Below are 72,089 nucleotides of genomic sequence, written 5' to 3'. Positions count from 1 at the left end.
TATTTCATATCAACTTTAAGACCTTTTGGTAAATGTTTCTAACTATCAAAACTCAAGTTTTCTCCTATACCATAGCTATTACCCTGTGTTGAAATACAGGTCCCTTTACAAACATTGCAAAGCGTTCAGAAATAGATTGAATTACAAATAAATAATTATTAGTAACGTCATTAGCACCTTCTCTACATTTCCAATGGGAGGTACAGGGTAAATGGGTAGGAACACAGAATCTGAAAGCAAATAACCTGGACTCAAATCCCAGCTCCACAACTAACTGGCTGTGTGATGGTGAACAAGTTATTTCATCTCTCTGTGCCTCAGTTACTTCTTCTGTAAAATGGAGAAAATATGAGTACCTACCTCGTAGGGTTGCTAGGAGAATTTAAGGAGTTAATATATGCAAAATTCTAAGAACAGTCCTTTGCATTTACTAACCACCATGGAAGAGTTAGTTTTTATTATCTAGGTTCTCAGAATCATTTGCAAGCACTCAAGCCATTCCCTCCATCTCTCCTCCTCGATAGTCATGATGGCACAGCAGAGACCAGGGTTCAGATAGCATCACCCCACACAGGCTTCTGAAAAGAAGGAGCATTTCCCACTTCACCCAAAACACACAGGAAGACAACCATACAACTCCTGCATTCCCTACACCTTCCCCTTTAAGTGTTCTTCGTCTATTTGCTGTCTCTATCTTTGTGCCACTTTTTCTCTGGACCAAGGTTGTAGCTGATTTTCTTGACGCAGGTTGGTTACCACCTGTTTCTCTCCTGGTCAACCGCCCTAGCACAGCCATTCTCAAACTCTTGAGGAGATCATTTCATTGTCCACCCACGGTTATGCACAACATTTCATCTTTTTATGAGGTGGAAAGATATAGACAAGTATTAGGTACACTCCCTATTTTAAAACAGAAAAATAAGAGAATTCCTTTAGAAAAAATAGTGAACTCCTTTAAAGTTTAAAAAAAGATTTTAAAATGTTTCAGAAAACAGGTAGCGTTATACCAAAACCAAATTTTTAAAATCACATTGATGATTTGGAGAAGAAAATAAACTGAAAAATAGGAGACTAAGAGGATAATGAGCATATGAGAGAGATCGAAGATGGCGGAGTAAACACAGTGCTAACCTCCTTTCGTGAGCACATTAAAATTACAACTAAATTATAGAACAATCAACCTGGAGAACTATCTGAAGTCTAGCTGAACAGAAGTTTTATAACCAAGGATATAAAGAAGAAGCCACATTGAGACTGGGCAGAGGGGTGGAGACACAGAACTGGCTGCCTGAAACCTCCGTGTGGCGGTTGAGAACCGGAAGGGATATCTCGGCCACAGAGATTTGCTCCCCTCTTCCCTGTCCCCAGAAGCAAGAGACCTCAGCCTCACACTGGCCTCCCCAGCCCAGAGTACTGGTGTTGCGAAGAGGAGCCCCCACAACATTGGCTGTGAAAAACAGTGGGGATTCGGCCACCCGGGCTGCAGGAAACCCAGATGTTTAAGAGGTTAAAGGGCCCATACTCAGACTCACTCGCTCGCAGGCACTCACCCTGGGCTCCGGCGGTGGTGGGACAGTGACTTGGAGGGTGTCGGAGACATACGGGGAGACACTGAGTTGTGTGACTGTCGGGTGAGGACTGAAGGAACAGTCACCATTTTCCCAGTGTGGTTTTCCTCCTATTCAGGCGGCAGGCCATCTTTCCTGTGTTAAGCCCACCCCCACAAGCCAAATCTGAATCTGATTGGTCTGATGAGCTCCTCTGGGACCCGGCCCTACCCAACCCTCCCAAATGCTAAAGGCACTTTCTCTGCAAGCAGCCAGCCCCATCCACACTGCACTCCTTCTTGGAAAACTATCAGGTCTGCGGGCCTCCTGTGGACAGCGACTGGCCTGGGTCTGCTCTGAGACTGTTGCTGAGTAGCTCCAGGCTCAGCACTGGCATCACCAGAATCTACATTAACCTGGTGAGCACAACTCTTCCCACTTTAGTGACTCCCTGAGACCTCGCCTCATCCCACTTGTATATTGCACGAAGCTTTATCAGCAGCTGAACCGTAAGGAAACCAGCAGGTGGCAGCAGGCTTCTGGGGTATCCTGGCTTCTTGCGGAGCTACCGCAGGCCCAGGGCTGGTGGCATCATCCTTGGTTTGCAGCGAGGCTTCTTCCACATGCCTCCAGATTTAGCACAGGCAGCAAAAAACCACAGATGGCTTTGAAGCTCCTACCAGATAGTCCTTGACCAGTCACAGGCAGTCGGTGACCTGGGCCTGCACCAGAGCCTCCCAAGAGGCTCCAGAGCAAACATACTTGGAGGTTGGCTTCAAACCACAGCAGAGCACCACCCAATTTGTCCCCCAAGTGGCCCACACAAAGGGTGGTCTCAACAAGCACCAGTGCCCACTGAGGCAAATCCCACTTAGTGGGGAAAGCATGCCACACAGCAGCCCATAAGCTGTGGATGTGGCCAAACCCCACAGCCAGTCAGCCTGTGTGTCAGTCCCACCCAATGATGTGCAGTGACTGATGGAGGGTTTGGCCTTGCTTGGCTCAACTACCTGTCCCTGGCCTGCTTTCCCTACTCCATACTGGTCTCTCCTGGAACCACCTCAGGGACAAACCCCTTGTATTTGAACCTCATCTCTGTATCTGCTTCTGGGGACCTAGGACTTCACAGTTAACCCCCACAGAGTTTTGGAAGGCTGGGTGAAGGTACTATATCTAAAGCACCTAAAACAGGGTCTGTCATGTAGCCAGTGCTACATAACTATTAGCTGTTGTTCGTATCTGAGTTTGGACTTACAGCACCAGCGAGAACTGAAGGAACTACACAGGGACTTCAAACAAGCATAAAGCCACAAACATACAAATTCTGGAGAAATGTTGAGGGAATGGAATAATCCACATAATTGCTTCCATTCGCATCACTGGTCGCACCCTTGGCCTTAATTACAAGGGAATAAATGCTTCTGGCTGAGTGGTAATATAAAGAGGCTGCTACTGTGTGCTCCCACGAGACCCACCACAGGCATTCAATTTAGTTAATAAGTATGGACACTAGAAGACTTAAATGTTCTCTCTCCCATGTGCTGTTTTTTTTTTTTTTTTTTTTTGTGTGTGTGTGTGTGTGTGTGTTTTAACATAAGTGAAAACTCTTTGGTTCATCCTTTAACTGGGTTTCATGGAGTAGTTCCAAGGTTGCTTGCTTGAAGGTAAGCAGCAGGAGTCTTAAGAACTTAATTTTAAGAAATTCAAAGAGCAAAAAATGCACTTTGTTCTTTGAGTTTCTTAAACCTATATTTCATATCCTTTCATAATAATTTGTCTTTTATGGATATAATATACACAAATCACTTAGGAAAAAAAGGCATCTGAAATGACCTTGGGCGACCAAGTTCTCCTATTTTTAAATGTCATGCACAGAGTATATTATTAAGATTTCTATATTGTAGCATTTCTAGCATAGCTCAGAAAGAGAATTTACCATTTCTTTATTATTCAGTTCAAATATAAGGGCAAAGAAACTTACTCATAGGATTTCTCTTTTTAAGGTTTTCATTTATCAGCTCCTGGAAAAAAAAAAAAAACGGATATAGGCAAAATCCCAACATGATAAAACCTAAACTAAAGTAATAGTGGCTGGGTGGGGGGGACCTCTAAGTGAATTATTCTACTCCTAGGTCCTAAAAAAAAAAAAAAAAAAAAAAAATTTATTCTTCTCTGGTTCTCTCATCTGACCCCACTACAGACTAGCTTTTGTCCACTTCACAGCACTTGGGACATTAATGATCTCCTCCAGGACAAATGGAATGTTCTCTCTTCTACCCTTATTCACTTTAATCTATGTGTTGCTTTTGTTCGACTCAACCACTATCTTCCTCCTCCTCCATAAGCCTTTCTTCTCCTAATTTTGTCTGATCCTTTAGTATTTCTTTTCAATTTTATTATACATTTTAAAAATAAAAAGGAAAACCACAATTACAGATGAGGGGAAAAAAAGCATCCAAACCCAAACACTACTTGTATTGGATTCCCCCTACCCGATTTTTTCTGATTGGTGTGTCCATATTATGAATAGAATTTGGCATCCTTCTTTTTCTACCAGATATTTTATTTTAATTATTTCACATGTTGCTATATAATCTCTATAACCTCCATCCTTAATTCCTTTTAATAACCTCATCTCTCTCTCTCTGTCTCTCCTCCTCAGCCTAGTCTATTTCCCCATGCAAATTCACTCGTCTCCCCCAACGAATCCGCTGATTAGCCAAAAACTACTTTATATCCCACATTCTCTTTTTATGTTCAAGTCTTCCTTTGATTCTAATGATATGAACCCTATCTTTAACAAATAAAGTAAAATAAGACTCCAGTGTCCTACCAAAATATTCATACCAAAATACTGCTTACTCTGGAAGTTAATCTGGCAATTTAGATCAAAGATGTATTGTTTTGAAATGCCTAAAACATATCTTTGCTCTAAATAATTCCTAAAATTTTGTTCAGAGTTCCTATAAAAGTAATATGTAGGTATGGGCACTTAATTAGTAGTTTTCAACAAGACTGTTACTAGATTAACATTTTGTAAATTCTGTTCCAAGTAAGACCAGTGAAATAGTTGTAACTGTTCTATTTAAAAAAGGGTAGGGGTGTGCGTGTGAAGACTTCCATGACCAAAAAAATTCCAAAAGGTTGGGAAACTTTAATTTTAAGAAGTTTAAAGATTTCTTTACTGTCAGAATTTCTGGAGTCTTTAATATGTTAATTCCAGCACATAGCACAATTGGTCAGTGTTCAATAGATATTTGTTAATATATGAATGTGCATCTTGAATCTCCAGGAAATAGTATCACATATAACACTGCCCAAAAGAAATGTATTTATTAGATATTCAAACAATTATTTAAAAGATTATTTATTGCTGTGTTGTCTAGACTGATTACAAACTCCAAACAATCCATGAACTGGGGGTTGGTTAAGTGAATTATGGTACAGTAGAAGACTCTGGAGCCATTACAAATTATGATATAGGTCAATCTTTATTGACACTAAAAGATGTCACTAATATGTGGGAAAAAGTACATTATAAAACAGTATGAAATTTGTATGTTACCTCTAAATAGATATATAGATAGGTCACATAAAGGAGATATATATATATATATATATATATATATATATATATATATATATATGTATCAGGGTGCCAAAAAAATCCTACAAGTGGACACTTTGGTCAACATTGCTCAACGTTGTTCACTGTAATCAGAAGTGTCTGGACACTGACGGTATCCACTTTGAGCACCTCTTATAATTGCAGAAGTCAAACGTGACATATTCATTTTTTGTTATTAATATATATTATTACAATTTTAATACAGTTTTTGTTTCTTAAAATGTGTATACATTTTTTTGGCACCCTCTGCATATGTAACTACAAAGATATTGACCAAAAAGTTTAGAGTAATTATCTTTGGTTGGTGCGATTACATATGATTTTTTTCACTTTTTACTTTATATTTTCATTATTTATCCTAATGAATTATTAAGAATGTAAATGAAGACTTAATTTGACAAAGATGCTCATTTCTGTATTATAATAGAAAAATGGACATTAATAGTATCTAACAACAAGGAACTAGTTAAATAGATTCTAGTATATCATTGAATATCACGATATGAAGTCATTAAAATGATATAAAAATATTTAATGTCATGGAAAGGGATTTACAACATATTTTTTTAAGTTGAAAACGCAGGTTATAAAACAGCATGTATGACAATCCCATTTGTGTTGTAAAATATTTATATGTTTATAAAGATAGGGGAGGATCTACAACAGAAACTTTACAAGGGTAATCACTGGGTTTGTATGTGTTTTCTTAACTTTATCAAGCTAATGTACCTTGCTTACATAACAATAAAATCAGTGGACTTATCAATTTTTGTTTCCTTATCACTCTAGGTAACATAAATCATTTATGGTCAAAGAAAAAATAGGATTCAATAAAACTACATGCGTAAATGCTTGCTTAAAATGGTAATATTAATAACACTGTCGGGAAAGGTGTCTAATCTGTTTTCCAAAAATAATGAAATTGTGGTAAAAACAGAAATGAATTTTTTAAATGCCTTTAAAGAAGTCATAGTTTCAATTGCATGCGGCCTTCTATTTCTTGATCTCTAGTAGGCTGGTGTTTTAAATGGAATAGACAAGCACTGGTGTCTGTGACCGAGAACGAAAGGAAATCAAGATGTCATGAATTGAAATATTTAGCATAAGGATATTTGAAGGCGCAACAATCTGCACGGAGGAATAATCCCAGGTAGTTTCTGTAGTGCCATTAACATTCACATCGCTAAATTTCAGAAAATAGTATAATTCATTTAAAGGTGGTGGGATCCACAGAGGATTGACAATTTTTCTTTTGCCTTAAACATTAAAAAGAATACCATCTACAGCCTTAATCATTTAAAAACAGAAAATATTCCAACCTTGAAAAGGTCCTAATCTCAGATTTTTAAAAAAATTCTCTTTGAGTCAGTTTCGCTTTCTAAATATAAGTATCGTATTGTTCGTGTTTGTCTAATTTTGCTGCAGACTGGTGAAACCCATAGTAGGCACTAGCGCTACCATGAAGAGTCACCATTATCTAATAAGGGGTCACTGTAAGAAAACACCTCTAGATAGACAGGCACTATGTATATTTAATCAGTCAACTATTCAGAAAGTTGTTGAGAAACAATTCAGGGGATTTAAAAAACGTGAACTAGATTTAACGTTATTTAGGTTGGGCAATGGCATTTTTTTGTTTGAAGTTAATTTAAATAACAAAACAATAAAACTCAATTGACCTTAATGATTTTCCTTCCCGTTTCCTAAACCTCAGTCATGAATGTGTTGTGGTCACAAGTTTTGTCATATTTGCATAACACCCCCTACTCTCATTTATTTAATAGTTTTTCATTAAGTCTCCCTCCTGGGCAATAGTATCTATGAAGTCAGAGGTTTGGTGAGCTAGTGGACACATTTAATCATTACACATTTAGTCATTCTGCCATCTAAAAGGATCTTCTGTATTTCTGCCCACAAACACTCGTCTAGTCTAACTTCCTTATTTCATGGAGGCCCCGTGTGTTAAGTAATGTCTTCATTATCTAATGTGTTCATGGTCTAACTTGATGAAGAAGGCAGAGCAGTTGATGGATTTGAAAAACAATAACAAAGCAAAGGAGATTCTGTTCATGGCCTGATTGTCAGCTTAATTATCTATAAGTTACATATATAACTTCAAAGATGCTAGAACCTATCTCTCTGTCCTATTACCAATTTCATTTTTTTTTTTTTACAGTTCTTATAGGCTTTACACTCTCTGACTTGGATCATCCATTCATCCAACAAATACAAAAGGTGCCAAAATAAAATGTATACACATTTTAAGAAAGGAAAACTGTATTAAAATTGTAATACTCAATAAATACCGATAACAAAAGATGAACACAAGTCACGTTTGACTTCTGCAATTACAAGAGGTGCTCAAAGTGGTTACCATCAGCGTCCAGACACTTCTGATTATAGCAAACTACTGCTTGAGCAATGTTAACTAAAGTGTTCACTTGTATACATTTTTTTGGCAGCCCAGGTATTTAATGAACACCTGTCGTGTGTCAGGCATTGCTTGGAGCAAAACAGACTAATCTCCTTGTCTTCATGAGGCTTATATTCTAGTAGATTTTTATAGCCTTCTAAGTATATGTCATGTTTCATTTTCTAAATTCTAAATTCCTGGAGGACAGATCTGGGTCTGATTTAACTTTGATTCCTCTACAACTATTCCAAAATAGTTCAAATAATTGTTTGGATCTTAAATTAGCTGTATTTCAAGATAAAGTTGTATACATTTATTGGTTTCAAGCACAGTAACGAATTCTCTTTTTCCAGTTTAAGAAAAGATTTTGTATTTACCTCAAATTTTAATGATTTCTCAAATCACAAACAGTCAATGTTACTAATCTGTAACACTTGCAGAAAGAAAACTAAACCAAAGATTTTTTTTTTAAATGTGTTGTCATAGCTCACAGTTAGGATGATGACAGTTGATCATTTCCAGCTTTGGCATGGATTCTTCTTCTATTGATTTTTTTTTCCTCCTATGTTTTTCTTCCCTCTTATAAAAGAAATAAACTATCATGATATATTCAAATTTTATGAAAGATTAAACCAATAAAACAGGTAGACTAAGGCTTTCCAGCATTAACTATCATGCTTCATCTCATCTTTTTATGGAACACTTCTGCTTTCACTTAAAATCAGTGGGGATTTTAGAGAGAGCAGAAAGCTCCAAAAAATCTGGCCCCAGGTAAGCTGCGCAAGGTCACGAGTCTTTGGTAACAAAATCAAATTCTGTGCCCATTCCTCCTCCTCCAGCCACTAGATGATACTGCCTCCCCCCAAATAAGTAAGTTAACAATTCTCAAGAAAATAAAAATATGGGCACAACTTCTAAATTATTATATTTAGTACTTTAAAAAAAAAATGAGGGGAAAGCTAGTGAGACTTTCCAGAGATAAAGAAAAAAAGCTTGTAAGTCTAGATGAGAACCAAATATGTCTGCAATGGGCCTTTTCTTGGGTCTTTGTTGCCTTTGTACTCGATTTTTAGAATCTAGTTAGAATTATCACATTTCCTGAATGATGAGGACAAATCCAGCTTATGCTTTCTTTCTTTCTCTCTCTTTCTTTTTCCCTGTAAATACAGGAGAACGTGGCTGGTAGTTTCAGAATTGATTGAACCGACCCACAAATAGTTATTCATGTACTTTTCTCTGGCGTTCTTATTCTTCCCACTGATATCAATAGTTTCTTCTTCTATGGTAACTCTGCCTGTAGTGAAAACGCTGCAGTGCGGCTGAGAGGCTGGTGTGAAGGCTGTAAATTATGCATTAGGGACGCCCTTGCTGCACCTCAGCTTGGAAGTACAGTTTTATTTCTGTTCAGGCCCACTCCTTTGCTTGCCAGCGAGACAACAGAGCATTACATGGGTGCATTTGGCCACCTGGATTCGTAAGCCTTGGAAGTCAACACCTACAATTGACCTACATGATCAGGAAAATAACAATATACCCCCTCTAAACAACAACAAAAAACTGTCACTCCTTTTACACTAGTTCTTAACTATGCCAGAATACAGGTTCTGATCTTTTAACTTTTCACAGATTCACTACCTAGAACTGTTTATTCATTCTTGGGATAGGGTGTAAGAAAAGTCTAGGAGCTAGATCAAAAACATGACTGGTATAACATACTCTAATATCCAAGTATTATCACCCATCAAAACTTTATCAGCACATTAAGCACTTCAGTCACTCAGAAAATGTTTGAGGATCTAACACATAAATAAATATTTAACTATCCACAGAGAAGACTACCAAATAAATATAACAGTGTCTTCCTTTAAAGACATTTAATTTACATAGGGATACATATATAAAGTTGTTCATTATGTGCCAAGAAGGTACAAATAGATAAAACTTACCTTAGGAAATGGAAATTGTTATGGGCATAAATGTTTGGAGAAGCTTCTGAGACTAGGTAGAACTCAAGGTAAGACAGTTAGAGATAGGTCTCTGAAGCCAGCAAAAAGCTTGTCCTTGATGAACTATACATTAAAGAGCAACTGAAAGTTCTTCAATGGAAGTCTCATTATTAAAGTAGTTCTTTTAAGACATGGGTCTGACAGCAGTAATTAGGGCGCACAGAAAGGAGAGAGACCAGACAGATGAAGCTCATCTGTAAATGCATGTGGTTCAAAAACTAACAATTTTCCTGATGCGTCTTCATTTTTCCTAGGTGGTAAAAATGTCATGTGAGTCAGCTCCCTGGGGTTGCCTCTTGCATTTGGGTGGCACCATGATGCTAAGGCATTAAGTGATTGGCCGGGCGTGGAACATCTGGTGCTTGTCATCAGTCCAGACTGTTCTCCGCACTGTTCCCTTCTTCTCATCCACGGTGGCTCTCTTGGATGCCTCACTTGTCTGATTCAGGGTTCCTCTTGTGTGCATGGGAGCTCACTCTCCTGCTTCCCATGGGAGATCCCAGAGAGGTCTCACCCCACACACCCAATTCTAGCATGCAGGGAATTCTGGGGTCTCCATGAGATTAGGGCATAAGTTATCACTGTTCTGAATCCCTCAACCTTATGGAGTTTTTGTTACGTTCTCCCACTCCTCAGGGTCCAGCCTGGAGGGAAACAAAGGTGAGTGTCTTTCTCAGTCCCCAGTTTTCCTCTGGCTTTCCTTCCAACTCTCCCTCTCACCTGAGTCCTGGAGAATCTCTCCTGGGCAGAGGGAGCCCTGGGCTCCTACAGCATCATGAATTTGCTGATTGGAGCCCTGAGTCTCCTGAAGCCCAAGAGCCTTTTCACTCCTAAGCCACAACATCATTTCTTCTTGAGACAATGCCACTAACATAAATGGGAGGTAAGGGTAAGGGGTATAAAAGGAAATGAGGAGCGGGATGTATGATCCTTGGCTCTCTCAAAACATGACTGCCATTGCAGTAATCCAGAAGTGAAGTGTAAGCGCCGAATGACATCAGAATGGAAATGAGGGGAGATTAAACTATAATAGAAATACAGGGAAGAAATAACAAGATCTTCTCTGTAGGAACACTCATAGCATGGAAGGTGGGAGGACATGAACTCCAGGGACTGGCTGGAGGTGATGTCGGCTGTCATCAAGCATATTTTTTCATGGCTCATAATACCCCTTCTCCTTTCCCTTCATTCTCTAATTCCTAGGTCCTGTTAAACATTCTCAAATCCGTATCCCTCCTCTCATCGCCACTGTCACTGCCCTTGTTCATGCCAACATGTCTCCTCTGGACTATATTCCATTAGTCTCCTTATTTCTCTCTCTCGCTGCCCTGACCCTCCTGTAATTCATCCTACATGCAGCCATGAAAATGACCTTCCTAAAGCAACTATTGGATCACGCCCACCAAACGTCTTGTCTGGCTCCATAGTGCCTGTGCAGTGCACCTAGCCCTGTGCTCGCGGCCTCCCAGAATGCTACTTCATGGGGCCACTCCTGCTGGTCCAGCCTCACCCGAGCCTATGGCTGGAGCTCTGGCCAAACAGTCAAGCAGCTTGGAGCAGTGGTCCAGAGCATGGACGGACGGGTCACACACAGCTCGCTTTCAGTGCCACCCCCACTGTTCTCTTGGACAAGTTATTTAACCATAGTGATTCGGGGTCTTCATCTTCAAGATGTGGTGAGGAGAATTAAGTGAGTATATATTTACAAAGTGCCCTGGTACATCAGAAGAGCTATGGAAATGTTTGTTAAAGAAAAAGAATTCTCTGGATTGTCAAGTTCTCTTCTACCTCAGTGAATTTACACCTGCAGAATCTTAAACCCATTTTGGGGGGCCTTCTTTCCCTTGGTCAATCTTTATCTTCCTTCTAGTCTTTCAGTTCCTCTGTGAAGCCTTTCTGCTCTACTTTGTTCGACTTCCTACTAAAACTTCTATTGTATTATAATTTATATTAGTTTCCTACGGCTGCTGTGACAAATTACCCCAGAATGGATGGCTTACTACAACAGATATTTATTCTCTTATGGTTCTGGAGGCTGGAAGTCTGAAATCAGCATCAATGGGCTGAACTGAAGGTGTTGGCAGGGCCACACTCATTCCAGAGGCTCTTAAGGGAAAATCTGTGACTTGCCTCTTCCGGCTTCTGGTGGCCATCTGCATTCCTTGGTCAGTGGGTACACCACTCTGGCCCTGTGATAACACTGCTGCCTCCTTGTCTGTCTGTGTGAAATCTCCTCTGCCTCTCTCTTGTCAGGACACTTGTGACTGCATTGAGGGCCAGCCCTGATAAACCAGGGTAATCATGCCACCTCAAGATTCTCAATTGAACACATCTCCAAGACTCTCTTAAACCATGAAAAGTAACGTTTACAGGTTCCAGGGATTGGGACCTAATACCTTTGGTTGCCATTCAGCAGCTACTACATAACTGTTTGCATGTAGGTTGGTCTTTTCACCTTTGTAGAACAAGGGTCTACCACAGCCTAAGCATATAATCTATAATCAATAACTGAAATACATGCAGAGGTATGCCGGTATAGGGTATAGGTCCATTGCCCACGTTTATCAGGACTTCACTTTGTTAAGGCTTGACTTCCCTAGGCCAGAGCTATTAATATTTCTTTCATGTGCTAATCTGTGATTGGAAGGAAATTTTACTCACGAATTAAACCAATTTCTAGGTTAGAGATATTAAGCAAAGGGGGCCTTTGTCCTTGTATCACCTGAGCTACAGTGAGGTGACCAAAAAACTCCATTCAAACTCCATTCCTTCCAAGCCATGGGACAGAAGGAAAAGATGGAGGGACCCTGACAGCTGGAAGGCGTCCCTACTCTTGCACGGAATGTGAGAATGTGGCGTGGCAGACTGACAAGCATGAACTGAATCAAGAGTGCTGTCATCAGTTTGCCCAGGCTGGTTTGTTGCCATTCCTTCGCCATTTATATTAAACCCAGTTTTCTTCATAATTTAAAGCTCCTCAATTCATAGCTGTTGCTTCATGACCATTTCCCCATGTCTAGTCACTGGAGTTCAGCACAAGCATTTTTCTGAAACGAGTATGTTTCTTTTCCCTTGTTCTTAAATCACAGGAATACGTGATTCACCCACAAGAACAAGTCTGTTCCAGTCACCACGTACCTGGAAAGACAACTCAGTAACCACGCTATTGTTTTTCTCAGCGGTTGGAAACCTTTCTTAATGAAAGGGGAAAAAATCAGGTACTTGCAATAAAAAAAGTAAACAAGGAGATTACTTTGCACAATTACTCCTTGTAACGTGTGTACTGTTTATAATTGTTTCTTTACTTTTATGTCATCTTTTCACCTTTGTGCTGGTTGGAGCCCCCAGAAAGCAGAAAGTTAAAAAAAACTATAGAACCCAAAAATTTATCCAAGATTTGCCTAGGTAGGCACATATTCAGAAACTTCTAAGGTTTGAGAAATTTCTTTCATTAACATATAATATCCATCTGTAATAAAACACAACAATCAGCATCGCTTTAGATAGCAGCATGACTGGCATAAAGCTCATCTATTAGAGTAGTCTGGCACCTGTTGGAGGATGTTTGGTCAGAGTAGATCCTGTAGCTTGACCAACCAGGAGAACTACTTACCTCCTAAAACCATCTCAAACATCACTCTCCCTCTAGCTCTGCTCCAGTCACTCTCTTTCATACAGATTACACCTATGGAACTTTGCACATGCTGTTCCCTCTGCTCAGAATACTTGTCCCCCCTACTCTTGATTGAATTCTGTTCATCTTTTGGATTTAGTTCAGGCATTACTTTCTGGAAAGCTTTCCCAGACTAGTGTAGATCCCCTAAGCACTGCCTTAGCACTTGAGACCATTGAGTTTGTATTTGTGTGAATATGTGATTAATGTCTGCTTCCTCCAGACCATACAAAGCTCTCTGAGAGCAGAGAATAAGTCATTAGTCAGTTTTTGTTACCATTATATCATCAGCCCTTATCACTGTCATTGGAACACAGTACACAGGTAATGAATGTTTAAATGTTGAATGAATATGTGGTGGAATCTCATGCTAGCTCTGCCCACCCCTGGGTTGTTAGGCAAGTTATTTAAATTCACAGGGTCTCACTTTTCTCATTAGTAAGAAAATGCTTCCTCCAGTCCCAAAATTCTAGGATATTTATGGTTCCTGTCTCGAGCATATAAGATTGATCCGGCTATAGTTAGCAAGCCAACATTCTGTGTTATCTGCCTGCCTATATCTCCCCATATGGAGACCATATGCCAAGCAAGAAACTGGAATTACTCTGACATACCTTTGCTTCTTTCCCTAATGCCACTACCTAATTCTGGCTTTCTTTATCTCCCATTTAAAATATTGGACATGTTCCCTTACATGCTGGTGTTCAGTCCTCTCTCCTGCCAGTCTATCTGCAAAGCTGCCAGGGAACTCAGTCTAAAACACTGGACCCCTCTGTTTAAATACTTTCAGTGACTCCCACACATCTGGGACAAAATTCACCCCATGAGAGGATGCCGTTCCACTGTTCCCCTCACCTCCTGCCCTCTCTGTCCCACTCAGAATCACACGGGGGTGGGGGAGAGGAGGGGTACGTTTACATGCTCTTCTTTCAGGCCCCCCTGCCTGTACATGCTGTTCTCTGGCTGGAAAACCATTCTCCTCTTACAGGTGCAAAGTCCCGTCCATCCTTTAGGCTCAGACCAAACCCTCACTCCCCAGGCTGAGTTTGTCATGCACTGCCTGTATTCCCACAGAACACTTTGTACAAGCTACCATAACACTTAGTAAGCTGTATTTGTTTGCAAAAGGACATTTGGGGTGAGTGCATGGGCCTCAAATTCAGACTGACCTGAAGGTGAAACCAAACTCTGCAACTTAACTGTGTGGCCTTGGGGATTATTTTGCGTCTTAGTTGCCTAATTTTGGAAATGGGAGACATACCACCTAACTCATTGGGTGGCTGTTATTATAGATTAAATGAGATACTGTGTTTCATGCACTTAGCACAAAGCCTGATCCATAATACTCAATAACTAATGGTTAATTATTAGAATGTGAATGTGTTGAATGCAAAGACCCAGGCCTGTATCTTGTCCAACTTTCTATCCTCGTGACTAGCACATAGTGGGAGCTCCCAGCGAACGCTTCTTAAATGCATAAATGAAATCGTATCCCTAACGTATTTTTCTTTACAGGCTTATTCATTTTAGGAATTTCACTTAAGTGTCAACAATTCTACGGACCTTATGACATACCCCAAATCATATGCGTCTTTCCTTTTGCTGAACTAGTCCTGAGCTTACACAGGTAACATAGTTTGAGAACAGACGAGTTTTAAGTGTTTTCTATTCTCTTTATGCTTTTAGTCTTTACTGAATGCACGTCAACTTCAGCCTTCACATAAGCCCATGGGCACACAGAGTATGTCCTCCTTTTTCATAGGAACAACCTCAACAGCACGCATGTGTACAGGACGTATGTGCCAAGCACTGTTAACATCCTCTATGAGCCGCATAACCTGACTTTTCTAACGTGACAGTCAGTGAGTGGTCCAACTCTGGCCACAGCAGGGCCTTGCCCCCAACAAGCGGCTTAAGTTCCTTGAAGGCAAGGTTATCTCTTGGCTTCCTCGGCAGCGTCTGACCTCCGCGGCCCTGTGCATTTCCTCTTCCGTCCGTGTAATTAACTCCCGCTAGAGGAGCAGAGGGATGATTATGTTCACACCGAACAAAACTCGAGAGGCTCCCTGCAAAGTTTAAAAACCTTTAAACTTAAGGAACCACCCTTAAATCCTCAGCACATCAAACTTTTCTACTGTCATTTCTCTTCCGTGTTCCCGGATGACTCCTTCTAGGGTCCCTGACGAGGACACATGCACATGAGGCTAAAAACCACCTTTGCCCCCTTCAAGTTACCAAGGACAGGTCATCCTATGGGCCAAGCCGACTGTCCAGGGGACGCCTTGGATACTTGTCCCCGTAGGCGACCCTATCCTGCCCACGGGACGGGGGACAGCGTTCCGCTGTCTCCGTGGAGACGCGGCGGAGGCGCAGACGTCTCACGTCCTCCTTCCAGGAGCCGCAAAGGCTGCAACTCTTTGTCGCGGCCACACCGGAAGCGGCCCCGAGCGCGTTCGGGGCTGCCGCCGAGGGTCCCGCGCTCGAGGCGGGACCGCGGGTCTTGTCCCCGTCCCGCCGGGGGCGCGCGAGGACCGGGCGGGGCCGTCGTCCCTTCCGGGGAGCGGTGGCCGCCGCCGCGTCGGCCGGGCTGCTTCCCACCCCGCCCCCCGCAGCTCTGGGTGACGCTTCTCCAATAACAGCTCGCGGGGAGCCGCAGCTCCGGGCTCAGCCAGCGCCGGGCGCCCCTCCGAGCCAGCCCGCCCGCCTCGCCGCCACCATGAGGGCCGAGGGATACGGCGGCCTGGAGCGCTTCAGCAGCCCGGGCAAGGGCCGGGGGCTGCGGGCCCTGCAGCCCTTCCAGGTGGGGGACTTGCTCTTCTCCTGCCCGGCCTACGCCTACGTGCTCACGGTCAACGAGAGGGGCAACCACTGCGAACACTGCTTCGCCAGGTAGGCGGCGATCGGCGGGCGGGCGGGCGGGCGGGCGGGAGCGGGGGCGCAGCGCCGCGGCTCGGACCGCGGCGGGAGGAAGTGCGCGCGGCGCGCAGGGTCCTAGCGCCGGACTCTGGGGCAGCGGCCACGGGGGGCGGGCGGGGCTTTTTAACCCCACGCGGGGCTGAGCCACCGGCGATAGGAAACCGGAGGCAAGTTCCCGCCGCATGCTCTGCCTGCATGGCACGTTTTCAGACTTGCGTACGCAGGATGTACCTGCCTGGGAGCTGGGAGGGCAGAGTCCTGCTCTCCAGCGTGAGCTCAGAGCTAGGCTTGTGCCACGCCTGGCCAGGCGCTGCCCACTCGTTGCTTTGCCAGCGGGGGCTCCAGGTACATGTGCTTCCTGCGGCTTGTTCTGTTCCCCACAGCCCAGCCCTGCCGCAGATTTGCTGTTTCCTTCAAGGAACTTAATGACACTTAACATTTCGTGTAAAGTATATGGCCCCTCTTCTTCCTTCGTAGTCTCTGCACTTTGGAGAGAAGCCAGAGGGGCGGTACCAGACCCCCGGGATTCTGAGGGTCTGCACTGATGGGATGTATCCAGCCCAGTTTTGGGACTGGGTAGACATGGTCGCTGAGGGGATTAGGCAAAATGTGTGGCATTTAATTGTAGCATATGACATGTATAAGTGTCTCTGTTCGTATATATGCATATTTATTCACATCAACACAATTATATCTTCAAGTCTTATGATAGCTTTAGACTTGAAAGGCACATTAGAAATTACCCCATGGATCCTTAGATTAAGGAACAATACTGATACTATGTCCATCAGTGTCTACATCTATAAATCTCCTACAGTTTGAAAGTACGTGTAATTACAAATAAAGCTACTATAAACAAACAAACAAAAAAAGAAATTACTAATGCGAGGTCAGAAGACACACACAGTCTGAAAGTAAAAGAATGGAAAAAGATATGGCATGAAAATGGAAACAAGGTAACTACTTATACCAGACAAAATAGACTTTAAAACAAAGGCTACAACAAGAGACAAAGTAGGACCTCATAATCCCACTTCTGGGTATTTATCTGAAGACCCCAAAACGCTACTTTGAGGAGACGTGTGCATCCATATTTTCATTGCAGCATTGTTTACAATGGCCAAGATGTGGAGGCAGCCTGGGAGTCCATCGATGGATGAATGGATAAAGAGTAGGTGGTACATGTACACAACGGAATATTGCTCGGCCAGGGAAGGGAATCGGATCTTGCCACTGTGGCAGCATGGATGGACCTGCAGGGTATTATGCTGAGTAAAGTATGTCAGACAGCAAAAGACAGATGCAATGTGATTTCACTTAAAGGTGGAATCTAAAAAGCAAAACAAACAAACAAAACAGAAACAAAGTCATATATACAGAGAACATTTTGATGGTGTTCAGACTGGGGTGGGGGGAGATGAGAGAGCAGTTGAGGATGGGTGAAAAAGGGATAAAGAAGTACGAATTGGTTGTTACAAAGTAGTCATGGAGATGTAGGGAATAGCTAAGGAATATATAAAAAAAAAAAAAAAAGAAGAAGAAATTCCCAATGCAACACTCTCTCTATTTTACAGGCAAGAAAACTAATACCCAGAGAGGAAGTGTAACTGTGTATACATAGTCACACCTACAGTTAAGAGAATGAAATCTGGTCTCTTCAATTCTGTTCATTTTCCACGTAGTTAGGTGCTCGGTAAAATTAGTGAGGCAGGAAGCATGGTTTTGGCATTAACTCTGTACCTGGCCTTCCACTACTCTCTGAGGAATGGATCCTGCTGTACTTTCTTTGAACCTCAGTTTCTTTATCTTTGAAATGGAGATTCTTGGGCTAGATGAAGTGAAGCTGATGTCCTGCAGGTACCTTTTGAATACAGGTCTCAAGTCCAGCATACGCTGAAATACTCTATCTCTGAGACCTGTGCACCTTATTCCATAATAAGACATAGTAAAAAAAAGGGACAAAAGCTAAATACTATAGTAATCTTGCCCAGACTCCCTACCAGAGCTATCTTCCGCTTGGGGGGACCTGGAAAGGAACTAGACACAGAATCATACCGTGGGCAGCTTAAGGGCTGTATGTGATGTGGCTCTTTGAATTGGTGAGCCAAGAGCTAAAGGGTCACGGCACCACTTTGCGACATGTGAGTGAAGTGAGCATTGGGTTTTCCCAAAGTTAAAAAGGCTGCTGTGACTGGTCCCCTTGATCTTCTGAGCCTTGCTGTGGCTCAGAGTCTGAAGCAGTGTGGGTGTCTAGAGTGGCAGGAGCAAAGCGGGGTCACCAGTCACAGAAGGTGCCTCCCTCCCTTCATCAGGGATCCTGGTGATTCCTGGAGTCCATCGTGTGAAAGAAGACTGCAGTGCCAGGTACATAGTAGGTACTCAGATGGTAGTACAAGTCCACTCCTCCAGTGAATTACAAATCAAAATCCCTCTGGGTTCAGAGCTTCTCTTTAGCTGTGAATCTCCTGTCTACTCCACATACCCCCAAACCTTAGAACATTAATATACAGTCAGATGCAACTTGGCAGATCACCTTGCCACGTGTGACAAAATTTGCTTTCCTCCTCCATTTTCTGAATGACTGTTTGTTAGTGTCGCTAACTGTTGCCTGAAACCCTTCACCAGGGGCGGTTCTACTGCCCCTCCTCCACCTTTCTCTGTTGGCTTTGGTGAACCTCTGTCAGCACCCACACTCACTTCCTCTCCTCCCAACGAGTCATTTGAAGTCAACTGAAATAATATACAAGAAATAATGATAAAATGATACCTATAAAATTAGAAATATCTTCATACTCCATTCTATGATTTTAAATCTGATTCGTTTAGAATCAGTGGTTAGACCATTCTCACAAATTGAGCACCATTTCCTCTGTCAGCTCTTTGTCTGTGACTGAGAACAAATCAGTCTATCCACCTGTCCCAGAGGAAGGCGTATGAGTCTCCATGGTGCCTCAAGGGAGTAGGAGCAGAATTTTCAAATAATTGAAGCATACAGGGAAAATCTACTACTTCCTCCATCCCACCTCCCCCAAAAAAGAAAACTACTCCTTATTCTTTCTTGTGCCAAAAGTTTTTAACGTAGACAATATTGCTTAAGATAAATGAGCCACTAGAGATTTTCCCTGTCATATTAATTGTGTCAGGGTTTAACTTATTTTGAAGGAAAATAAGTGATTTTTTTTTTTCAGGAATTAGTATGTTCTATTAGTTGAAAAATAATGGGAAGTTTCTTAGGTCACAGTGGTATTTTTACTGTTAGAACAATTCAGACAAAGGTGTATTTCTGGGAGTTTTAAATTTGCATCACATTTTCTCAGTTTTGGTGGGTGACTCTTGGGAAGATGTGTATGTTGCCTCAGCTGCTAGAAGGCAGCTTCTAAAAATGTCAGAATGGAAATGTTCCAATTGGGAGCTGTCCTTATAAGACCTCTTAGATACATTTTATGCACCTGTGCATGCACATGGATATGTTTTTGGGCCATTGGCCAGCATTTTGTGGCAGACTTTTTTGCATTGTATTTCAAATTTGATATTGGACGTATGTTATTACACTTGACGTTACTTGTCTCAGAAAGGGAAAAACCTGTGTCCCACCTGTGTGCAGTTCCTCAGGTGGACAGATATCCCCCTGTTGACCTTTTATTCTCTTGACTCATGGGTCATTTAAGGACAAGAATATTGTCTTTTTTTGTTAGTTTGTTCAGAGTATTGGGGTGGGGGTGGGGAGTGGAGTAGGAAGGCCCACTTAACCTCCTTGGAATAAAGCTGTTGCAACCCAGTTTCAAGGAATTTATATTATGTTTGGCTCGTTCAGAGTGGTGGTTTTAAAAATGAAAATGTTTGCATGAGCAAAACACTCTGATCAAGATGTTCCAGTTCAGCAGATGTAAAGACGTAACATCCCCCAGATTTATTCTGTAGCAGTATTCCTCTCCTCTTTCCCATTGTTGTACCAAACTGGCAAAGTAATCTTTAGTTGGTCTTAATGTGTATTGAGAGCCATGAACTCTGGATGCTGTTTTCCGAAGGTTCTCTGAAATAGCCCTGGTCCTATCTGCCTGAAGCTGCCCATCAGAAGGGGAGTCATTGTCCCCACCGCTGCTGTGATTCTATTTATTCCCAGAAGATCCTCTGAGAATTGGAGAGTCTCTAAGAGGAGAAATGGCTTCTCATGTCCTCAGGTTATCTTACTTTGTGAATGAAAAATCGGACACCCACTCAATAAAAGATTCCCTCCTTTTTACATTGTATTTTTTTAAAAATGGGTAGTAAGATTAAAACACACAAAAAACAGATTTTCTTTAAAAAGGTCACATTAAAAGATACAAATTTCAGCCATCGGTCTATTAAATGAAATGTCGTGTCATCACTTTCAACATTTCAATATTTCAAGTTTCTTCTTTTATTTAGAGACGGCCCAGGAGGGACTTCGTTGCCAGATTGACGTGGTTTGAATTCTGGCTTCATCCCTTCCCGATGATTTGTCTTTAGGCAAATTAAATAACTTCTCTGAACTCCCAGGTTCCTTTATCTGTAAAATGTGCACATTAATACCCTCCCCCTGAGCTAGTCCTGAGACAGTGGAAGTCAAGTGCACCACACAGCCCTAACGCGGAGTCCGCTGTCAAAATTGGCCTGGTGGCTTGCTCGTACTTGTTTGATGAGCTCTGCTGGTTAAATGTTAACTAGTGTGATGAAATACTGTAATTTCAGAGACATTTGTATGGCAGTGGGGTTGGAGTGGGGGATACTGGGAAGGAAACACTCGAAATTGTTGACCAATGGACTCATCATTCAGATGGCATGTTGACCCAGAGCTAAAAGTCGCAGTTCTTAAACTCAGGTCCCCAGAATAATCATGGGTGTCTGGGGTCAGTTCTCCGTATTTTTCAAAATGTAATAGAAAAAAGTGATATAATAAACCTACACAGGTTAAGCTTTTTAAGAAAAGATCCTTTGCTAGCTCCAAAGTGCTTAGACACTGTAATACTCTTTTACCATGAGATTAAACAAATATTTGAAAAGAGAAATGGAAGAAAACAGAATTTTCCACATGGCAAGGAAACCAGAGCTCCTCTCTGCTCTCTCCTTTAAGACTAAGGATGTGCCAAGCGCTGTGACGTGCATATTTTTCATATGCAGGGAACATAATTTATAGCTTATAGGGGCTCAGTGACCAAGCTGTCTGTTTGGAAATGATTTTGAGATGAAAGAGACAGAACAGCAGCAGGATATCCTGAAGTGAAATTCAAACCCTGGTGAGTTAAAACCACCATCTAACACTTTTCCCTCCCAAAAGCAATTGCACAAAATCCTCTCAATCAAAAAAATTCTGAAGATCCCATATAAAATGACATTCCTTTAACTCACGTTGCTCTTTGCAGCTCCTAAAGCATTTCCAGGCACATTCTTATTTTGATCCTCCCAAGGGTGGCTGCTGTAGAGTGGGCCTTATCCCGTTTTAGGTAGGAAGAAACTTGAGTATTGGACAGGTTAAGTTGTTTACTTGAATTGCTCATTGTGTGTGTGTGTGTCAGGTGTTTATTGAGTGCCTCCTAAAGGCTGGGCTCTGTGTCTACAGATGGAGCCCTGTCTTCCCTTCTGAGTATAAGCTTCCTCCCCCTGCCCTCTTTGGCCTGAATCTACAGCATAGGTCACACGTGGACACCACAACTGAATTCATCTCTGCTTTCTCCTTGAGTAAACGCAGTTTTTATCACTTCCTTTCCTTTCCCCCTGCTCCCCAAATAGGTAATTCAGCACACCAATTATTTCTAAAAGTTTAACAAATCAATTGATTCATCTGTCTTGGATGTCTCTCTTATGCTGCTGTGGGTTCAGAGATTGTTTTTATTACAATGCTTTGGAATTTGCCTAAGAGCTACACATATTCTGTTCTATTATGTATCAATTATTACAATTGACGTATCCATTAAAACAAACACTAGGTTTTGGTCCTTTTGTGGGTTTGGAATATTTTTAAATATGATGCTAGAACTAAGATGAATTTGTCATGTTAGTCTTTATACCTACACATAGAGTTTGTTTCTGTACCCTCTGGTAGGGCAGCGTCAGAGTATCACCCCCTTTCTTCCCCTTTAAACGTGTGCATTCTTCAGAACCTTGTCTGTGCAAAGTGAAATCAGCAAGGTTTGGAAGTAGAATTGATGGCACAGGTATTCTAGGAGGCCCTGGATGGTGTTCCTGTAGGATAAGCAGATTGCACAGTGTCTGTCAAGGTTCTTTTAAAAATACCAAGACATGTCTTCAGTTTCTTTGGAAAGATCCAGAACCCAGTGCTATAGTTTGGCAGCAACTGGTCTTCAAGGGAACTCAGAATTGGTGAGGACCTGGGACAGGAAAAGTTGTCTGTGTTTGAACTTGAAACAGAGACTTGCGAAGAAAGTTTCTACTTTATTTTGATGTTTTTAGACATGTCTTTTGCCTTCGGTAAACATCCCCTTTCTTTTTCTTGTCAATATACAGAAAATATGAAATAATTACAATTTTATGCCCCTTTATTTCTGCTTCCCATAAAGGATGTAATCAGTAATTATAAACATCCTTTATGTTTCTGGAGTCATTAATAATTAAAGTCACTGCCACCCCCACACATACCTTTTTTGCGGACCTCATGTCTCGAGTGAGGTATTCCTGTTTTTCAGGTCAAGACCTGCTTTCATCTGGTCTGTGCAAGGCCAGTTGGATTTCGGAGAATTTCCCCGTCACTGATTCCTTCTTGCCATTTCCTGCTCCTCTCACAGAGGGCCCCTCCCCTCCGTGTCTCTGAATGTGTGTATGTGTCCTGATGATCAGCAGGGAAGTAGGCAGACCTAGAACAGAGCGCCTTGATGGTACTTGAGCCCTCCTTTGGTCAGTGTGGCAGCCTGGTTGCTTTCTGTAGCAGTTCTGATGGGGGGAGGACACCCTGCCCCTCACCCCTTAGCCCTGGAGAGCAGCCAGTTCTGGGAGCAGAGGTCTCTGTCCCCTCTGAAGGGACTTGCATAATCAGACACTGTACACCACTGTCACCTTTCCACCCCCATTCCCAACCCTATCATCTGTGGATTTCTGGCAAATCTGTAGTAGTTTAGGGGTGCAGTCCTCCAACAGGGAATTGACTGAAGTAACTGCCTTTTCAGGGGGTGAACCTGTGACCTCGGCCTCATTAGCACAGGCACGCTCTAGCCTGTCACAAAGCCACACACCTCACTCTGCGTAACTTCTGCAGACTGTGTTCCTACCACCCTCAGCGGCCTCCTTTTCAATTGCAAAGGCGTTCACACCAACACAATAGAACAGAAGGAAATCAGATCTCTTCAAGACTCCTCTGAAGGACAGAAATATGCAATTGAGCAGGAAAATCATACCAAAAAGTCTTGAGGGCTCAGGGAACAACTTATCTTTCGAGTCCACGCATTCGTTGACATTCCAGCTGTGTCGCTCAGATTCTTCTTCAATGAAAAATTGAAAAATAGTATGGGACTCCTTGTGCCAATTTATTAATATAAAATCTGACGACTCTTGTACACAAAGTGGAAGGTTTCAGAAGACCAAGTGGAAAAGGTGTATATTATTAAAACGGATTGAGTTCACTTTTATACGTAGAGGGGGATCTGAGAATTCATAAGCACTTATCCTTGGCAAGTTTATGGTCCCTAGAAACCAAAATGGATGGTTACCATGATAGCTGAGACAATGGGGTATATCCACGCAGGCAGTATGATTTGCATGGTGTGTCGGTGCCGATGCGAGTCCGAGTCCCCAAAGAGGACAGGAGGAATAAGGACAATTCACTGAAGAAGTGAATTTCACACCAGGGCGTGAAGACAGAGACAGATGGGGGTTGGGCGGAGGGGTGGAGGTGAAGAGAAAAATCTGGCTGACCAACGAGATACCATTTTTTCTCTGAGCCAAATCAAAATCTTGAGGACTTTATGTCCTGGAATTTGGAGGGGGTTGTGTCGCAATCTGTGACAAAAATGGAAAGACCTGGACAGGAGCAGCTTTTGCACTTAGGTCTGTGAGCCCAGGAAGTATTTACTCTTCAGGGATGTGGGTCCCAGGCTCATATTTTGTTGATTTTCCTCACCGTAGTGATGTCTGCTAGGAAACGCTTGCCCGTGTGCCACCTGCAAAGCCTCTTATCTGTCTGGAGTACGAATCTGTAGTAGAGAGACGATTGCTGTTCACAGTGATGGCTTCAGACATTCTCAAAACTTCAACCGTAAGATACATTTATTAGGAGCAGATGGCAAACTCCCTAAGAGTAGGAATCCTGTTTTTTAATGTATTCAACCTACATTTACGGAGCACTTGCTGGGTTCTAATTCCCTGGGGGACAACTGTGAAGAAAAGGGACAAAAATCCCTACCACCAGAGAATGTATATTCTAGTAGGTTTTCTCCATCTTTGTTTTTCCCATAGTGCCTTGAACTCTATGGTTTCAGCAGATGTGTTAAAGGCAGTAAGATTTGGGGGTTGATCTTTTTTTCCTTTCTCATATTTCATTGAAAACTAATCCATGTATGTCATAAAGAAAATTCTTTATGTTTAACCACTCTCTACTTTATAAGTTATGCAAACTAAGGGAGAGTTCTGATCAGATAATACTTAGAGCTCATGAAATTGTAACATTCCCACATTGTACTAAAATAACAGCAGCTTTGGGTGGACATTTCTTGGAAGTTAATGAAATTTAGTCTACTCATACACCCGAGAAAATATTTCTAAATATCACTTTTAAAAACCTTTAGGGTTTTTTTTTTAACCTTAAAAATCTTTCAGGTTTATAACATCGTAGGGATTTACAGTCTATGTATTTCACTTAATATTTCATTGATTTGGGCACGTGTTGAGGCCTTCCAAGACAGCCAGCTACTAAGTATTTTCTAGGTACAGGGAAAGGGGAAAAGGAAGCCTACCCCCAGCTTCTCTTCAGAGAAAGGCCCTGATGGAACCACGCTGCGGAGTCCGGGCTGCCTGATGCGAGCCCTCGGAGCTAGGCATCAGGAATAATGTTTGAGTCCAGCTTGCCCTGCTGTTTTGGTTTTACTCCGGCTGTCTCAAATTACTTGTAGTGATACGCATGCACGTGTGTGTGCACACACACACACTCCCATGTGTGCACACATGCATGCATACATGTATATGCACACACTTACACATGCATACACATCTTGCTGATTCTCCCCTCGGTCTCTCTTTGCCTGGCTGAGTCTCAGGTTCTGAGAATTTTGTCCTGATTTCTGCAGGCTGGGATCAGCTCTCTTCACCTTTGCTCCCATAGTACCTCGTACATACTTCCTTCGTCTCTCTGGCTCCTTGAGTGCAGGACCAGGTCCTAACTCATATTTGTAGCCCCAGCACTTAGCCCGAGGCCTGGCACTCTCTTAGTAAATATTGATGATGAAACGAATAGTCTCATTTCTGCAACTTATTTTACTAGAGGTTCTTTGGACAGGCCTTATCATCTACCTAAATATGCAGCTCTGTTCATTCTTGGAAATGAATCTGTATAAGCCTCGCAGAACCTGTCATTGGTTCCTGTGTAAGACAAAATTTTGACTGCTCAAGTCCTCCATATTTAGTGCCCTCCCCAGCCTCATCAGAATTGTCCTTCTTTACTGTTTTCCTTAAACCCTAAACACTATCTGTGTGGTCTGTCCAGTATCCCACAAAGGTGCTATGTCATTTTTCAATCTTCCTTTTGTCCATTTGTAACCTGGCTTTTCTTTGCATCATTCCCTTCCTTAGCCTCAGCCTCCTTCCCAGGTCAGGCTTTATATCCTAAGTCTATTCCTCCAAGAGAGAGAGGTCCAGCTTAAACTGCATCTCTTTTATGAAGTTTCCTCTTAAGTACTTCTGCCCACGAACCTGATTTTATTTAGTTACTACTTCATATTTCTTTTACAATAGTTGACTGTTTACATTTATGGAACGCGCTCCCATTCCCGGCATTGCGCTCTGTCCCTGGGGACTCAGAGACGACTAAGACAGCACTCTGTGTAAGTGCCCTCACTTCTGTGTCTTTAAAGAGCTCAGTCCTGCGAGTGGCTTCCTGCTCTCAATTCAGTGTGATCGGGGCCGTTTGGATGCTGAATCATTTTGCCTGTATTTACATTTACCACTGTCAGGAAGGTAGGGCTTACTTCCCCCCCAAAAGCTCAATTTTCACAAAAATATGATTCCTCCAGACCCTGACGCAGTACTTTACACATAGAAAAGAACACTCTTTCAATAGAAATTACTTGGCCAACGTATACTAACGTACGTCTTTCCTGCCTCATGTACAAGGTTTATAGTCTAAAAATGTTCTTTACTCAGAAATATAATTGAAATCAATAAGGACTGAAGAAAAAAATCTGATACAGCTGTTTAAACAACATCTGTTAAGTTTGAGTTATCAAGGTAAAATCTGCAGTGGGGGTAATTTACCTAAAGAAATTGACAATTCAATTATTTATTGTTTGTAGAAAATTAAAACCAAGAGGATGAGAGGTGTCTGTAAGCAATTAGAAAGGTGCAAATTTAAGATTGAGAACAGGGCAAGGGGTTAATAGTCAAGTTTGGTTTAGAGGGCCTGACTGTATTCTAGAACTCACCCTTAGCATTAGGTTATAAAGGTATTTGTTTACATTTTTTCCCTATCCTGTGACCAGCATGTTGAAGTGAGGAATATTGTCAGGAGCATTTTAAGTTTTTAAATAGTTACATTTATGTGCCTTTGGTTTTGTCCTTTTCCTTGATAGTCACCTTGGTTGTGTGGAAGTTAGGGCAACAGTGGTCATAGGGGAAGCAAAGGTTGTTGGTATTCGTTACAAAGTACCCATGATAACATCTGCCATTTATTGCTCCATTAGAAGAAATGATGGATGTTGCTTATTGTCAGTTCCTTTATGAGAGAAGTGAGTTAAAAAGAAAGACGTTCATTGTTTCTTTCATTTTGACTTCCCAGTCACTAGGCATCAAAGAAGTAGAAAATAAAGTAGCAAAGAAGTATCCTTCTGCTCTCTTGCAAAAGTTGAGACATCTCTTGCAAGAGAGTTGCATCTCTTGCAAAAGTCTTTCCAGAGGAAAATGTTAATTTTAAAGTGCACACGTGGGTTCTTTGGGCAGGCTTGAGCTTTTAGGGTTTTACAGGGCCTACAAGATGAGGTTTGGATGGAGGTGTGGTCCAGTGGCTGAAAAGAGGAACTGAATGTTTCCTGTTTCAGAGGCTGAATATTCCTGTCCTCTATCCATAAGTTTCGTGAATTTTCTTTCTGAGGCAAAAAGAAATTCTGTGTCAATCAAAGCCTGCCTTAAAACAAATCCTAAATCAGTGGCATCAGTTTTTTTTTCACTGCTGAGCTTGACTCTTAGTGAAGCAGTGAGGTGTAGAGTCATAATTTTTTTTTTAGCTTTACTGAGTAATAATGGACAAATGTCATTGTACCTATTTAGAGTGTAAAACGCGGTGATTTGATACACACATTCATTGCGGAATGGTTATTCACATCAGGATAATTAACCCACCCCCTCACAGAGTTCATTTTTGTGTGTGTGCGGTGAGAATGCTTAGATCTACTCTCAGCCACTTTCAAGTATACAATACTTTATTATTAACCATAGTCACCGTGCTGTCCATGAAATGTTTAGAATTTATAACTGAAAAACGTGTGTACCCTTTGACCTACAGCGTCCCAGTGCTATGTCATCATTTTACAGCAAGGTCAACCATTCATTGCTCTGACCACCAAGGCCAGCTTTCTCCCTGGAAACCTAGCTCCTATTCCAATAGTTGGGAAAACCTATTAGTTGCTCCCTTACTGCCCTAAATATTTCCTGCCTCCCCTAGAGGCCCTGGGCTCTAACTTTTAACAAGCCTCAGAACAAAGCCCAGTGTGAAGGGGAGGGTTCGGCAGGGCTCTGGGAAGAGGCTCCCTGCTGCATGTGGGTCCCTTTTCCCTGTTACATTGCGGATTAAAGTGATGTGTGGAGCATCTCACTATTACACAAAAACCCGTAGCCTTCGTATTATCCTTGTCCCCCGACCAGGGGTATAATAGGATTCCGCCACAATTCCTCCAATTTTTATTTCTCTCAAATAAAACTTTGCTGGTGTAACCACTGTCTCTGGGTGGGAGGCTAACTTTGTTTCTGATTGTCTTATTTCAACCCATGGTGAAGTTAGATTGCGCCGCTGGGCTTTTTTTCTTTTCTCTGTTTCATTTGGCTGGGGCTGTCTCTGTTCCACAGAGCCCACTTGTCACTTCTTCTGTCGCCTGTTAGTTAAAAGTAATTGTTATTGCAAACCCCCTCCATGCCAGGATCATTTCCTTTCATGGTGAAACCCACTAAGCATTCATTTCAGTAGCAGAAAGTAGGGAGCTTACAGGATCAAATCCTTTTTATCTAGACCAAGATCACCTGCGGCAACGCGTTAACTAGCAGGAGTTGTTAATTACATCTCTAACTTGTTGATCTTCATGGCTTCCAAATTTTAAAAGCAAGAAAATTAATCGCCACATGTGTCTCCTCCAGTAAAAAAATGACAGGAGCGTGTCTTCTAAGTTCTGTTCCGGGTCACTAATAATAGATTCTTGTACTTTCCTGTAGCATTTCTTTACTCCGTTTGTGGCTGGAACCATTTCTTAAGTTCAAAGAGCCCTCTATTCACAGCAGGGTAAATATTTGCCCATAAAACAAAGGCTTTAGATACATAAGTCCTGGAAGTGTGAGTTGGGACATTGTACTGAAGGTATTTCAGAGTTGACATCACTTTCGAGAAAAAAACAGGAATGAAGGCTAATTAAAAGTACAGTCCTCGTACACGTCACTTGTGTTTTCTCATTTAGTTTTCACAACAAACCCATGAGGTAGAAACTATATCTTTGTAGTGGAGGGAACAGGTTCAGAAAGGATTAGTAATTTTCTCCAAATCATATAACCCCTCAAGCGCCAGAAAGAAAGAAAAAAGGATTTGTGATGGAGGTGGGAAAGGTAACTCACCACCATATTCATCCTAAATTGTGAAGTGGGTATCAGGAGGAGCTGGTGAGAAAGCTGAGGCTTTCTTTTTTTAAAGTCACACCTGGCTTCTAGAGTACTTTCTTGCCATAGTTAGAAAATACAGTGCCTGCCACTTTATTCTTTCGTAAACATTCATCATCAAGGTAGCTAAACAACCTGATACAACCAGTGTGTGTCATTCATTCTTAAGACAACTTACATTGTAAAACATCTGCATTGCAGAGAAGAATGCTTCAATATTATTCAGCAAATTCTGCCCTCAGGGAAAAAAAAAAAAGCCACTCAACCCGAATGGATCCCCATAGGCCTGGGCATTCTGGAAACACATTAGAGTCTCCTGGGGAGCTTTCTAAAACATTCCAACACAGACCAATCAAAGGAGAATTGCTGGGCCCTTCCCCAGGTCCAGAAAGGCACCGTGAGCCAAGGTTGAGATACTCTGAACGGTTATTAGTGATTTACCCTTCACTTCCTTTGAGTTATTTCATATTTCAGGCCATTCCTCCAAGTGGCCTTTCTGACTCTTTCTTTGAGGGGAATTTTGTTTTCTTTGTTTTGCAGTCTTTCCCCCCAAATCTGGACAATTCCGATCACGTTACATTGCAAATGAAAGATTTACGGCTGTGTCTTCTGTAGGAACAGAGTTTATTCCAAATGCCTTGTGTACTCCTGCAGTGAAAACGGATATCCCCATATGGGGTTTCTCTCTGGCTAAACTTCTCAGTCAGCAGTAGTCAAACACTCACTGGCTCTCTTTCTCTCTCCTTTCTCACTCCCGCTCTCACCCATGACGGCAGGTACCCGCTCGCACATTTGAGTTTGAGTTTCAACCATTAGACTTAGGAAAAGTTTACCTCTCTCCCTAGCTATGGAAAGAATGGAATCACACATTTGGATAATTTAACAGGGCTTCCTCTCCCACCCTACCCCACTTCTTCTAGAATCGCTCATAACAAAGTTGCTGAAAGTGGATTCTTAGGCTATTAACTATCTGTAACTGGTTTAGCTTTTCTCCTTCTCTCCTCTGAAGGCAGCCTGGCTCAGGAGAATGTGTTACAAACATTCACGTCTAACCAGGTAGTTGACTCCGTTACAGACCGTGAAGTGGGCCTGAGAGCAGTAGTGTCCTGTCACCCGGTTCACACAGGACACGATCCAGCGTGGACTCCTCCAGCGCCTGTCTGAGGAACAATGAGATTTACTACGAGAGAGGGAGAGACCCTCTTTTCACAGACTACGGTGTTTCCCTGAAAATAAGACCGGGTCTTATATTAATTTTTGCTCCAAAAGACACCTTAGGGCTTATGTTCGGGGGATGTCATCCTGAAAAACCATGCTAGGGCTTATTTTCCAGTTAGGTCCTATTTTCGGGGCAACACGGTAAATACAAAAATCAATCCTTATTTTATTCCAGCCCATGTCAAGTGAAATCAATTCCTGCGCCACAGTTTGTTGAGGGAGCCTCTTTGTGGAACTGTTCCCTTCCCAAATCTCATTTTGAAAACTGATCCTGGGTCCTCCCCTTTGCATATTTGAAGGACAGGAACATTGAGGGGAAACCCCTGGATCTGGGACGTCATGCAGACCAGAGGAAAGAAGGCCTTTACTTCTGGTTTGTTACTGCTATTATTAGCTTATCCCAACACATAGATTGTTTTTGCTCCCTTCAGTATATGCTGCTGGGTAATTGTCCCAGGCCTCAAGGAAGGATATGTGTGCACGATGAAGACAAAATTAAATTCTGGTTCTGCTACCTACTTGTGCATGACCAGATTTCACCTCTAGGATACTCATGATCACCACTTGAAAAAGAGAAATAATAACTCCTTCATAGAGCTGATAGAATTATGACGCTAGATCAACAGTTTTCGAACTTTCGGGTCTTAGACCCCTCCCATACTCTTAAAAATTGAGAACTCCAAAGAGCTTTTGTTCTCCTGGGTTACATTTATCAGTGTTTACCGTGTTTGGATTGAAAACAGAGGAAAATATAAAGTAGTCATTTTAAAATGACAACAACCATTACTGTTCACATGACATTTTTTTGAAAAATGAGAACTGTCTTCTAAAACGAAAGAATTAGTGGGAATAAGGGTATTGTTTTACAGTTTTGTAAATCTCTTTAATGTCTGGATTTCCAGAAGACAACTAGATTCACAAATTTATTTCTGAATTCAGCCTGGGGCATTACGTAATTTTGGTTGTAGTATGTGGAGAAAATCCGGCCTCAGATAGGTCATTGGAAAGGGAGGAGTATTTTAGTAGCCTTTTCAGTTAATTGTTGATATTCTTTGATTCCACACTAAAACTTGCTAAGTAATAGTGTTTTAAGGTTACTTGTAACGTGTAATCTGAAGCCACATCTGTAAACTTCATGTGCTCTTTTACATTAAAATCCCCTGGTTTGTCTTGTACTTCGAATGACTCTATTAGTCATGCTTCATTTTAAAAACATCATACACTGGTCATTTAGAAAATATTCATTCACTACATACGATAGACCTTCTAAAAGTTGACTCATTTCATCAAACCATATCAAGACAATCACATTTGTTAATAGCACCACCAGCTCATCAGAAGAGAGACCGTCAAGCTCAGGGGGACAGATACATGTTTTCCAAAGCTCTAATTTTTGCTTGAAAGCCCAATTTTTAATCATTGGCAACTCATATTGCCAATTGTTTTCCTTGATGTGATGGGCTCACTTCAAACTGTGTAACCACAGTTTGTCGAAAGTTGTATTTTCAAGTAAAAATGGTATTCCAAGGAAAAAGAGGCTGGTGCAGCTTACACCTCCAATGACATCCAAGTGCTTTTATCCTTGAGACAGCCATCACAGGTCAATATGGAGCAGAGGTATGCATTCTTCCTGTTTCATCACAATACAAAAAGATACATACTGAAGAGCCGAGATTTAATAAAATTAATATTTGTTGCTGCTTCATCAGGGACATTAAGTCAAACTGGCCTTTTCCCCTTTACTATGAGTGTGTGAAAGTGGAGAACACAGTGACCACGTGGACAATTGGGTGTCACTGACTTGATTTGTACTAAGACACTGGAAGTTTTACCCTTTGGGTACCTTTACACCTCACACCTCGGCGGCACAAACGTCAAGACAGTAGTATTATTTTAAAAATAGTTTTGACCTCACCAGCTCCCTGAAAGGGTTTCTGGGACTCCAGCAGTCTACAGACCATGGCTTGAGCACTATTGGAATTGATAGTAGAAATGATGTAACATATTGCCAAAACTTAAAAGTTACCTTTTTCCTCCTGTTCTTTATTGTTTATGGGTTAGGGACTTGGTGACTGGATGGGTTGAATGAAGCCAGGCCTCTGGGAGATTTATTATTTTGATGAAATCCCACTAGATATCCACCCTCGCTCACCAGAGCCCAGTTGCCTTTTCTCTCCCTTGAAGTTGAAAACAAGCCTTATTTCATATTAACTCGACTGCTGGTATCTGTGCAGGAAGACCTACGTAATCCCATTTTGTATGGTGTAAAGCTAGTAATGATATTTTTGTGATCATTTCCTAATCTTTTATATCTGGGTGTCTTCACTCTGGTTTCAGAGCCTGTTCAGGGGTCTGAGTATGGGCTTGGAGCTCATGAGCCCTTCAAATTTTACAGACTTTTCTCTTGTTTTTCCAGGTAGGGGGAGTAGGTGGGTTGCTGGGGAGAGGGAATAGCTTCAGTCAAATTCTCAGAGAGGTTCTGTGACCTCTCCTCCTGCAAAAACAAACATTAACAAATGTCAGTTTCAGGTGGACATTTTTATAGGGCGGTATCTACCCACCCATTATCCATCTGCAAACACACCTCCTGTTGGAAAGCATTTTTTCATGGTCCACGTCACTTAGCACTTGCTTACTGTCACATCACAGTTGTTTTTGAATGTACCTTCTGCCTCTTCTCCCTCGGTAGAAAGTGCAAGAGAGCAGGGACCGTGCATCTCATTCCTTTTATATTCCGAAATGCAAAGTTGGAGTTTGGAGCCCTTGAGATGCACCCTGGAGGGTATTTCAGGCCAGAGAATACACTCAGCTAAATCTGTGGGTTCCTTTGTGAACTACTGAGATGTGCAAACTTGGAATATTTATTTATGCTTCAAGCACAAGATGTGTTTTTCTCCCACACATTCTTCAGGCAGCTTCTGGTAATCCAAGTGCTGTCATGAAAATGACGAGGCAGTCTGTTTCGTTCCAACAGTCGCATTTTTGGCACACTTGCTGGATTCTGTGGGAGGAGAGTGGTGACTACCACTGGCTGACAAGGAGCAGAGGAGGACTCTGCAGCGTGATTCTATGCAGATTCTAAAATACCAGCTCCTCTGGGTATGCTGCAGGAGGGGTGGCTATGAGGTGATTCCGCTGCCGTCCAGCACTCCTGGCAGCTGCAGAATGCCCCTCATGGTCCTGCCATTTCGACAGGTCAGAAAGTGCGGTGGCTGAGAATGAGACCGTAGGCTTTACAGATGGTCTGATTAAAATGATGCGGTGTTCCCCACCTCAAAGCAATTTTTAAGAGTTCTGTCGGGTGTGATTTAATTCAGTGGCTTCAGAGTTCTTTTTTAAAAGCTTTGGCTCATCTAACAGCACACACACTCACACCTAACAGTTGGAAAACAACTCTATCCCTGTCCTTTACGGAAAGCAAATTATATGGCACTGCACAGGGAGTATTGACCTAATTACGAAGAGGAAGAAGAATCCCCAGTAGTTCACTCACAAGGCGGGTGTGTATACCAATCAGATCCCGTTATGTTTTATTCAAGAATATGTCCCCACTTGCTGGGTTGCATTATTTTTCCAACTTAGCTTTCTGGACATTGGAATCACTGACGTACTGAATTCTGTCTTCTGCATTTCTTGCGTCCCTAAGTAATAAAGCTGTCACTCATTGCATTGTCACCAGTGTAGGTGTGCCCGACTTCTCAGTATTTATGATGTCAAATTTCCAAAATGGTTTGGTTTATTTCTGTCCCTCTTTAGCTGGTGAGGAAATCAGGAACTAAGAGCCTCTGACTTGCCCCGCACAGCAATAGTGCAGGTGATGTTAACAGCTGTAGTGTTCCAAGCCAGATCCTCGAGTCAAAGAGCATGTCATTCACCTCTGGAAAGTGCCCTTCCACTGTCAGGGGCTGTCAAGTCGGCCCGTGTACTATTTGACTAACTCATTCCTACTCAAGGACTGAATCTGGTCAAACTCTCCTTTGGGAAAATGCCACTTCTCAGGGGAGAGGAAGGTAAGGTAAATCTTGGCTCTGCTTTCTGACCAGATGGCGTTGATTATCGCATGATAAAATGTGCAGCTTCGCGTTTCTGTGCCTCTCACCACTACAGCGCCCTTTCTGTTTTTAAGGAAAGAAGGATTGTCCAAATGTGGAAGATGCAAGCAGGCATTTTACTGCAATGTGGAGTGTCAGGTAGGTGCTGGGCCAACTGGCAGGGAGGGCCTTGTTTCCTACGAAAACCGGGACCCCGACATCCTTCTCTTCCTTGTCACGGCTTCCCCAGCAGCCTCCTGTAGCCAGAGCTGGAAAGCTTCGTTGTGACATGGGATGTGGCTGGATACCCGTCTGTGTGCTGGCCCAGGACCAGTGACAGGCAGTAACATTTTGGGGCCACATATAGGATCAAAAATAAGATGCAGGAGAAGTGGGAAAGACATGAGGAGAGGCATGTTGGAAACAGGCAGATGTATTACCAAGGTTAACAGTTTACCCCCAAGGCTACCAGCAGCAAGTGGAACATGCAGAGATGACAAATGAAAAATGTTATCTTTAAAACTTTTCAGTTTTTACCCTCACAGGTCTATATTTTTATAAATCCCTCTAGCAGGCCCCATGTCACCCGTGGGTTGTTTGAACCCAACCTGATTGCAGCTAGACTTAGGTGAGCCCCTGGCAAAGCCTTTGTACAGTCGGAGGGTGGCTGCTCCGAACTTGTACTTGGAGCCAGTACCTCAGAAGCAGCCCCGGCTGAGCGGGTTCAGGAGGCTGGCTGCATATAGACCGCAGGCCATCTGGTTTGATGGATAAGTTCAATTGAATTCTGTAATGTGGGAATGGGAAGCTTGAGGAGTTTGGGGGTACTCCTGTAGGCTCTTTGAGGGACTAGGAGTGGTGTTTCCCAACTTTCCTACTAGATACTAGTTCTACAAAATGTTCTAACAATTTGAGCTTGGGGAGAATATGATCTTTGACTTCTGTATAATCTCCCCTGTCTATATTTTTTTAAAAATGGAAACCTAATACACCTTGGGAAATGCTGGTATTAAACAGTGGCTGTGAGTGACAGGGAGAATTTTTTCCATATCTGTGTCTCTCTTTGGTGGCTGGTCCTCCCATACTTGGTATCTTTCAGCCCCCACCTCCCATCTACTTCTGATTACCCACTATTTCATTTGTTTCTTTCTCTTCTCCCTGTGCAGTTGGCCTCTGAAAATCCCCAAAGAGCATTATTTCGCCATGGGAGAGGTTGCTAAGCCCTGCTGTATCATCTAACCGTAGAGCTGCAGACATAGTGGCCCTGTGCCAGAATGAAGCACAGGCTGAGCCATGGGTGAGGGAGTGTCTCCCTGGCACTCAACTACAAGCCCATTTACATGTGCCCCCCACTCCCCTGTGCCCCCCACAGCCGGCTTCCAGAGGTCGTCAGCCTGTGTGACAGTGAAAATGTAAATGGGCTTGTAGTTGAGTTTTCAGGGAGTATGCCTTCTTTTGAAAAGGAGAGATCATACTTTGCTCCTACCAATTGTGGATAGAATATTCTGTGGTCAGATTGCTACATCATTGGAGAGATCCAAGCCCTGGGAATGACATGATGTGATTCCAGGCCTGATAAGTTAGCTGTTTCTATATTTAAGTTAAACACTTCTAGAAAAAATAACTCATTACGTTCTGGTGTTTTAGAACAGCGAGGTGGAAAATCACATACAGTTCAGATGATATAACACGGAATAGCAGGTGGACATGATTCCAGATCTACAACCTACTAACTCTGTGAACCTGGCAGTGCCAAGGACATCTCTCAGTCTCAGTTTCTACAAATATAAACGAGGACCGTAGTGCTCATCTTGATGAATTAACAGATCTGAAAGTTCTTTATAAACTGACACTGTGCAGGTGTGAGGGCTTATGAAAAATCATGGTACGATAATCCAGGCTGGACGAAAGCTTAGCTTTATGCAAAGAATAAAGCATACTGCATACTTTAGATTTAAAGGGTGTGATTTTTTTTTTTCTTAACCTAAGAGAATGGATGGATTCTAAGAACTTGAGAACACTAATGGTGTGCACTCTGTGAGTAATGCTTATTGCAAAACTGAGTCTTCACTTTTCTGATTAACTGTAAACTCTGCATGAACACAGGACATCAGAATGCGAGATGCTGGGTTACCTCTGCGTCTCCTGAGCATCCTGCTAAGCTGCCTTGTGTTAGTCCTCAATAGGAAGAATTATATTGATGAGTGATCATGGTCTATGTGGAGTTTTTGAGGTGGCCATGTGGTTCCCCTGCCGTCAGGACCTGGTTTCCCAGATGTGCAGACTCAGAAATCTCACTGGTGAGCACACAGGGAGGGGTGCCCTCCCTCGGGAGGTTCACGAACCTCTATGTCTATTTATTACTTTACAACAAGCAGTTTGACCGTCGGTACATTCTCCTCCTGTAGTCACATTGTCCAGGTGGTTAAATCATACCAAGATTGCTTAGGTAGCAAGGACCCCCAGGATGGAGGATACGGTCCTGTGATTCTAAGTCGCGTTCAGAAACCTCAGGTTTCTGTGTCCAGCCTCAGGATGGAGAGTCTTCCCTGCCACTTGCCCAGTTCCTGGGCCGGGGAACCCTCAGCCCTGGAGAGTACTTCTGCAATTCAGTTTGTCTATGCTTCTGTTAAGTAGTGACCAAAGGAGCCTCCTGGATGAGAAGTGATAATACAGCTTCTGAAGCCCCTTGTTTCTAGAAGTGACAGGCTGGATTTGACCTGTAAGTTTCTTTCTCTTTTTTTTTCCCCCCGTCTATCTCCTATTGTCGAAGGAGGAGGCTAATGGCCATTAAGGGTTTCCATCCTTTAGTTCTGAAGAACTAAAGAAGTGTAGGGCAGTGTATTGTAATGAGATAGAGCAGTCAAAAGGGTTTAATAACAGTAAGTGCCTAGAAATAAATGCATAGCTAGGGCTTCCTGTAGAAAATCGTTAGGGAGGAATCTGAGGCATTTGCTCCAGACAAGAATGTATTCAGGATTCTGCCTAAGAGAATGCTGGATGGGCTCAAAGTGGAGGCTCTGCTACAGGATAACATGGGGCACAGAACAAGAGCCGGGATGGAGAAGGAAGGTCCTTGAGTGATTCTCCACCCAAGAAAGCAAAGCCTCACCTGCTGGTCATCACCTGGGGTAGGCATTACCTTCTCCACAGGTGGACCCCCCCCCCCAACCTGGAGTCCTCAGGTGGTCACTACCACACAGCAGAGGATGGGGTTAGAATGAAGGTTATCAGGTCCAGCCTGTCAGTAGATAAGAAAACAGTGTCTGCAGTGATTGGGTGACCTGCCAAAGGTCACACAGTGACAGAACTGGGACTAGATGGTACGGACTGCTGGGGGAGGACTGTCACCACTTTCCAACACTCTGTGAGTCCTGAGGGCCCTCTAGGAGAAGAGGTGCCATGGGAGTGTGTCAAAGAAAGAGAAGTGGCCTTTAATGGATGTAAAAGGGAAAAGCCCCTTCCAGTGTGGTTTTGTCAGAAACCTCTCCAAGAGTGCTAGGCACACAGTTCTCCCCCAGGATTTCCTCTTTCCAGGGAATACAGCATCTTAGGAGATCCTAGTCACCATGTTTATTCTCCCCAGGTCCTCCTGTCTAACTGCAGTACTTTAGGATTTTGCTGTATTGTATACAATTTGGCTATATCTTGTCCCATTTACTTTCCTGTTTGTTCACTTGCTGTGATCCTGCCAGAGGAAAGATTTTAACTGACGATGCATGAAAGGGTAATGAGAGGAAATACAAAAAAAAAAAAAAGTCCCTTTTGAGTTTGGCTTATTTTATAACCTGTGTGTTTTAATGAACTATATTTATTTTTGTAAATATGCCTGGAAGGCTGAGTGTGTTATTATTCACTTACGTAGACTTCTTCATTAAATTCCGTGTATAATAGTTTTAGAAAGTCATTATATAGAGGAATCATTGTAGAGTAGAACTTTCTAGGCCATTATTTCTTAACATTAACAAATAGAGAGAAAAAACTATTTGTGTTTTGTAAATGGAGGTGACGGGGTTACGAGTGCTTTTGAAAGTAGGAAGGGGCACGCACAGGCGGTGATTTTTTTAAAAAAAAAGAAGCATGTGTGAGGAGCATGTGACTAAAGATGTGAGAAAATTCTTGACTTTTATCAACTAGAAAATAACTGAGGTGCAGAAAATATCTCAGAACGCTCGTATGACCCTGCTGTTATGGGTGATCAGTGAATGGGGCCAGAGTCATGGGTTCAATCCTGATTGAATTCACTTTGGTCTCTTAACCCAGATATAGGAAACAGCTCCAATTGAACCACTGGTGGTTTTTTTGTTCTGTTTTGTTTTCTAATAATGTTTAGAAACATTTTGTACATGTTTTACAGTAGGGAAAAAAATGTATGAATGACTGAGTGTAGACTATCACTCTTTTACTGTGGATACAAAATGAAGCATATATCCTCATGGTGGGGGGTCAGCAGTGTCAGTCACCTTTGTGTGAGATGGTCAGTATGCACCTGATTCCTTTGATACTCTTCCTCGTGAAAACAATGGTAGTGGAAAGCAGAAATACTCTGGCATTTTCTTACTAGTCTACATTTTAGAAAAGGGCATACGCATGTGTGCAAGTGAACAAGAGAAACACCAAATGCAAATGACTTCCCAATAAAAATCCAGTCTCCTTAGCCAGGAAGACAATGTATCCTTTGCTCAGCAGAAAACATGATGGCATTAACAATCACTGTTTTCTTCCAGTGTTGGAAATGCTGGTGTACCAGGAGACAATTTGCTACTCCTTGCGCATCTTTAAGCATTTGTGTCCATGCAGAAAAAGGAAAGTCATGCAGAGCACTTATTATGTTGGCTAAAAATTAATTAGAAGTTTAAAATTGGTATAAAAAAATTCCATATCCTCCTTTTACATGGATTTACTTATGATTATTGCACAAAGAATCTGTACTCATTATAGGAAACTCAAGGTACAGACTGAAAAAATTATGGATACTCTTTCTGTTCTTCTATCTTTCCAGGGAAAATCACTAGTAACACTTTGGTATACATCTTTCTAAATTTAGTTGTGTATTATTTTTCTGGAAAATGGAATCCAAGTTTACATAAAATTTTATATAGCGTGATAGGTTGAATTTCAAAGAAAAACAGGAGAAAAGGTTTTAGAAAAATTGACAGGAGATCCAAGATGGTGGAGTAGATAAACACTGTACCTGCTTCCTTCTGTGAACACATTAAAATTACAACTAAATTATAGAACAGTCATCCTGGAGAAACAGCTGAAGTCTGGCAGAACAGAAGTTTTATAAGTAAGGATATAAAGAAGAAGCCACGTTGGGACTGGTAGCAGAGGCAGAGACGCAAAACAGCTAGCCACAAACCTCCGTGTGGTGGTTGAGAACCGGGAGGGATATCTCGGCCACGGAGATTCCCCACTGGAGTAGCGAGACACCCCAGCCCCACACCAGCCTCCCTAACCCAGAGAACTGGTGCTGGGGAAAAGAGCCCTCACAACATCTGGCTGTGAAAAACAGTGGGAATTCTGGCTGCCTGGGTTGGACTGAAGGCAGTGGGAAACCCAGACGTCCTCTTAAACGGCCCGCGCACAGACTCACTCACAGGCACTCACCTTGGTCTCCAGCTGAGGCACAGTAACTCAGGGGTGTTGGAGCGAGGGCCGAAGGACAGTTGCCATTTTCCCAGTCTGGGGTCCTGCTCCATGCAGCTGGTAGGTGGGAGCCATTTTTCCTGTATTGAGCTCTCCCCCCACAGGCAAATCTGAACCTGATTGGTCTAGTTAACTCTGCTGTTTCACCCTGCTAACTCACTCAGACCCCGCCCCACCCAATTCGCCCAACACCAGAGGTACTTTCTCCATGAGCAGCCAGCCCCACCCACCTTACACTCTTTCCTGAAAACTATTAGAGTCTGTAAGACCCAGGTAGGCGGCAGCTGGCCTCAGTGTGCTCTGAGACTTTTGCTGAGTAGCTCCAGGCTCTGCACTGGTACCAAACCAGAATCTACATGAACCTGTTGACCACAGGTCTTCCCACTCTAGTGACTCCCTGAGACCCCACCTCACCCAACACGTGTGCCACAGGAGGCTTTATCAAGGACTAAACCTTAAGGGAGCCTGCAGCTGGCAGCAGACCTCAGGGTGTCCTGGCTTTTTGTGAAGCTACCCCAGGCCTGGTACTGGTGGCAGCAGTCCTCAGTTCAGAGCGTGGCCTCTTCCCCATGCTTCCAGGTTTAGCACAGGCAGCAAACAATTGCTCATGGCTTTGTACCTCCTACCAGGTAGTCTCCCAGCTAATCACAGGGAGTGGGTGACCTGGGCCTGCACCAGAACCCCTTGCAAGAGACCCCAAAACAAACATGGAGGTTGGCTTCAGACCACAGCAGAACACCACCCAATTAGCCCTACAAGTGGCACACCCAAAGGGTGGTCTCAACAGGCACTGGAGCTCGCTAGGGCAAATCCCACTCAGTGGGGTCAGCCCCCCTGCACAGCACGCTGTAAGCTGTGGACATGGCCAAACCCCACAAACAAAACAGAAAGAAACTCATAGATACAGAGAACATATTGATGATTGCCAGATGGGAGGGGTGTTGCAGTTGAGTGAAAAAGGAGAAGGGATTAAGAAGTACAAATTTGCTGTTACACATTAGTCATGAGCATATAGGATATAGCATAAAAAATACAGTCAGTAATATTGTAATAACTATGTATAGTGTCAGATGGGTTCTAGATTTGTTGGGGTGACAGATGGGAGGGGTTGGTGGGCAGGGTGAAAAAGGTGAAGGGGTTAAGCAGTACAGATTGGTAGCTACAAAATAGTCAGGGGTATGTAAAGTAAAGCACAGTGAATATAGTCAATAATATTGTAATAACAATGCGTACTGTCAGGGGGGTACTAGACTAGCCGGGGGGTCATCTCTGAAATTATATATATATGTCTAACCACTGTGCTGTACACCTGAAATTAATATAAAACAATACTGAATGTCAACTATAATTGAAACATTTAAAAGGGGGCAGGGAGGTGAAGGGCAATAAGAGGTCCAAATTTCCAGGTATAAAACAAATAAGTCATGGGGATGTAATGTACAGCACGGGGAATATAGTCAATAATATTGTGATAGTGTGGTACAGTGTCATGGTTGTTGGACTTATCATGGTGATCACTTTTTTAGGTACATAAATGTTGAATAACTATGGCGTACCCCTGAAACTAATATAATATTGTATGTTAGCTATATTTTAATAAAAATCTTAAATAAACAAATAAATAAAAGAAAAATTGACAAATATGTTTTTAAAAAGCATAAAAGGTTGCAAAACCACTCTGTGTACAAAGAAACTGCTAATAGTAAAAAAAAACAAAAAAAAACGGCTAGCTAAATTTATTTTCAATTTTGTCCAATCTGATTGTTTATGGTTCTTATGTGCAAAACTAGGGCAAATTGCCTGTGTCCGCTGCTCTAAGATAATGTGGACCATCACCTTCCAAAAGAGAGTGAAAACGTATTATTATGCTGGTAAATTTCCCTTGATGAAACCCATGTGATTCTGCGCTTCCTTGAACTTATCCAGCTCTGATGTACCTGCTGTGTGTGGCGCTGTATCGCATTATAGGTGCCCTTACTTTTAGCTTGTGATATAGTCATAAACTACTTAAAGACAAAGACTTCATCACCCATCCCTGTCTCCAGGTGAAGTTGTAGGGCTTATTGAATGAATGAATGAACCCGTGAATGAACAATTACCCCTTTTTGTTGAGATGCTCGGTGTCCCAGGCACTGCGCTAAGTGCCTGGGAGCCTCACGGTGTCCCTTTGTGATGGCAGGGATGCCTGATTATCCTCTGAAGGTCCTGTATTTCTTGGTAGCCTCCAAGCTTTGTATCTGATTATCACCGTTGAAAGGTGTAAAATCATGACTCAGAGTTCTGGACCTGCTAAGTAACTTAGGGATCATGTTCTTTACAGCCAAAGGTACAGATGCAAGGGGATTAAGAGGCCCGTCTAGGGTCACACAGCTGCTTCTCTGCCGAGTGGGGACAGCTTCTCTGCTCTCCTCGCAGAGCGTTGCTTCTTGTTAGCACCCCTTCCCTTTGAGGACGTTTACATCAATAAATGTCAACATTGTGTGTTATTTATAGTCACATTCATTTTGTATTAACTATATTAATAACTTAATTCTCTTAATACATAATAAAGAAATCATATTAAGAAATGTTAATATTAAACTTCTTTCTTCCACAAGCTCATTGTCATTAAACACAAAGACACCACCAACAATTCAGAAAGCCAACGTCTTAAAGGCCCTGCAAAGGCCTGTTCTTTGAGTTCCTGGTGTCACAGTGGCCTCTCTTCCGTAGTTGTTAATTATCCATCTGTCCCCAGCTGGTGGTCCCCACTGCCCTCCATATCCCAAGGCAGGAAGCCCTCTTTGTCTGTCCCTTTTTGGTTTGCATCTGGGGAGGGAGTTGGTTTGCCTGCAGAGAGCTGGACCTACCTGCTCCTTCCTCTTTGCCTCCTCTCTATGCTCTTATTTTAGGCCGTGGCTAAAAGCAGATCCTCTTCTCCCTTGTGCATATCTTGTCATTTCTTTCTCTACCTGCTCTCAGTTATATTTGGCACAGTGTTATTTAACTCTGCAGAACATCTTGGCACAGAACTTGAGCCAAGGGTCTGTGCCACATGCTGAATTAAATCATTAAGTGACACTGTGTCCTTCCTTGTTGGGATGGTGGTGGAGGGAAGGGGGCAGGGAGACATCTTCATTGCCTGAGGAACTTTACTGAGTGCCTGGTGAATGTCAGGCACTGTTCTAGGTCCCGGGGTTACGGGTGTGAACAAAACAGACTAAGTTCCTTGATTTTAATGGGGGAAGACAGATACTAAACCAAAAAACTAATAAGTATGTACTATATTAGGTGGTGAGAGGTACTGAGAAGAAACATAAAGCAAGGAAACGGGCGTGAAGGGGAGAGTGCTGATAGGGTATTCATGGCAGTTATCTTGAAAAGGTGACACTGGAGCAGAGACCTGGAGGAGTGAGGGAGGGGGCGATATGGATATCTAGGGGAAGAGGGTGCTAGCCAGGAAATGCAGCATGTATGTGCTTGGTGTGTTCAAGGAACAACCAGGAGAGAGTGTGGCTGAGGGGCGGGGGGTGACTTCCGTTGTGTGTGGCCTCAGAGGTCATCTAAGACGTTGCCTTTTGCTCTGAGATGGGAAGCCATTAGAAGCTTTTGAGCTGAGAAATGTCATGCCCTGAGTTTTGTTTCACAAGATTGATGGCTCTGGCGGCTCTATTGGTCACAGTTGGTGGCGGTCAGGGGCAGAAGCAGGCATCCAGGTCTAAGGCAGGGCGGCCAGAGGTGTCAGGGCGGCAACACGGTCGGTGGAAGGCTGAGGGTGGTGTGAAGTGATCAGAATCTAGACCTATTCTGAAGACAGAGATGATGGGTTTGACAGAGTTGAATGTGGAGTGTGAGGGAGAGAGAGGCAGCAAGGTTTGTGGCCCCAGCAGCTGAAAGAATAGAATTGCCATTTTTTGAGAAGGAAAGGCTGAGGAAAGAACAAGACAGTCCCCAATTCCATTGTGAGGAAGAGAGTGTCTGAAGACACTCATCAGTATACAAACGTGCTTCTCAACTGAAACATGCTTCCCTCGCTAACCTTCATCCCTCTAAGCCTTTACCCCACTTCTCCCAGTTTTCCTGTCTCCTTCCACTCTCTCGAGTCCACTGCCAGCAGCCTGTCATCCCCATCATGCCACCACTCCTGGATTTTATCGGTCAGCGATGACCTCCAGGGTGTCCAATCCGTTCTCAGTCATCCCACACTAACCCTGTCACCAGCGCTGTCACAGTCACTTGCTTCCCACTCCTCATAATACCTTCTTCCGTGGTCTCCACAGCACCGTCGTGCCCTTTTCCCTCATCGGTTCCCGTCTCAGTTGATGGCACCTCCACCTTTCTAGTAGTGAGCCCGTATCTCCGCCCTCCACCTGGGGCATAAAAGCTTCAAGACTTGGCATGGAAAGAAAGACGGTTTTCCTGTTTTATCCAATGAATCTTTAAGAAGGCTGTATTCCTAAGTATTCCCAATAGGTGCTCTCGCCAGACTCTCTGAGGGCCCTGGACAAAGCCCTCATTTGTGTTTTGTTTTTGTCACCTATAAAAGGGGACTAGCTGCTGTGCACATCAACCACCAGGTATGTGCCCTGACGTGAGAACAGAGCCAGAACAGAACTGTCAGGGAGCAGAGCCAAATCAATGGCTAAGACCCAAATCGCTCACTCCTGTGATTTGACAACTTCCACAGATCATGGAAAGGTAGATGTGTCTTCTGGAATAATGAAGGGCTGCGGAAAGACATGAGATGCTTGATGAAAAAACACAAAGCGGATTTTCTCATCCTGACGACCTTGGCCAGGCCCGAGTCAAGGTTATACAATCAGATATATCTTAAAGGATGTTTTTGTCTCTCGCTTTTGTGAGCGTTGTCATGTTTTCCAAAAGGAAACATATTTCACTTGACCTTAGCTAGGAGGACTTATTGCATCCTCTCTTCTCAAACTTTATTCCAGTATGTGTGTGTGTAATACGTTTTTTTTTAACCTTCCCAGAAAGAAGATTGGCCCATGCACAAGCTGGAATGTTCTGCCATGGTTGTTTTTGGGGAAAACTGGAATCCCTCAGAGACTGTAAGGCTCACTGCAAGGATTCTGGCCAAACAGGTGAGGAAATGGGATAATGTTCAAGGGCATTTTATTTTATTTTTTTTCTTAAAGGTCAGAAAGATGAGTAACTGACCTATGGTGATCGGCTCTTGTTAATCATTCTTGGACTCCGTTTCCCGTCACATCCATATGGATGGGAGTGGGAACGGCACTGCAGGTGTGAGCGGGTTTGTCACTTGCCCTGTGCAACTAGGATGTCACTTACCCCAGGTCAAGAACATAACCACAGCTGTTAAATTCTGAGCTCTTTATGAGACAGGATTACATAGAAAAATACGGCCTTTCAAGGCAAGTACACCTGACTGAAAATAATTAGCACGTCCTGGGGAACCAGACTGGCTTGCAAAGCTTTGAGATTTTCCCTCTTTCCTTTCTGACAGAGAGCGTGCACCCCACACTCCGGTCCCATCCAGTGTTCTGCTCTTCCTGTCTCCTTTCTGCGGGCAAGGAAGGGGATGGAACAGCCAGGAAGCCATGTGCAAAGGGGTAGAGAAAGAGGAATGGAAAAGTAGAAACTGAGGCAAGGGGAAGAGGATAAAAGGAAGAAGAAGGAAAGAAAGACATGCCCCTGGTGGGAACGTGATAACCATCAGCAGTTTCCTCCAAAAGTGATGCGGGGACCGGCTGTTCTGCCCTTGTTTGCTCCGTCTGTAGAGATTGCGTGTGGGGCGCCTGATCTCCAAAGGAGCAAACTAAAAAGAGGGGAGGGAAGCACCACAGGATTTGTTCATGTGACACAATGAAACAGGCTGCGTGGAGATTAGGGGGCATATGTGTACGGAGGTGCTTGCTAATAATAAGTTGGTGGCAAAGGCTCTGCACCGTAAATCTTCTAAAGCTGAAATTTCATCCACCTCGTCTTTATACCACCCCACCTTGGAAATATTTCTTTCTTTCCTTTTTTTTTTTTTGGCTCAGCCAAATGTGATCGTAACCATTAGCACATACCTGTCCCCAGGCTAAGTTGGGATCCTGGGCCGCTGTAAACAGAAGCAGCACATTTCCAAACTCTGAGCTCACTGTTCCGTTATGTTCAGCTTGGGTCAGGTGCTTGTGGAAATGGCACTGCACCAGCTCAGGGTAACTGAAGGCATTCAAAGGACTGCCTGTGGAGCGAGACCTAGAACTCAGAAGGAGGCTGACTTTTGGTTCCTTACAATTATCTTTGAAGACATGCAGAGTACTTGGTCAGAAGGACAGGGTGGGAGGAAGCGATGAGACAGGGAGGAGTGTCAGGGTGAAGGACCACCCTGGGACAATTGGGTGACCGGTCTGCTGGTTCCCCCCCTCCCCTCCCCGCTCTCCCCCCACTCAGTGATGTTATTTACAGTGTTCAGGGGAAGAATTCACAAGAAGCTAGTATACTTTCCTGAATGAAAAGCTTTCCCAGGCAAAATGAGCGACTAATCTTATAGAAATGTATCCTGTGAATGGAAGACTTCTGCTCCCAAAAAAGGACTATTGAAATGTTTTGGCACCAGGAGGGTAGTCTGAATGCCATGATGAGTTTAGACCAGTTTCATTCAACTTTTATTATAATTACTACTACTACTAATAGTCTATTAAATGAAAAGTTACCTGGCCACCTTTTCATCTCTGCAGGACTTGATGATTAAAAAAACAGACCATTTGTATTCTAGTAGCTTGCAAAGGATTAAGGGACACAGGCTACCCAACTACCAAGGGGAAGCTTAACATGTTAACTAGGGAGGTGCGAGCGCTCTGCTAGACCACCTGGATCCCCAAATTGAATAGCCAGATTACAAAGACACGCCTAGGGCCAGCTCTTGAGCTCTGCTTTTGAACTCTTGTCAACACCAAGTTTATTCATGTTCTCAAAGCCTAGCGGGTTTACTATTGTTAGCTCCTCTTGGGGTGTCTAGAACAAAGCCAGCAACACGTTTAAAGTGAATCTGGGCTCACGGATACAACCAGAAGTGTTCTTTTTGAAACACCGAGATCATTTTAGCCTATGCTTAAAGAAAGTGTAAAATGGATGGGGGGTAGGATTTTGTTCCTTTTAGAAGGAGAAATAATAAATAGGATGGTTCATCCGTCGACTCGGTCCTTTTAAGTCAGGGTCCTAAAAAGTTGTTTTCTAGCCACTGTTCTTTCCCATAACAAGCATTTTTGAACCTACTGTGTGCATAGCATTATTGGGCTGTGCTACAGATATTTTAAAAAAGCTTTTCAAAGGCGTCTTTGGTTTTGGGTGTTGGGCACACACTCTTAGAGCCCAAATGGCAGACAACTTGGATAGCTTTCTTTATTGTATTGAGAATTATTTGCTTTTTCTTCTTGTGGATGGAAAAATGAACCCACTCCATTCTGCCCTGGTTGTTAAAACCTGTATCTGTGTGATTTCTTCCCCAATTACTAGAAAAGCCACCCAGAGAGAACACCTTCAGAGAAATTGTTAGCTGTGAAGGAGTTTGAATCACGTAAGTCTTTCTGTGACCGGCTAGGAGGTATTTTAGCTCCCTGTTTAATGTGGATGAGGCAGGATTGAAGACAAGAAACGATAGTTTGTCTTCTTAGTACTGCCGGTGATTTTATAATTATTAGCTTTTATTTTGACTTATGTGCTGTTTTGAAAAATGACTATAACTTTCCCCCACCCCTGAGTTGACAGGATCACTAGGAAATAATTAAGGGGAAGTAGGAACTTGCAGGATGAATTATTGCATCCCGAGCTATCTCCTGCTGGCTGTACTGGCATGCTGAATATTTTTGGATCTTTGCTGAATTGCAGTCCTGTAAACAGCTGATGTCCTTACTGAAAGGCATTAAATCAGGGGCTGTCCGGTTTCTTGACCATGACACAGATTCCAGAGCCAACGGGGCGGGGGGGCCCTTGCCTGGATTGAGGCTAGTTATGTCAGTCATCACCACTCATCCCTAACCTCATCGCTAATGATCAGTTGGCATTTCATGTCCTGAGTGACTTCCAGTTGTAGAGGAAGCAAAGAAAGAAATAGCATGGTTTTCTTCCGCTAGGGTTTATCAGTTAGACCAAGGGATGAGGAAGAACATTTTCTGGGGGCTCCACATGTTTTTTTTACCCTCTCCTCCATGCCATTTACAGTAAGAAAAGGGTGTAGCTAGATATCCAGAGTTTTCCACCTGGTGAATAATGGTTTGTTCATCCACAGATCTGGATAAATTAGACAATGAGAAGAAGAATTTGATTCAGAGTGATGTTTCTGCTCTCCATCACTTTTACTCCAAGCACCTCGAATTTCCTGACCACGAGAGCCTGTTAGCTCTCTTCGCACAGGTAAGAACGCAGCACCTGACAACACTTCATCTAGCCTTTCCCTGCCGGAGCCCCCGCCCCCCCACGCACACTCTGTGAAGGTGAATGAACAGAAACAGAATGATGGCATCTACTTGAGGACAAGGTTCTTGGACCCTGTTTTGCATAGCCTTGCTAGGTGACCTTGAGCAGATGGTGGGGGGGGTCCTCTCTGTGCTGGCCCTCGTTGATGGGTGGAGCACAGGAAATTTGCCCTCCCTCTGCTTCTTGCCACAGAAGGAGTTTATGAAAACAGAGGAGTTGCCAGTGCCCCAGGTCTGTGGCATACTGGAAGCTCTTCGGAAAGAAAAGACCACTTGAAGTTTCTCCATTAAATTTTACTTTTCTTCTCTTAAACCTTCCATTCCAACAGTAGTGTTTTTTTCTATTCCTACCAACACTGTGTTGATAAAACACAGGCAAATACAGATATCCCCGAGAGGGTGGCCCTTTCTGACGGCCCCAGGAAGGACAGTCACCACAATGAGGGCATGGGTCTAGGTGCAGGAAGTCTTCCCTGACAGTTGCTATGAAATCTGCTTTAGAGAAGCCTACATTTACCAAAATCAGACATAGTAAAAAATTAGAGAGCTGCTAGACAAGAGCAACCTATAAGTGATCAAAGAACTGGAAACCAGCTATGAGGGAAAGGCTCAGGCCGGGGCGCGGTTATGACAGGCGAAGAAGGTGCAGCTGGCATCCTTAGGCTTCCTGTTATTGCAAGGATGGCTCTCCCTGGCACGACTTGCTAGATCAGGTTTCTTTCCCTAATACACTTGCATTTTCTCCTATAAGCTGAACATGTAGTTGAAGGTGACCTTCCCAGAGAGAGAAATACTGAAATTCCGTTCCATGGGTGCCAGTAGCCACATTCCCCTGCCAGAACCTTCAGTCTCTAGATACGCTCGTATATAAAAGAGCCTGGATAGACACTTACACGTTGTCTTAGAACAAAATAAGCATCCCCTATGTACCCTTTGACCAGTAATTTCATTTCCAGGAATCTATCCTAAGGAAATGATCAGGGATTATGGATGGAGATACACATGCAAATAGTTTATTGTGGGGTTCTCTTTAAAACCAAAAAAAAAGAAAGGAAAGAAATATTATAAATGGTCACCGGTAAGAGTTTGATTAATAAGTTATAGCATATAATATGTTATATTTCAAAGAAAGACATGGAAAATGATGATATAACAGTAAGCGTAAAAGCAGGATAAAAAATGTGTATAATATGAAAACATACATGCATATATAAAAAAGGATTAAATAGAAGTTCATGGATGGTAATCTCCTGAGTTGTGGAAAATTTTTACTTTTATTGTTGGATGATTTTCTAGATTTTTTACAATGAACATGTGTAACTTAAGAAAATACTAAAAAGAAGAAAAAGATAAAAAAAAATACCCATTATGCTTCCACTTTAAAAATTATACATATAAAGAAAGAAGTGAGTCTTCATCATTTCTCCAATCCACTTGAACCTCCCAAGAGAATGACTATTAACAGTTTGATGAATTCCTTGATAAATAGATTTCTATTGTGTGACTGACAATCAGAAAGAAAACAAAAAACTGTTCTTTAGAAAAGAAAAAATGGCTTCAAGTTATGAGTGTTAAAGTAATAGTCATGAAAACGTTCCAGATTTTCCTATTATCCTGATTTACAACATACTTTCCTAACATCCTCAAACTGGGTTTCGGTAACTGGAAAGTTGAGGAATTGACTTCTCTTACATTTTTTTTTAAAGCTAGATACATGACTTCTTTTTCTGAGTTAGATGAGTCATGGTTATATGAGAAAGCAGGAGCGATGACATAATTTAAGGTATCGTCTCTTCACTTCCAGCTGTGAAAAGAAGATAACTTTTCCACCAAGTCAGTAATGCGTGCTGCGGGGACTTCTCCGTGTTGACGTAGTAGATGTGGCACCATATTTTCATAATATGATCTCACAAGCAGAAGTATATTTGTGGTGAAAATGACTCAGTCTTTGAAATTTGAACCGACTCAGAAAATCCAGGAGATAGATACGTGTGTGTGTATGTGTGTACACACACACACAAGGTGCCAAAAAACTATACACATTTTAAGAAAGGAAAACTATATTAAAATTGTAATACTCAATATATACCGATAACAAAAGATGAACACGAGTCACGTTTGACTTCTGCAATTACAAGAGCTGCTCAGAGGGGTTGCCATCAGCGTCCAGACACTTCTGATTACGGGGAACTACTGCTTGAGCAACGTTGACCAAAGCGTCCACTTGTATACATTTTTTTGGCACCCCTGGTATATATATATGTATTAATATATATGTGTGTATGTATGTGTATATAGATATGTGTGTGTGTATATATACATATATTTATACACACACACACACACACACACACACACACACACACACACACACCGTGTTTCCTCGAAAATAAGACCTAGCCAGACAATCAGCTCTAATGCGTCTTTTGGAGCAAAAGTTAATATAAGACCCGGTCTTATTTTACTATAATATAAGATCGAGTCTTATATAATATAATATAATATAATATAATATAATATAATGTAATATAATGTAATATAATACCGGGTCTTATATTAATTTTTGCTCCAAAAGACCCATTAGAACTGATTGTCCGGCCAGGTCTTATTTTCAGGGAAATACAGTATATACATATATACACATACATATATAACTATAGATAATTCCTTTATAGACTTTATATTTATCAAATCTTAATATCCATTCTGAGATTGTGTGTGTACATGCAAGTACACACACACACACACACCTATATCTTTTTTTATATGTAAATTTGAAAAAGAACATTCCGTATCCCGCAAGAAAACTCTAACGTACAAGTGACAAGTGCTGTTCCAGCCCCACGTCCCGCCTGTGGGTCCCCAGCTGCGTGCTGTGCTCCAGTGTCCATGCTACAGGCTTTGAGCCCCATCCTGTCTGGTCCATGGGACGGTGTTGTGGGTTAACTTGTGGCCCAGCAGCAGCTGGCAGCAGAGGTGACTGCATTCCTTCGACAGCACTGAGGTGCATTTTAATCACTGGGAGCATATGCATGGTCAGGGAATGTATTTTTGGTGTGCAGCCTACATCTAGTCTAAATGCTAATTATGAGAATGGCTTTAGCTAGGCACTTACGCCTGATTTGACGTGAAGAAAAAGGACTATGGCCCATGCATCTTTCTTAACACGCAAGTTCACTTTTCTTCTCTAGGGATATTTCTGAAGGGAGGGAAAGCTGACAGGCAAATTGCTGTGTAATTTGGCTTAACCACTATCACTGCCTGCGAGAAAGGAACAGGGATGACACTTATGCTGATTGGAGACTCTGCTTATGAAGAAACACTCACTCTTGCACAGTAAGAGGAGGGCAGAGGGAACAAAGCGCCCAGTGGTCTTAGAACATTCAAGCCTGAAGGGATTTGGAGTCATAGATGGGCCCAGTTGGGCTCCATGCAGAGAAAGAGACAAAGGAGCAAGTCTCCCACCCCTCAGAGTTAGTCAGGAGCTGTCTGTCCCTGGATCAGCTTTGGAAATTGTTGCTGAATTCTCTCACTCATTCTGTAAACATTTGCTGTCGTCGTGTGGGTACCAGCCTCTGCCGAGGCATGCTAGATCCAGTCTGAGGCTGTACATAGATCACTCAGTACCTAGTAAGTTGCAGGACACATTGTTCATGCCTCAGTAAATTCTGTTGAATGAATGAAAGCCCTAATTAAACTCTTAAATAATGTTGACTGATGGTCATTGGTTCATGGTATTTGGTTAATGTCCTGATGACAGAACAAGTACCTATTTAGGGTACTTGAAGTTGGCACACAAAAAAAGAGTATGCTCTAGCTTCTAAGCAGAAATGCCCAATATCTCAGGATTTATAGGCTATGTATTTGTCTACTAACGCGCAGTAACCTGTTTTTAGGTTAAAAATTGTATATACTGATTGCAAATATGTTGAATTGGAAAAACAGTAAGTCAAACCCATCATAGATAGTCTTTACTTCTCTGTGTACCGAGATTTCCAAGCCTTTGATACTGACCCTTTCATTTTAAGTAAAATTGCCACATTAACATTCATGGAGCAGAACAATTTCAAAGAACCATGGTATCCGTATCGGTTGAAGAAACACTTTTGTGTTTCTGACAGCCTTGCCGTCAGAATGTCTAGTTTGAATCCTGACTCCTATTCTCCCACTCATTACTTATGTTCCTTGAACACATTATTTAATCTTTGACCTCTCTGAGCCTCAATTCCCACATCTGTAAAATGGGTTATGCCAGAGTAGTGCTGCAGACGGATGAGGGGGTAAATATGTAGCACCTAGCACAGTGCCTGGTCCAGAGTAAGTGCTCAGGATAGACTAGTTTTCAAAAGCACATTCATTGACCAGAAATAGACCAGTGCAGTGTCTCCGATGTGGAAGGATGTGGTCCCAGACCACGGGGTCAAATCCTTCGGCAGGCATGCCTCACAGACAGCCTTCCTAGCAGCTTGGGAAGAGCAGCGGTCTCAGCCTTTACTTTGGACAAATCACTGCTCCTCTCTGACCTCAGCTTCAACATCTCAAAAGAAGAGACTGAGTCCCCTTGCCAGCTCTGAAACTTCAGATACAAATGAAAACACCCACCGAACTGTCTCCCAATAGACTGGGTGTTCCTGAGGGCACAGAGTTGTGCCTGTTCTTCCTTCTATGCACAGTGCCCAGCACACAACGGTTCTCAATGAATGAATGTCTGTGAAAAGAATGAATTTATGGAACAATATAAAGTCGAGGATGTATATTCCTGAGTTTCAGCCTGCTACCTCTAAGCTAAACTTCCAGAATGGTGAGAGTTGCCCTTGGTATTTTTCAGTATAACATCGTCTTTTCAAGGATGAGGCAGTGGCCAGTGGTTGATCTGGGGGAGACATGAAAGGAAGGTCTCACTCAGTTCCTTAGCTTCAGGCCCCTCTGCCTCTCAAGGGGATAGATAGCAGTTAGATCCGCTGTGTGAGAGGTTTCCTATTTACCACCTCACATTTCACCTTATGAGATAGGTATGAGATTAAGGGACTTCAAATGGGAGAAAATCAAGGACAGAAGGACTCAGTGATGGGTTCAAGATCATACCACAGACCTGTGGTATAGCTAGGATCAGACTCCAGTTGTGCTAAGTCCCAGGCACATATGCGATCTCTAGTCCTTGGACCTTTGTGGTCTGTGTCGTTTTGGGCCACGAAGCGTAAGTGGGTAGGTAGGCTAGGCTAAGGGTGCTTCTGCCTGACATTGTTGCTTTTGTATTTGTCTATACGTGAGACTGATGGGTAAATTTTGTCTGAACGAAGGATACCTAGGCCAAAAGAAAGGTTTCAAAATCACTAAACCAGAATATCTTCCTTGTTAATTTGTTGAAGGTCAAAAATTACAGAAATGATTTCTATCCAGACAGAAGCTTCAGCTGGTTCTTTTTTCTTTCATTGTCCCCCTTTCTCACCGCAGGTTAACTGTAATGGCTTCACAATTGAAGATGAAGAACTTTCTCATCTGGGATCAGCAATATTTCCTGAGTAGGCTGAGTTTGACCTCTTTTCTTTTCTTTTCTTTTTTTACTTACTTAACACTAACTTGATTTATTTTTAATTTTTAAATAACCTACCTGACTGCATGTGGCAGACACAAAACTCCCAGCAAATTAAGTATAATGTTTTAGTTCTGCCAGATTTCAGACTATTTTCCCTACATTTAAGGATCCAACGGTAGTAAGTGAGAGGATAGTTACTTGTTAAGTCCTGCTAGGTAGAGAGCATTTACTAAATGATATTTTGTAGTGTGCCATGCTGAGAAATGTACTTCTTTTGTATCTGTGGTTATGGAAATCTTAGGGCTTCTTCCACTCAAAGTGAAACATTAATTGCCAACCAACAATTAGCCATAGGCTGATGTACAGAATATATGAGCTTCTTATCCTTCTGTAGTTTTTGAAAAACATCGGTTTAGAAACAGCAGATTGGAGGGAGAATATGCTAAAACTAGGGGGAAATTCCAAAGAACTTGAGGATTTTACTTGACTTCAGGGATACTCAAGTCATTCGAGAAAGGCTGCCCGTTGACCAGTGTACGTCTTCATGGCTCCAACTCTCTTGCATTGCCACGGTGGCTTTATGGTTGTCTGCTGGATGGAATGAGTCCTCTCAAAATGCTCGTCCCCTGAAATCAAGCCCTTGCTTTACGGATGGAGCCTTCCTGCACCCCCTGTCTGAATTAATCCACACTGCAGATTAGTTCTGTCTAAAGTGATGTTGCTTCATATTTACTACAGGAGTCTTTGGCTTTAGGTGGAAGCAATTTCGGGAAACCCTTACCACCCACGCGTTAGCATGGATGATGTATGATTCCCCTGGTGCATCTGTCTGTTGCTGCTCAGCTCTGTGCATCATACGGGTCCGAAAGAGAAAGAATCTGCATAGATCCAGGTCTCCTGCACAGCTGTCACGGGCTGTCCTGAACCACAGAAACAAAACGTTTATTCACATGATAATACTGTCCCTGTGGCCAAAATGGTGTCTTGTCACCTGTTCTTTGAATTCCAATAGTGAGGAATGAAGTGTTTTGGGGAGAAGCTCTTTTGGACGTTTGCCCTTAGGAAAAGGAAGGAGAGAAAGAGAAAGGCCATTAGACTCTCTTCAGAAGGCTGGTCTTGACAACTTCAGACCTGAAATAAACTCGGGACTGTCTCTGCTCTCAGCATCGTGAAGACTAAACGCAGGTTAAGGGTGGTGTTGTCTGCAGTTTCACCCTTTTCAGTGATTGCCAAGAACATCATGATGCCAAGAGCTGCTGTAGGTTGTTTTTGCCTTAGTCAATTTCCCCCCCTTTCACTAAAAAGAATCTAGGTGTCTGTCTTGAAATGGATTACTTAATACTTCATCCACAAGATGTTTCTAGAAATCTGCTTTTCACTTTTGGTGCATTTGTTGATCAGATTTCCTAGGGCCTGATTGCCTGTGTGCCACTTGCCAGGAAGCTGTGGGGCTGTGATGCATGGTGGCGGTGACCCTCCCCAAGGACAAGACAGGGAAGTTGCTACCTGCTGTCCCAGGCTCAAGGCCAACCACAAACTTCACCCGGACCTTTAGCAACTGGGCAGTGCAGGAGGGCTGCTCCCCCTTGTACTCAGCAAACCTGGGCAGTTCATCCTTGTCAGGCCCCACAACTCCTTTGCTTTTGAGGGGGCAAATGGGAGAGGGGTTTTGGTCGCTGAGGGTTCAGGCAAGTGACACTGGCCAGCAGAGCAATGATACATGTGGATGTGAGTGCCCAGATGAGCCCCAGTTTCCAGGCAGTTTTAATTGGGGGAAAATTCCTTTGGGCTAAAATCATATCGGCATTGTGATTTCAAAGGCAGCATTTTCAGAGATCAAGCATTTTTCCCCTGTAGTTTAGAAATTTCTGTTCTCAGAACTTTGACCTTGATATAATCAGAAAGCTCAAAGCCCCTCGCTTAGGCGAATCTCTCTGTCCTCTCCGTCCCTGAAAAGCAGACACTGAGCAGCAGGAGCAGTAGTGTCCCAATTTTCCAGATGAGGAAATTGAGGTGCAGAGAGACTCAGAGGGCCTTCTCCAGGACTCTCAGGGGATCACAAGCCCTCATTTAGGAAGCTGGCATCTCCCCCAGTGGCAGTTGCTCGGCATCTGAAGAAAACATGTTGGAAATAATCCACTAATATAAAAAGTGGCTTGGAATATGACAACCATTTGTCTTGAACAGTGTATATAGTAAGTAGCAGTTCCCTGTAGGTGTTGGGAAAGGATTTTTGTGGGATTTGCTATTGTTGCCATTTTTATTGTTGTGTGGGGTTTTTTGTGTTTTTTTTTTTTTTTGGTTTTGGCATAGATGTCACTATTTTGAATGGCAGATTTCACTTTTCAATATTGTGAAAGTTTAAGATGTTAGATATGATTGTAAATGCATGCAGAGGGACCGCTTAGAATGTGATGTCCAGCTATTGATTTTTTCATTAATATCCTGCAAAGATCAAGTTCCAGTAAGTAAGTAGCAAGTAAGCAGCCACGGATTATCTAGACGGTCTGTCTGCCTTATTGAGAAAATTGGGTTTTCTCTTTTGATTAACAGTGTTGCGTTGATGAATCATAGTTGTTGCCCCAATGTCATTGTGACCTACAAGGGGACCCTGGCAGAAGTAAGAGCGGTACAGGAAATCAACCTAGGAGAGGAGGTGAGTGCGTGGTCACGAGTGGCTGGGCCTGTGTACTTCATGCAGCTGTTTTGAAAAGCAGTGGAGAAAAATCACTGGACGAGACAGGCTGTGAATGATTCCAGCAGTTACTCTGCATCCATCCCCAGGGCCTGCAAGGTTCGTGATCAGATTTATGACCTGTGGCTTGGAGTCCCACACTTTTGGCTTCCATTTGGTGCTCTCCATTTCCATCCAAGACAAAATAGGAAAGGATAAATTCCAGTTAAATTCCTCACAAAGGTTTATAGAGATTTATGTGGGAAGGCGACTGCCAAAAGAACCAGAATGAAATTTTGGATTTTCTTTAGTTGTCTGAGTATTCCAATTGCCAAACAATGGCGTTTGAGCTTGTTTGTTTTTTAATTAGTGAATTTTGGCATTCTTCCCCCCAGAACGTCAAAAGCATTGTTATCTAAAAGAAAAAACGCAACCCAGCAGTGGCTAAGGAGTTACAACTCCAAATGATACATCAGCACTTTGCGTCGTATCAATCCCAAATCTGAATTTCGGAGAGCTCCCTTTTTAGGAACGTAATTCAGATGGCCCATTGCACACACAGATGGGCATATAGAGGCAGCCTGTAGCCAAGAGGCACCGTCAGCTCCCCTCCTTAACTTAGGGACCTGGAGAAAACCAGGTGTTCTGTCACCTGCTCACTGGTTCCCTTTTCCCTTCCTGAGCTGTGACTCCATGACTACCTTATGAGACGTCTTACCCGGAAAAGGCTGGCCTAGCAAATCATTAGATGTAGGCTATATGTTCTTAAGTAAATAATAAAAAAATAAATTGTTAGGATTTATGACACACTTTAGATTTCAGTTTAATGATCTTCACTGCTGTTTTAAGGGACATGTCTGGATTTTAAATTTTAAATACAACAATCAGTGTGCTACGTGGTGAAGGCCTTGGTTTCTCCGGAAGTTAACTAACCCACAGCTGAACTGAGACCTGATTATATTATACTTCCTACACCTTTGCTAAGTTCATCGTGACAAGGGTATGCTGTTTGGGGTCGGGGTGTCACAGACAATTGCAGTCAGTGAGAATGGAGCTCCTGTGGGCTCACTGGTGACAAGTGCAGGATGTCACCTAGACTGGCTCTGGCTGGGCCGGGAGCAGTGACACTAAGCGGCCTTTGTCGCCATCTTCTGGGCTCCTCTGTTTGTTGCACTTTGTGACCATCAGTCACTTCCCAGAAATGAGGCAGGAGGCTCCTGTCGTTTTGCCCTTGGGCTCTCACAAATCTGAAATGCAGTAACCTCACTTTGAGGAAGTCACTGCTTTGGGGGTGACTTGCCCTTCAAGGAGGACAAAGCCCTTTCCCCAGGGCGTCGATGATCCGTGAGGTCTCCATTACTGCCCTCTGTGGTGGGGAGAGCTTGGCGGCCCCTTCAAGTGCCCCCCTGCCTGCCTGCCAGTGCCTGAGGTTCCTGGCACGCTGCTGGCTTTGTGACATCCATCTGTTCAGTCAGACATTTGCCGGATGGTGTGGGATGAGCAGCAAGTGCCGTCCCAGTGAGTAGATAATGGACAGTTAAATGCCGGTCTCCTCCATATGCTCCAAGTCTCAGTTACAGACCCCGTTAGGAAAAAGGAAGGACGGGAGACCCCGATGAGCCCAAAGGTAAGACTTTTCCGAGTTCCCTGGCCCAGCTGGGTAAGGCAGCAGCATGCTGGTGTCAGAAGCTGTGTCTGCCCTCCGCTGACTTGCCCCAGCCTGCCTAGCTGAGCTTCTTGCTCCACTGCCAGCAGATGGAAGGAGAAAGGAAAGGGAAACAGACCAGTAGTGTGTGTTCTTATGCCCCTTCCACCCAGCCAGCAATGCATCTGAGCCATCCCAGCCTGTGAAAGAATAGAGGCTAACTAAAAGCCAGGCAGGGACAGCCCACAGCCAGCCCCACCGAGGACGGGGGGCTTTGCCTCTGTCCGAGAGACAAGGTATTACTGCTGCTCTCTTTGGGGAGGATGGAGGTGGGGGTGCTCTCAACGTTCCAATGTCCTGTTTGAGGGACTCCTTGATTCTATAGAAGCCCTTTCTCTCCACCACAAGCAGCTGGACAACACTAGGGGGTGCTGCATTGAGGAGACTCGGTGTGTGAATCAACTGTAAGGACACCACCGTGAATGTTGGCAGGGCCACAGGGAGGATAAGGAGCGAGCTGACCTGTTGCAGGCTGCATTGTCAACGTTTCGTGTCCCCTTAGGTTTTTACCAGCTACATTGACCTCCTGTACCCAACGGAAGATAGGAATGACCGGTTAAGAGACTCCTATTTCTTTACGTGTGAATGCCAGGAGTGTACCACCAAGGACAAGGTAAGCTCCCTGCTCCGGCCAAGGTCCTGACCATACTCTGTATCTCAGGACCTCTCTTCCAAGCCAGCATCCCTGTCTGACTTGGGGTGTCTCCTCCTGTGGTGTTGTGGACCCTTTAAACCCGCCTTACTAAGACAGCCAGAGGGAATCCGGTCAGACCAGGTCTCTGTTCCAACCTGATCCTCAGAGCTGATGAAAACAATTCCATCACAGTATACACAGAAGAGAAGGATTTGCCCAACTGCTATTTCTTGAAAAAGAAACGACTGCTCAAAAGAGAGAGGCGAGGGAAAAAGCACATGAGCATACCTTGCAGGCTTCCCAACCAGTTCACCTGTGCAGGACATGCAGAATTTTCTCTGGCATTGCCCAAATTATTTTGTCAATGCCACTCCTCCTTCTTATTCTGTTCTGATTCATAGATGTCTGCACACACACATCCACCCATAGCATCTATGTGTGCTGCCTAGATGAGGACTGTCTAGAAAATATATATATATATTATAAATACATGAATATGTATATATATATATGGTAGTGCTGTATTGAATTTCTCTGAGACCCATTGCCTCATTTCCTTTCATTCTTTTGTAACTTTAGAACAGGCAAGCCTAGATCTGTGCACGACAGAATGTACTGTTTGAGAGGTTTGCCCATCAGTACGGCTTCCATAGGAGGTAACACCTTGTACTTGTGGTCATTTCCCTCAGGATAAGGCCAAGGTGGAAATCCGGAAGCTCAATGATGCCCCAAAGGCAGAAACCATCCGTGACATGGTCAGATACGCACGCAATGTCATCGAGGAGTTCCGGAGGGCCAAGCACTACAAGTATATCCTTTATAACTGTCTGGAAGTGTACTGGCCCTCACCTAGAGTCGGGAAGAGGGAGCAGAAGGATGGGATGAATATTGAAGGAAGAATGTCTCCTGGTACAAGGCTTACTGACCACCATGACCTAGAGTCAACCACATCAGTGAATGCTGTTGATCTTATTTCTCCTTGTTTGGCTAGTTTGGTCAGGCGCTCGATGTGGTGGAAGAGTCTTACCGTCTGATACTACGGAGAGCAGTTCCTTGAAGGCCCTCATTTATTGGGTATTTTACTTTGGGCACAGTGCTGAGGGCTTTGCTTATATTATCTCAGCCGATCCTCAGCAGGTCATCCTCCCACCTCTACCCCGCCCTTCACCTCCGAGCAGATGGAAACAGGCTCTTAAGATATCAGGTAATTTTGCCCAAAGGACACAGCTCACCACTGCAGACCCAGGATTTTGCCCCAGCTGTGTTGACCACCACAGTCCATATTCTTAACCACTACATTATAGTGTTTTCTTGGGTGTTAGATTTGTGCAGAGGGAGGAACTAAAATCACTGAAAGGGAATTAGAGAAAGGCACAGTTTTGTTTTGTTTTTTTTTTTCCTTAGTGTAAGCAAGAACTTTCTCATGGTGGGGACTTCTTCCTTAAAAATGCTTCCGCTAAAATGCTCGGTGTAGGTGAGGGTTTAAATTTAACTAGAAAACTGAAGATTTGTGATTCTAATCAACTTGTTTACAGCTGAACTGAGGGTCTATTGCCTGTAGCTAAAATTCTTTAGTTCTGGTCTTCAGTTTTTCCTGTTTGTTTCTTCAAGAAAAAATGTGATTCCTTTCACTTTTGCTTGGCTTTCTGTAATTTACTTTTTCAGCGTTTGAGTTTCTGGGGTGCAGTGCATGAAATAACTCCTTGAACCCAGCCTGCCTTGGGAAGTCTCCAAGCCAAGAGAGCAGGCCAGTCATTTCCTTGACGCCAGAGCACCCCCTAGCGAGCTGCTGGAGATTTGCGAGCTCAGCCAGGAGAAGATGAGCTCCGTGTTTGAGGACAGTAACGTGTACATGTTGCACATGATGTACCAGGCCATGGGCGTCTGCTTGTACATGCAGGACTGGGAGGGAGCCCTGCGATACGGACAGAAAATCATTAAGCCCTACAGGTGATTGCAATGGCTGTTCTGACCATCTTAGCACAGAATGGAATCTGGTGATTGGGAACGCGTACCTGGGCTGTTTTGTCTTCTCATGGCCCCACGCTGGAACACACCCAGACCAGCTAGCTGTCTCTTCTTTGCATCCACATGTGGAGGCACAGGTGCCAGGTGCCGCTCCATCGGGCTGGCCTGTTCCTGCCACCGTCTGGGAGCCACACCTAGGGAGGCAGGTTAAGGTTACGCAGGGGTTGCTGGGGCAAGGTCCGTCCCATGACCTAACCAGGTGCCGTATCCATTGTGCTTAATTCAGACCAGTAGCAAAAAGCCACCAGCGTGTTTCTTTCCCTTTCCATGCCTTCCAAGTTAAATGGCACTTACTAGTCGGCAAACTGTGGTTTCAAAACCCTCCTTTTCCATCATTACTCACACCATCCCCTTCTTGTGCTTTGGTAAATTACAGCCCAGTTTGCAAATAGGGAAGTGCTGGGGCCATTGGGTTGGCTGTGCTTATTCATCATCCCCCCCAGTTTTGAATAAAACAAGTGGGGTTTTATCGTATGGTATTAATGACTATCAGCCGCGGGGAACTTTCCTGTTGAGAGGGTTATTAAACCTTAAAGGTGGAGGTGGCAGTCGTGGCATTGTTCTCGGACTCTGACTAGCCACTTTGGGGCTGAGGTGGCCTAGATCACATCCCTGCAGTGCTTGTCAAACACACATGATGCATTGACAGGATTCCCCCAAGACCAAGTGAATCAGGATCTGGGTCTGGAATCCCTGTGTTCCAGAAGCACCCCAGGTGTTTCTCATGAATTTGAGAAGCCCTCAGTACACTTACAAGATTGGAACCGTTAAGTTTGTGTCTAGTCTGCGTTTCCACCACCAGGTCCACCCTCCACTTTCTGCACGCTGCCCTGAGTAGCCAGCAGGGGGAGCCCAAGAGGAAACCCACTGTTAAAATCTGCTTTTAGAAACATTTTGCTACATTGGGGATAATCTCAAAGCCTATCCTTCTTCCTGGTCTCAGGCACACTTCCCTCTGTGAGACCTGAAGGGACAGTGGGAGGGGATGGGGAAGGCGGGGAGAGAGTGAGAATGAATGAAATCTTTTAGTCTTGTGGTTGCTCTCCCAGGAGCTTGCTGTGCTGAACCCTTGCTTAGTTTACCAAGTCCCAGCCAGGGCTTCCTCCGGGCAGCATGCTGCCCCACACCCCACCCAGGAATACCGCCAGAATGTGTCTCTTTTGCATGGGTTTTGAGGGTACAGCAGTATAGACCAGCCTGTAAATAAACACCTGTACACACAAATGACTCTTTCCTCATCAGTCAACCTTCAGTTAAAACCACAGAGCGAATACATACTCTATGTATATAAAGCCTTCTACTGGACTATAGAGAGAATATCTAGAAGAAATAGGGTGTGTTCTCCTTACTTCACACAGCTTATAGTTTTGCTAAACCAAGTGGAATCAGAGTGTGACAGAAAGCTGGGGTCTTGAGACATTGGTGTGCTTATATTCTTAAGTATACTGTCTTTTCAATATAAGGGGATAAGCCTAATATCCTAATAATAAGGAATTTACCTTAAACAATGTTTTCCTAATGTCCTGCTTTGGGTGCACCTAAAACAAAAATCTGGGAGAGGGGCTGAGTGGTGTGTTTATAAATGTTTTTGTTTAGGATTCCTCCTGCAGTTTTGATGTAGCTTTTCAGAGACACACCGGCTGCACAGAATGAAGTGCATTCGCGGAGGTTCGAGTGGGTTGAACCAGCCACACTCTCCACCCAGAACCTCCCAGGGTTTGGAGAAGCCTGGCCGCCATGGAGCGTGTGGCCGTGAGCTCCACAGCCATGGGCGTACGCGCCCGGCCGGTGGGCTGCCTGGCAGCCTTTGACAGGTGGCCTGTTGTCTCTTCTCTTTTTCCAGTAAGCATTATCCTTTGTACTCCCTCAACGTGGCCTCCATGTGGTTGAAGCTAGGAAGACTCTATATGGGCCTGGAAAACAAAGCTGCGGGAGAGAAAGCCCTGAGGAAGGTATGTCTCCCCTAAAGGGTTAGGATTCCCCGGGCCTGCACGGCCTTCTTAGCATCCTTCCTTCATCCCCTTCCTTCATCCCTCCTGAAGCCGCATGCTTCCTGAAGGGGTGGAGAGTGACCAGCTCTTGACCCACCTTTTGGCCATAGAAGCGGGAGGGGTTGGATGGCATCGCCAGATGGGGGTACACTCAGTCACTGAGCTTTGCCATGTTGGCTGCCGGCCCCCCTGGAAGGGCGGGGTGTACACAGTGAGAGCGGCTGGCTCTGATTACAGGCTCAGCCCGCGGCTGGGGAGAAGGACTACTGTCCCTGTCCCATGTGAAGCCAGGGAAGTGGACAGAGGCTACTGAACGGGTCAGGAGACTGGTGAGAGCATTTCCCATTTGTCCGCCCTCAAGGATTTACAGAGTCATGATGCCCAACTGTGTGTGACGCAGTCAAGGCAGTTGGATATGGGGCGTTCCTCAATATTAGGATTATCCATTCGCAGTTTCTAAAATGTACTTAAGCATCCTCACTGTTCATTGAGTATCAGTTATATGCCAGTACCCTCATGTGTAGTTTTTCTTTTCATGCTCACAAAAATGAGGTAAATTTTCCTGATGAAGAAACTGAGATTCAAACAGGTTACGTAATTAGCCTAGAATACGTGGTGGGGCCTTGATTCAAACTGGGGTCTTTCTGAGTTGAAAACTTCAGCTCCCCACACTCATTCTGTGACCCACAGGCAGGGGAAACCGGGACCCTGGGCAGCATCTGCCCCCCTCACTGTTTGACAGCTGCCCCGTGCTGCCCTGGGTGAGGGACCCTCACCTTACAGCAGCTTGATGTTAACAATAGATTCTCCTTGTTCGTTATGTAGCACTTAACAGCTGATAAAATATTATCATTAGGACAGTCTGTTAACTCCTGTAAGAGAATGTTTGTAAAAGTTGGGGACACGGATGCCCAATCCTCCAGATTCCCCCAAATCTGCCCAGTAGACTCTTTGAGAAGATGAGGTAAGGTCCTGCATCCCCCATGAAGGTGTTGGCTCCACCAGGCTAGGGGTGTGAGTTAAGCATAGAATTTTCCATTTTTAAGCCTGTGGATTTGTCGTCTAACATATTTATTGCCTCAGTGAGTTGGGAGGAAATTAACCAGTTAGGTCACAATCGCAAAGTGCTAGTAGGACATTAAGTACAAGGTCAGTGAAGGACAGAGTAGATCTCAGCAAGGAATGTGAGTTGTGAAATGAATGCAGAGGCAAGGGCAGGCTTTAAACAAGGGATTCCTGAAGACTGGCAGTGTCCCTGGGCTGCCTCCTCTTGGTTTGAGATCTAGGAAGAGAAATGGTATAATAGAAAGGAATGCCTATCATAGTCACAGGCCATCAGAAATTCCCTATTTGGGAAAGAAAGTGTAATTTAAGTTTTTCTGTCTGGGAGTAACAGGGTTGAATACAAAAGAACAAAATAAATGCCTATGGATGACATTCAATATATACGTCCCATAGGCCAGGTATTACTCTAAACACTTTATGTGAATGAACAACTCTGAGAGGTGGTATCATTTCTGTGTTACAGATGAGGAAATGGAGGCACAGAGTGGTTAAGTAAATTGCCCGTGGTCACACAGCTAGGAACTGACGGAGCCACTAGAAACCCTTCCACTTTATTTTGCCTCACTCTAAAAAAAAACTTAAATACATTCTCTCTAGCTTCCTCAAATGAATCCTGCGGAAAGCATGCACTTTCTAAAAGGGGAAAATGGTTTAGCCTTGTCTTACAGATTAGTAATATAACCTAAAATCAAAACAGGTCTGATGTCAAGTTCACTGTGGACTTCTCTGTTTCAGCATTACCTGTTTACTTGGTTGAATGTAGCCAAATACTTCCATCACTAACGCATTTTTTCTTGAAATCTCTATTATGTTGGGGCAAAAGAATGTCATGAAATCAATTTCCCTGTATCATTTTTTTCAACTATTACAGAATGTTTTACTCAGCAGTAGCCTCTGGGTGACTATTTTGTTACTAGATAATCTTGTCTTTTTTTTTTTTTTTTTTTTTAAGCCAGACTCTGGAGGAGAACGCAGGCTCTAAAAAGCCAGTTTGCATCCTGTGCCTTAAAGCAGAGAAATCCAAGTTGAATTAAAGTTAGCCCAGCCGGAGGTGTGAGGGGTCTGGCTCTTAACCCCGTATCTGTCTCTCTCCTAGGCCATTGCAATCATGGAAGTAGCTCACGGCAAAGATCATCCATACATTTCTGAGATCAAGCAAGAAATTGAAAGCCACTGAAACGATGCCAACATGGTCGCTTTTACTTAAATGCTAGTGCAGAAACGTTCAAGGATTTGAATATTTCAAATCATGTACATCACTCCAGCATTTCTGTAAAATCACTGCAATAAAAACATTGTTTGCACTTAAACCTTACACATGGCTTACGTGGACTTGGTCTTACTCTTTAACCTTAATATCAAGTTAATTTTGAATGTGTTTTTTTTTTTTTCTCTAAGAGATAATGTCCTGGTTTCATATATTATGCTTTGGACAGATTGAGTTTTAAATATGCCATTATTTTCCCCTTCATGCCTATTGTAATGTTCTGAGAAAACCTGAATGATGAAAGAGAATAAAAAAGGTAATAGTATTTGAAGTTTGTGTTTCCTGTCTGTGGCGAGGGTTTCAAAGAGGTGGTGGGAGCTGGGTCACATCTGTTCTCCCTCAGTCAATAAGGCCTCCCCCAGGAGGCGGGGTCAGGAGGCCTCTTTAGCTTGCGGTTGATTTCAGGGTACAGTGCCTATGGAGGAAGAAAGAGGGAAGGTGCAAGAAAGGAACCAAGGTACCTGTGGGGGAGAAGAGTTAAGTGACCTGGGTGCCCCTCCCTGGCAGGAGAATGTGTCAGTTTCTCCCTTCAAGGCATAAAGGTGCTTCAGGCACACTTCCCTCATCTGTCTGAAAGCAGACTTTGCAGCTCTCATTCTGTTTCTTGTTCTCTGCAATACTCTCCTTGTCTGGAAACACTCCAGGGGAACTTTGAGAAGAAAAAAATTTTTCCTTACCAACTCTGTGTTGTTGAGCAAACACTGGTCTCTCCCTGCGCGCGGCCAGCAGGAACCCAGCTTCCCCATAGCCTGGAAGGTAGCAACCTGGGAATTGTTTATTAGCAACCGCTGCAAGGAAGCACAGGCCCAGAACCAGGCATGCTCCGGGCGGGCGCAGGGTTGTTTCTCTTCGTCCAAAGAGAGGATCTTCCCCATTAGGTAACAATTAAATCCCGATGGGGTTTTCACTTCAGCTTTCTTTTATATTCATGATCTACACACAGCTTGAAGAGCCGTAAGTCTGTTACTCTCCCTCATCTCCACACACCCCCTACACGCAGTTCACTGCACACATGTACGATGCATCCTCTTGTTCAGTGACGTGTAATATGGCATTTATTAAACACCTACTACATGCATTACAGCCTGTATAGCTCTCTGTGTACAGAAGTCAGTAAGTAGAGCATTGACCTGGCTCTGGAGCTTCGTGTTTTAAGAATGCTGATATACTCTGTAGCTCAGCCTAGAATAAGCTTAGCCTACCATCTCGGTGGGCTTTGTAAAAGTTATAAACGTAATACTTTTTCAATAAATTTAAAATAACACAAACGTATCTGCAAGCAGTGAGCCGTTCCTGCTTCCTTGCCAGTCCCACGCTCCCCAGAGGAACCCACTGTAAATAGTTTGCGTGTGGGCTCCCCATTTTCCCCATGCCTGTCCAAGTATCTCTATAAATAGATTCGGAGAAACAAAGGCAGAATGGTACTGACGTATTCTTTTGTAACCTCTGACTTAACAATAAGGGCCGCTTTCACTTAAGCATTTGCAGATTGGCTGCATTCTTTTTAAAGGCAGAGCGTTACATTGAATGTGCACGCCATAATTTAGTCAGCCATTCTATTTATGGACACGTGGTTTTTCTAGTTTGCTGTTACTATAAACAATGCCACAATGAACAATCTCAGACAAATGACTCTGCTGATGTGTGGTAACATTTTGGGGGACAGATTCCTAGAAGTGGAATTTCAGTATCAAGTAGTGGAAATATTTTTTTCTTTGAATAAATGTGGCCACATTTCCTTTTTTAAAAAACTATCGGGTACCAGTAAGATGTATTTATAGTATTTATTTTCTTTTACTCTCTTAACACAGTACTATTAAAAAAATTTTTTTGCCAATCTCCTGCATGAAGTATTTTGTTTTATACGCATTTATTAATGAGACTGGGTACTTTTTCCACATACTTAGGAATTGTGTTTCTTCTATGACTTGCTATTCATGGCAGTTGCCTATTTTGCTATTCATGTCTTTCATAATAATGTGTAAGAGCTCAATGCATATTGTGATGATATTAGCCCTTTGTCATGTACTGAAAATAATTTTCCCCTGGTTGTCCGTTATTTTTCACGATACTTGCTGAACCAAAACAGAATTTTTTCATCTTTAGATGAAGAAATAAATACTTTTGTCTTTGATCTATCTGGAATTGTTATATTTAATAGAAAGAGATCTGATTGTACTCTTAAATTTTTTAATTTTCACAATTGCTAGCCACTTATGGCAGGATCATTTATTGAATGACTTCTTCTCCCCTGCCAATTTGAAATGTTCTCATTAGCAGTCCCGTAAGACTTGGGCTTCTTTCTGCACTACTTCATTCCATCGATCTGTCCATTCCTATGCCAGTAAAAACACTCTTAATTATTGTTGCACTGCGCAACTTTTAGTATCTACTAGAACTAATCTTCTGTGTTCTCTTGCATTTTTTTCTGACCATTTTCCCAAGCTTAACCCTCCAAAATACTTGGAAATCATTGGCCAAGTTCTCTCTTGGTTTTTCCCCACCTCCCCCACGAAAGTGCTATTGTGGTATTTATTAGAATTGCATTGGAGTCAGTGATACAGAGAACCGACCTCTTCATAATGAATCTTTCTATCCAAGAATGTGGTGACTTTATCAATTTGTCTATGTTTTGCCTCAAAAGAGTTTAGTTATGTCTACACAGGTCCTACACATGTATCTTAATCCCCAGGTTTTATGTTTCTGTAGCTACTATGAATGAATGAATTCTTCTCTCCCGTTATGTTTCTTAACTGGTTAAGTCTGACAAGTTCTCCCCTTTTATTTTTATTAAATAAAATAAAATGTAAAATCACAAAATAGACATGTTTGATGCTGTTTTTGTCATTTTACTGCATATTTGTGTGTGTTTTATATATATATACATATGTGTGTATATATATACATATACATATGTGTGTGTATATATAATATATATGTGTGTGTGTGTGTGTATATATATATATATATATATATATATATATATATATATATATATATATATTTATCTTTTACTCTTACTTTAAAAAAAAAAAAATCTTCCCTAGCCCTGCTATAGTCGATTTGGAGATAAACAGGTCTGCTAGTGGTTATTGTTTTGTCTCTGCATTGTATGATAAGGCTACGTTTTCTGTTTATCAACCAAAGAAAAGAAACTGAATCTATTAACTCAGACCATGAAAGATAAAACAAATTAGTGCATGTACCTATTTTCATGTCATTCTACTGGACTTCTCTTCATTTTCATTGGCATTTTGTCCATCTTTTTTTTTAACATTGTGACTTTTTTTTCAAGAACTCTAATTGTTTTGTTGCCGCAGTCACCATATACACAAGATGATTTATGTGTTTAGTGAGGTTTATTTGCCATCTCCTTTCACCCAGAGTGGCTTCAGTAGTCTCACTTTCATGATGTGAAACAAGCTAGGACCTCTGGTGGATAAACGAATGACTCCTTATGTAGTGCTAGGGTTGTAAATAGGTTACTTACATAAAGGAAGTGTCCACCTCCCTCCCCAGGGGTTCATCATGTATGTCTATGGCAGTTGATGGGCTGAAAACAATGGAGGGCAGGGCTGCCACCTTTAAATAAAGCTAGAGATGACTTGTGCTGTTACTGAAGGTGAAAGACAAAAAGAAGAATTTGGGTCTTCTCTAGCAGCTTGGTGCCTGTCTTTTCCAGGTCAACAGTTTGGGATCTGAGTAAATGGTAGTTGGGGGAAGGGACTTGGTCCTTAATAAGGGTCATGATTGCATTTGTGAGAAGCATCTATTTCTGTGTATTCTTTACTCCACCTGTCTAGCAATTACCCCTTTTCAGGCTTTTACTAATCATGACAATTCTGGAAATGTCAAACTAATTCTTCAGTATGATCAAGTTATACAGGAATGAAAAGGGGGTAGAAATAAATGGGTTTTAAAAAACTGAGAGAGAAAATGTTCCCAGGCACTTGTGCCTATGAAAATAATCCTAAAAGTAAGAGATAAACTCTTTCAACTCATGCAGACATACATAGTACAGAAGAGAAAATTCAACTGTTTTCTCTGAAAAAAAAAAAGGTTTATTGCATATGTAAATCAATAGATATCTTTTACAAAAAAAGTTAGAATAAAGATCTCACATTTGTAAAGGCACATATGAAACATTTTACAGCAACAACAATAGCAGTGAGAACATACACAATACTCAACTAGGACCAGTATCTAAATAAGACTTTATAAAAACAGATAGGAAACAGTGCAAAAAATACTGTCAAAAGTCAGTTTTATACACCTCATAACTGTGTATAAAACTGCCAAGCATAAGCTTATTTACTGATATAAAAAAGCACATAGAAAATAGCATGCATAGTTTTAAGGCTTTTAATATTATTAAATTGAGAGGGAGTCTATAACAAAGTAGAATTGATATGAATATTGATAAATCACTCCCCAAATTAGGGAATGTCCAATAAACTTCTCACTCCCTCTCTCCCCTTACAAGTTGGTAGTAGGGACTGGACTTGCATCTTGCAAGGTAGCAAGTCTGCCACCATGGGGAGAAAAATGTGTTCTCAGGATCCCAAGTCCCAACCTGGAATGCATTTCTCACAGCAACAACCTAACAGGTGGTTGAATTTCCAGGTCAGCCCACAACAGGCAACCAGCTCTGGCTGACACATCCCTACATTTCAGCTGTGCTGAGGTCGGAAGGCTTCTGTGGGCTGACCCAAAAACCTTAAAAACAAACTGGCTTCTAAGCTGGGGACCTGTCTGTACATCGTTTGGAAATGAAATCTATTAGATGTCCATTGTTTTGAATGAATACCACAATTGGCAACATTTCATAAAACATTTCATAAAAGACCAAGGAAAGCATCAAAATACTGAATTAAGTAGTTTAACAATAGTCCAATGAAACAAACTAGATTAGTCTTAGTTGATGCAACACAACTTACATAAGGTTATATGTTTAATATAGTCATCTGCATATGTAAACCTTTTTTCCCCCAAGAATCCTCAAGCAAGGTAGCTATTAAAAGGAGCAAAGGACATACACCGAAAATCATCTCTGATGAAGAGTAACCTTCTGAAAGGATAAGGTTTTTAAGATTCCAAATAGTGGCAAGAAAGTTCAGTCAAAGGGAACTGCAGTAACATTTTACAATGTTCAAGTTGGAAAAAAAAAACAACTCTGAAATTATAGCTTTCAGTTCTAGTCTGAAGGTATTTATTAGCTAACACTGCAGTTGAGGGAGGTGGGAGGCCCCTGAGAAATGCTGAGAATGCCAGGTACCCCTGCTCTGAGAGCTACCCTAGCTAAACTCAAAGCAGGATTCCTGAGATTTTAGCAAAATAATTCCACACCAAGGCACAAAAAAGACCCCGATCCAATCTTTTCTGCTTTCTCCTAGAAACCTTTTGTCAGCTGAGAAGGCACTTGTGTTTCCCAGAAGAAGGAGATTGGGGAAGAAAGAATAGGATAAGCTACAGATTGGATCAACGGCTTACCCTACCCCTCTTTAGATAACAGAACTGACTGAAATACAACTTGTAAATATTCCCAGGGAGCCCAGAGCTTTCCCTGTTTCACCAGAGTGGCCCGTCTGTGTAAAGAGGCTATGATGAAGGGAACATGGTTCAGGAAAAAGCTAGAAACAATCTAACTACACATGCCACTAGCCAAATGCAGATACTGTGACTCTATGTAAGTTCACCTTGAAATAACACGTACTACTGCAATCATTGCTTGAAACAGGGCTGATAATTGAATCCATCTTCTCTTTCATCTCTCCTACTATTGAGTGAGGATCTATCACCAAGGGGAACAAAGGGTGGGGAAGGGCAGCCTCCTGGTGGCTGATGGCTTCGGAGCCATTCTGGTTCTTCCCATTTGCCAGATCTTACTCCTTGAAACTCTATAAACTTTAAAAATTAAAATTAAGATTTCCTGACTACATCATTTGGAGAAATCCGAGGGTGATTCTCTGAGTAGATTTAACTGTTTTGTAGGGGTTGCATGAAAAGGGTAGGGAAAGAAAAGAAAACGTGTGCTGATGAGAGCTGGTCTATCGAGCAAATGAAAACCACAGAAAGGGCAGCACAGCCCTATGCGAATGAGATGCTCTTGGAATGAAGACGTGACATCACAAAATAGTCCCGCTCATGCCCCCCACAACGAGACAAGGAACAGCTGCAGTCACTGTGCTGACATCCCAGTTTTGGTGCCCTGATTGATAAACACCACTGCTATGAAGGGGAATATACTCTGTAGGCCGCTGGGATGGCAGGAAAGAGGCATCAAGATGCACAGGCGCTGTAATGCTAACTCTTGGAGCCACGTGGGTGAGCAGAACGCTTTGCGAATAAGGCTACAAGGCAAAAAAGGGCCACCAGCAAGCGAGATGAGATGGTATTCCTGAGTAGCAAATCCAGGCAGCCATCAGAATCCATGACACAATCAAGCTGCCCTGCAACAGCGAGGACACAGTTTGAAGCCACGAGCAAGGGTGAAACACATCCCAGCGTTGCAGCTGTCTTTCTGACGGGAGCTGCCTCAGAGTTTCATCCTTCCGGCCTCGCAGACAGGAAGGTAAGATGGAGGAAAGACAGTCCAGAGTTCAGAAAATTATTTGTGAATCAATGAAAAGTTTTTGGTAGCAACTTCAGGG

The 72,089-nt window shown here is 43.0% G+C and overlaps 1 protein-coding gene across 3 annotated transcripts; it reads left to right on the top strand.

Moving 5' to 3' along the window:
• The first annotated feature begins 15,820 nt into the window (after positions 1-15,820).
• Positions 15,821-66,267, top strand: SMYD2 (SET and MYND domain containing 2). Of its 3 annotated transcripts, XM_033093052.1 has the most exons (12): positions 15,821-16,156; positions 34,563-34,626; positions 45,087-45,197; positions 47,581-47,641; positions 48,353-48,477; positions 53,994-54,061; positions 56,629-56,731; positions 58,957-59,067; positions 59,778-59,898; positions 60,864-61,038; positions 62,960-63,068; positions 65,269-65,704. In XM_033093052.1, the coding sequence occupies exons 1-12, from the start codon at positions 15,984-15,986 to the stop codon at positions 65,347-65,349; spliced, it is 1,302 nt and encodes a 433-aa protein (XP_032948943.1). In that variant the 5' UTR covers positions 15,821-15,983; the 3' UTR covers positions 65,350-65,704. The 3 variants fall into 3 exon arrangements, with proteins under 3 accessions (XP_032948943.1, XP_032948944.1, XP_032948945.1); XM_033093053.1 differs by lacking the exon at positions 60,864-61,038 and having other exon boundaries at positions 59,778-59,896; positions 65,269-66,267; XM_033093054.1 differs by lacking the exons at positions 62,960-63,068; positions 65,269-65,704 and having other exon boundaries at positions 59,778-59,896; positions 60,754-60,881.
• The last annotated feature ends 5,822 nt before the right edge of the window (positions 66,268-72,089 follow it).

This window comes from Rhinolophus ferrumequinum, chromosome 22 (assembly GCF_004115265.2).
Source record: "Rhinolophus ferrumequinum isolate MPI-CBG mRhiFer1 chromosome 22, mRhiFer1_v1.p, whole genome shotgun sequence".
NCBI lineage: Eukaryota > Metazoa > Chordata > Mammalia > Chiroptera > Rhinolophidae > Rhinolophus > Rhinolophus ferrumequinum.
This window is presented reverse-complemented; position numbering and strand designations above follow the sequence as displayed.

Bases quoted from the DNA above. Each gene is read 5' to 3' on its own strand.
- SMYD2 (XM_033093052.1), top strand. From the start codon at position 15,984: ATGAGGGCCGAGGGATACGGCGGCCTGGAGCGCTTCAGCAGCCCGGGC. The intron at 56,732-58,956 runs GTGAGTGCGTGG...GTGTCCCCTTAG, and splicing joins AAATCAACCTAGGAGAGGAG to GTTTTTACCAGCTACATTGA. The intron at 63,069-65,268 runs GTATGTCTCCCC...TCTCTCTCCTAG, and splicing joins GAGAGAAAGCCCTGAGGAAG to GCCATTGCAATCATGGAAGT.